General features: G+C 35.6%; 3 protein-coding genes and 2 long non-coding RNA genes across 5 annotated transcripts; 2 read left to right on the forward strand and 3 right to left on the reverse strand.

Annotated features, from left to right (window-relative positions):
• Positions 1 to 5,268: 5,268 nt before the first annotated feature.
• Positions 5,269 to 7,234, reverse strand: LOC115921714. Its single transcript, XR_004063063.1, has 3 exons — positions 7,176 to 7,234; positions 6,289 to 6,358; positions 5,269 to 5,532 (listed from the first exon to the last, which is right to left on the reverse strand). It is a non-coding gene; the product is annotated as an uncharacterized LOC115921714 (long non-coding RNA).
• Positions 7,235 to 7,362: 128 nt separating this feature from the next.
• Positions 7,363 to 17,088, reverse strand: LOC115918452. Its single transcript, XM_030979079.1, has 8 exons — positions 16,705 to 17,088; positions 13,960 to 14,011; positions 11,618 to 11,755; positions 11,055 to 11,176; positions 10,374 to 10,503; positions 9,830 to 9,868; positions 8,461 to 8,642; positions 7,363 to 7,437 (listed from the first exon to the last, which is right to left on the reverse strand). The coding sequence occupies exons 1-8, from the start codon at positions 16,828 to 16,830 to the stop codon at positions 7,363 to 7,365; spliced, it is 864 nt and encodes a 287-aa protein (XP_030834939.1). The 5' UTR covers positions 16,831 to 17,088.
• A 2,475-nt stretch (positions 17,089 to 19,563) lies between these two features.
• On the forward strand, positions 19,564 to 22,557 carry LOC115921499. Its single transcript, XR_004062911.1, has 3 exons — positions 19,564 to 19,707; positions 20,552 to 20,628; positions 22,187 to 22,557. It is a non-coding gene; the product is annotated as an uncharacterized LOC115921499 (long non-coding RNA).
• Positions 22,558 to 25,128: 2,571 nt separating this feature from the next.
• On the forward strand, positions 25,129 to 34,790 carry LOC115918460 (acetyl-coenzyme A transporter 1-like). The gene is made up of 7 exons (XM_030979720.1): positions 25,129 to 25,229; positions 27,434 to 28,206; positions 29,406 to 29,587; positions 30,332 to 30,516; positions 31,605 to 31,725; positions 32,827 to 33,048; positions 33,730 to 34,790. The coding sequence occupies exons 2-7, from the start codon at positions 27,471 to 27,473 to the stop codon at positions 33,907 to 33,909; spliced, it is 1,626 nt and encodes a 541-aa protein (XP_030835580.1). The 5' UTR covers positions 25,129 to 25,229; positions 27,434 to 27,470; the 3' UTR covers positions 33,910 to 34,790.
• Positions 34,791 to 47,829: 13,039 nt separating this feature from the next.
• LOC115921719 (zinc finger MYND domain-containing protein 12-like) lies at positions 47,830 to 56,146 on the reverse strand. Its single transcript, XM_030979726.1, has 7 exons — positions 55,982 to 56,146; positions 54,816 to 54,960; positions 53,942 to 54,113; positions 52,923 to 53,092; positions 50,164 to 50,410; positions 49,180 to 49,325; positions 47,830 to 48,477 (listed from the first exon to the last, which is right to left on the reverse strand). Exons 1-7 carry the CDS (start codon positions 56,086 to 56,088, stop codon positions 48,328 to 48,330), a joined length of 1,137 nt encoding a protein of 378 aa, XP_030835586.1. The 5' UTR covers positions 56,089 to 56,146; the 3' UTR covers positions 47,830 to 48,327.
• Between the last annotated feature and the right edge of the window lie 4,802 nt (positions 56,147 to 60,948).

The following is a 60,948-nucleotide window of genomic DNA, read 5'->3' on the forward strand; positions in this document are numbered from 1 at the left end:
GGCACTGTGCCCCTCCCCATTGTCTCCCCTAATTCCCACTGGACCCGTCGCCTCTGATGTTCTCCGTTGTGTATTCAAAATGATGATGCATTTATTTACCTGCAAGGACTACTTTGAGTACCTGTTTTTTTTTCTTCTGTTTGAAAGATTACGCCTACACACGGCCTTCTGTCCATTGATGCTGTGGTCCTTGTTGAAGTTTATTCGAACAATATTCATGCCAGAATACAACCTGTAAGTCTATCTTTCTGTAATTTGGAAATGAACATCCTTTTAACGTGCGTAACCACATTCCTTTCCCAACCAACTCTCTTAACATTGTTCAGTTTTTATGGTATGCAGTAAACTCTTCTTCACTATTATAAACCTAATCATATTTCCTTCCCATCAAGTTATTCCAACACAAATTATTTTTTAAATGATCTGATCTTTTCAGATTAATAAATCACGAGGTTGTGTAGAAGGTTGAATATAGGTAGTAATGTGTTGGGTGTTAGTTGAAGAGGCAGAAATTAAAACAAGGCCTATAATTATGTTGTGTGTATTAAGAACGCAGTATTTATACATAGATTTTAGGTGGGGGTTTTCAACTGTAAAATATTATCAACAAGAGTGAGAGCAAAACAAACAGAAACCATTGACACGATTGCAGGAAAGGGAAGAAGGAAACAATAAATTAATTGGTTCAACAGAATAATATTAATGTACTTTATGAGTTTCATTATTGATAGCTATTGTAATCCTTTTCGGACTTGATAGCAGAGGATATAGACGGAAATATCCACTACGTATAAGGAAGTAAAATTATGCTAAACTCATTCAGAGAAGAGATCCCTTCTTTCTTGGTTATTGTTTATTGCATGATAGGTGGTTAGTGTTGTTATTTTATATACTTTTTTGAATATTAATAAAGAAAGATGAAAACTAACATTAGAAACATTGGCAAGAGCATTTTTGTATAACAGAAATTATAATTTTTTTTTTTATTTCAGAACATAGTTTACATGCACTGCATGAAAATGTTGAAAACTTTACATGAGATATAGAAATACATAGCTGTAACACCGACTGCCAGACATGCAAGATAAAAAGTATAAAATAGTTCCGTTTTGTCATTTTACAAGGGTATTGTTTCAGTTTACATAAAATCATTCACATAAAAGCAGAGTGGGGAATATGTACATTGTATATTTACGTTAAACATTTCATTCTATATCTCCATTGCGATTCCTAGTCAATTAATACTGATTAAATTCGATGTCTTGATACAATTTGCGATCATGATAATTGGCAAGAAGATCAAAAATATAAAGATAACAGACTGGAAATTTCATTCAACAAGCACCAAATGGAACAGAACACGGAGTAAGAGCAAAAATAATTCTTTCAATAATTCATTATGCTTGCTAGGATATCAGCAAATCGTTAACAAATTATTAATCTTGTAATTACCTCAAAGTCTCTCCCCTTTGTTTGCCAAACATACATACAAAAAGTAAGAAATGATGGAGATCCTTTAATCACTCTAACTGCAAGCATGTTGCATGAAACTTTCGTTTGTAGAAGCAAACAAGGAAATCAAATGAAATGACTAAATAAATTAAATGGATACCCGTTTCCAAATTTAATATCTCTAGCTTTCACTTTATATGCAGCATCTAGTTTTAAACTATATGAAGAGGACATTAAGAACTATGAAATTTATGATTAGATTCACAAGTAATCATGAAATTATATGACATAATTGTTATTTTTTAATGACTTTTTGTGTCAACTTCAGCTTCATATAGTAAGATTTTTTGTTGTTAATGCTGTCCCTTATAACGAGTGATTTTACCTGTTACCTACATAAATAATATTGATTAAGCTATACAATTCACAGAGTCAAATTCAATTTTGTGTTTATGAATTCAACGTGAATTATTTTTAGAAACACTATATCGCCACGACTGGTTACTACTTAGCAACATGAGCCGCACAATGAACCACAGACAGGGGAACGTTTATTTTGTACTATAATACACATAGCCTATAAACTAAATGCAATCTTACCAGACAACACAAAACATTTAGACATAATGATATACAGACATTTCCATTTGAAATACACAAATTGATTATTATATTACACATTTATCACTCTCCTGCACTTATTCCTGAGTAATATCGATACAACTTCATTTATTTTTTTAATTACACATGCAAGTGATAAGCTTATCTACTAATAAAAATACTTTCTGTTTCGTTTCACTGTCAATTATAGTGCATTTTATGACTCATGATCAATATGTATCATATTAACGAGGGAAATTATATCGTTGCTATATCCCATTACTGTGATGACATTTGAAGCGATCAAACGTTTTGAAGATAGTGCGAGAAATTTAGAAGTACAGCTTGCAAGATATTCAATAGGTAAGCCTATATCTACAAAGATGAAGGAAGACATATGCCAATTTCTCTACCGCTAATGTTGTTATTAGTCGTCACTTTAACTAGTATTAAATAATTTCCAACAAGCTTCAGCTATGTTCACGAAAAATTTTCTTTACAAAAAAAAGAAAATAATGCTCTTTGGGAAAACTCGTCCAATTACATCGATTTTACTGATCTACAATAATATGAGTCTGATGTTGTCCTTTAAAATCTTACACTAAAATAACCCTGCATGAAAAGTGGTCATTGCTGCGAAAATACTCATGTTTAACCCTCTCATAAACATACGGTAATTAAAGGTCATCTATGATTGAAATATTTACATATCTCTCCCTGAAGGCACGTACTCCACAACACAATCTGAACAATAGAAGAAAACAATGAGACAATCGAGCAAATTGATGTTCAGTATGATATTCCAATTCAATAATATTAACAATTAAATACCGTCAATCTGTCTTGAATGTTAATTGTTTCTCAAGCCATCCTTCATTGAATAGGGAAAATCTATTGTCTATGGGAACTGACAGGTACCTGCGCTAAACTTATGAGAACTTAAAAGCATTTAGAAGAAGACGGATTAACTGTGGTTGAAACAGACAAAATTGAAAGGCACCTCGCGAAATAGGTCATTCCCCCCGTCATTTCCCACGTACATCAATAGTTGTAAGGCGCACAATAAAACAATTCTTATATACTTCTTCACCGAAATTAGTAAAAAGCAATTAAAGCTAATGAAAACAATGTTGGTCCATCTTCCCTGGTGCCTTCAGAATAGATGGAGTCTACTCCAGAGTCCGGTGGCTCCATCGAAGCCGGAAGGCCACTTTTAAATGATGTTTGAGGGCCCATTGAAGAATGTACATCGACTGCTACTTTACTGATGCTATCCCCTCTCTGGTATCCAATGGTGTTGGTGTAAAACTCACTTTCCTGCGCGAGTCTCCAGTGTGTCTATATTTCCAATCACTGTGGAATTACAACCATACTTATACCTCCTCACCAAGATTAGTAAAAGCTAATGAAAACAATGTTGGTCCATCTTCGACGGTGCCTTAAGAATGGATGGAGTCTACTCCAGAGTCCGCTGGCTCCATTGAAGAAACGCCACTCTTGAAGGATGCTTTTGTGGTCCATAGAAGAATGCGCATCAACTGCTACTTTAATGATGCTATCCCCTCTCTGGTATCCAATGGTGTTGGTGTAGAGCTCACTTTCCTGCGCGAGTCTCCCGTGTGTCTATAATTTCCAATCACTGTGTAATTACGACCTTAATTATACCTCCTCACCAAGATTAGTCAAAGCTAACGAGAACAACGTTTGTCCATCTTCCATGGTGCCTTCCGAATAGATGGAGTCTACTCCAGAGTCCGGTGACTCAATCGAAGCCGGAAGGCCACTTTTAAATGATGTTTGGAACCCTTGGTGGTCCATGGAAGAATGCACACCAATGGTGTTGACGAAAAACTCACTTTCCTGCGCGAGTCTCCCGTGAGTTAATATTTCCAATCACTGTGGAATTACAACCGTTCTTATACCTCCTCACCAAGATTAGTCAAGGCTAACGAGAACATCGTTTGTCCATCTTCCATGGTGCCTTCAAAATAGATGGAGTCTACTCCAGAGTCCGGTGACTCAATCGAAGGAAGGCCACTTTTAAATGATGTTTGGGGGTCCATCGAAGAATGTACATCGACTGCTACCTTACTGATGCTATCCCCTCTCTGGTATCCAATTTTATCGGCGTAGAGCTCACTCTCCTGTGCGAGTCTCCCATCGCTCTTTTCCCATTCATTATGGATGATGGGAGGGATCATGGAGGGGTTCGAGATGCCAAAGAGATTGTTGTCGTAGTCGCTGTTGCTAGACAACGGTGGCGGCCACTGGTTGATGTAGCCTGTCCCAGTTATTGAATCACAGTCATCTGCAAAAATAGGAATTTAGTAAGCTCATATCAACAGGACAAATTACGTTCTCCTTTTGGCAAACAAGTTGCCCTGGGGTTGCCTGTTTGAAGAAGATATTGAACAGAATAAACTTAAGGAATCAAACCAGAAGTGAAAAAGAGTAGCTCATATTTAAACCTAAAATGACAAAATCATATTTAGAAAGATATGAATAATGTTAACAAATATTGGAGTAAATATTGATGTGCTTTGAAAATATCTCAATGATGTATTTTATAGATATCGATAAGCTTTAAAGAAGCCATGGTAAATCAATTGAAGGGGTATGCTACCTAGACAAGGTTGTGTTTCGTAAATATCTTCAGGTTTAAACTTTGCAATGAAAAAGTATCAAGAGTTATCGCAAAGATTAATTGAATAACATCAGAGAAGTAATTGATAATTTCCCGATCACGTGCTTATCATGACACTTATTGTATGGAGACTACGAATGAGAATTGTGTTTTTTCCAGTCTTTATAGAAAATCGGAATCAGTACAGACATAAGTTCTAACACGGGGTAGAATAATGCCATTTATAAGATGATGACGTGGATCCTAAATCAAATGATTGGTTGAGAGCGAACACATGACCAGACATTATTTGGCCTAACACAGAATTTCGATAACGACCGGTCGTTAGTAAAATCATGTTATAAAACATCATTTTATAAAACAAATGAAATATAATCTTATAAAACAAATAATACACATCATTTCGTTCGGGCATCAGTAAAATCACCCCCATGCACTCGGTACCTTCAAAACAGTCCAAACACCCTCGGCTATCGCCTCGGGCGTGTTAGACTGTTCCAAAGGTATACCTTATGTGGGTAGTTTTTACTAATGCCCTCACTGCTGTGTATTATTTGTATACTAACCGTATGGCATGTCATCCCGATGAAGCATGGGTGATCTTTCCAAAGTATCTCCTCCAGTCTCTTTCTCATCACCACTTTGTTCGGAAGGACGTAAAGAGCTCCTTCTACGCGTGCGGGTTATGAGGACCGTGATGAGAATAACCCCAAGGATTACTCCCAGAGCTCCTGTCAGCGCTGCCAAATGGGGTGGGGATCCTGATGTATTTGAGGTCTCCTCAGGGTCTCTAGGACGGGTACTATGTGCTGTTGAGGGGGCGGGAGTGGGCATAGCTGCATACACGAGAATAATTAAAAAAAAAAAAACTTATGATAATGATAACAATGACAATAATGATGAGGTACAATCAAATATCTCCACATCTTCACCTATATCTTGCCATTATGTTGTTTATGAATGCCATACTCTCCCTTGCTACTATGTTGTAGGCCTCTTCCTTTCTCTTCCTCCAAGATCTCTATCATCTTCTGCTCATTGCCTACCCCTTTCTTCCTTTCTTTTATTTATAATGTATATTTCGTATTTGTGTATTCGGGCGTACCCAATACAAGCTATGCTTACAGGGATTCACACCTTCTTCCTTGTAATACAAGACAGTTCTTAGATTATATTTATGTTCCAACGTTTAAATTGTATTGTTTGAACATTATGTCAAATATGTTGTCAAATTAAATGGAAGAAAATAAATGTTAATTTGAATTGAATTAATTTGAATTGAATTGAATTATATGACCACGTACACATCACATGGGATGATCAAGATGCCTACAAAGTACTATTATTACCTTGGACTTAGCCCCTCTACCCTAAGACGCTCAGAACATTCAGTAAATGACTTCTTAGTAGGTTATCCATTTACTGCACATGGATGGAGAGTGGCACATTTAGAAGTAATCCACGGTTTAGTGAAGTATCCATTAGACCATGACACAACTTTTAAAGTTGCAAATAAATGCCAGGGGTACTCAAACTCTTAATACAATAAACAAACAAGTGAAAAATAATGATAACTCAAAGAGAAAACTTACCACGAACAGTGATGTTATTTCTCGATCTGAAATACGCACAATCTGGACAAACGGTTTCATCAATACCTACCTAGGAAATGACAACAAATTTAAAGATCTCATTTAAAATACTAAATTTCCCTTTCAAAGAGAAAGATGATGCATAATGTGATCTGTATCTCTATTAAAAAAACTCATTTTTATTTAACCAATATGTTTGGAAGCAAGGAAACAAAAGATATAATGATAATAACAGAAATAGGAGCCCCAATATAACACATATAAAACATTGTGGTTAACACTTATCAAATGAAAAGGTTTTTACATTAAAGTGTTAACATTCAATCAATATACTATTTGAAATATTGAAAGATAAAGACCAGTTATGGTCATGCGATTGCATTGTGAAAAAAAACGTTGTGGAATCGATCAGAAAAGATTGATCATCTAGCATATAAGTATTGGTGTGTACTGCAAGGTTCTGGAATCATCAAAATGATAAGAAATTTGGCCCAGTCTTCGATAAGTTACAAGCACTGTACACAGAAAGATGTATATGGGACTACGCACACGTGCGCGACACGTGCGTTTATCTCTCACATACCAATAGATAAACTAATTTACCAAACATATCAATTAGTAGGCGGTTTCCAGGCAAAATTGTTATCATCATCATGTATTAGTCAAAACATATTCTTTCACATGATTGGTAATAAGAGCTTCCATTTTATTTTTTGAAATTGGGGCGTTTCCAATACTGGTCTTTACCTTTAAACTGATATGACGAAATTCTAATTCTGTAAAAAGGAAATTAAAGAAACTTAAACCACAATAAAAAATCTTTCAACCCGAAGAAGAAATTGTACAAATAGAGACAAAAATATGTATATATCTTTCCATTGACTTACCGATGCTATATAAATTCCCTCGGGAACGTTGTTAAAATACACAGAAGGGATACCATCTCGTTGCTGTAAAAGTAATCGTAAAAAGGTCATGAAGAATAGACCAACTTCCGGCAAGTAATAACGTAAACTGAAGGAACATGAAGGTAAAAGACGCCATTGATAAATATTCAAAGACATCTACTTGTTTCTAAATGAACCAGATTTCATTGGTCTCTTTCATTACATCGTTGGCCATTGTACTATTAAAGTGCATAATGCCACTCTTGTAAATCAATTTACCATATAAGTTGGTTAAGGTTGAACTATATATTATGTTAGGTATTGGATGAGCCTTGTTTAAAAAAAAATCCTTAACGAAATATGCCATTTCCTTGTAGAAAAATGAAATTATAAGATTAACAAAACAGAAATATCAAATATTCCAAATAATTTCTTTTTTGTTGTTGAAAATGTATGTCTTTCATCGAACTTTTGTAAAGAAGTTGGGAATAGGACAAAGTGGGAGGAAATGGCATCATTTTCGACAATGACGTAGTTGTTATGGTTGTGATCTTTATGTACATTCCATATCACTTTACCACAAAATTAAAACTGTTTAAAGACGGGTTGATTATGATTAATAACCTCCTTAGAATGGATTTTATACAAGACAAAATGTAATTTTCATTTTCAACCATCATCATTATCATCAACATCATCACCATCATCACATCATCAACATCTTCACCATCTCCATTTTTTGTTTTAGCTTTTTATCATAACCCCTCCCCCTTCTCTTTCTCCCGGGCTATCACGTTATCAAGCAATCGCTTATTGTAATAGCCCTTCTTCTTCTGCAACTTTCTTAATTAGTAATTCTTGGTATTGTGTTATCAGTTAAATTTTGTTTTAATGTCATCATTTATTATTATCATATTGTATAAACAATAACAAAAAACTTGTTATATTTTGTATATGTTATATCGCTGAAATGTAATTTAATTTGTATGTTGCAGGAGAAAACAAATTAAATTCAATTCCATTTGATAAACTCACTGATTCAAAGTATGTTGCAGACTAATGTGGAATTCTACCTTTCTCTTTAACATCTATTTCCTCAAGTAAGCACTCGCTTATCCCTTCTTCTTCTGCAACTTCCTTAATGAATAATTCTTGGTATTGTGTCATCAGTTTAGTTTTGTTTTGATGTCATCATTTATTATTATCATATTGTATACAAAATTTGATTTGTATGTTGCAGAAGAAAATAAATTGAATTAAATTAAATTAAATTTGATATACTTACTGAATCAAAGTATGCTGCAGAGCGGTGTGGAATGCTACCTTTTTTAACATCAACTTCATCAAGAAAAACATGGTACCGGGGATATTTCGTACTGGTACTGGGCCAAAATGAAACAAATACAGAACCATTGCTGATCTGAGTAATGAAGGGTTTGTATTGTGGCACCCAGTCCTCGGGAGAGTCTGTAAAATAATTACGTATGAACAAACGAGTTCACTTTTAATACGGGTCAAGCTCGCTATCCATAATGATCGCAATTCATGAGGACCATTTTTCATAAGAACCGCTAACCATAACGCGTGACAAAATAAATAGCGGCCCTTATAAATAGCGAGCAAACCATAGACAATTTACCTCGCTATTCATAAGGACCGCCATTCATAAGGACCGCTATCCAAAACTCGGGACTCAATGAATAGCGGTCTTTTATAAATAGCTGTCCTTATAAATAGCGAGTAGACCCCTTCAATACAGCCCTTAAAGTGTATGCTATTAGCTCTTTTTTTTAAAGCAAAACGACCATTTCAGATGAATGTGAAACAGAATGAAAAATAAATGTATTTATTGATAAACTGCTTGTGAAATAACAAATAAATACAATTTTTAAAGATCCTTGATTTGATTTGATAAGATTTGAATTTATTTATTTTTCCACTCAAATATCCATAAATTTAAATGAAATATATAAATTATACAGTATAACAATATATAATAGAACAAATAAATTACAGAAATAACGATATCTTTCAGATTCTTCAAAGTAATCGGGGTTAACAAACTTAATACATTTTTAAAACCATGTTTTCAAACAATAAAAAAAACAACCTTTTTTTAAAAAAAATATTTATTATCTTTTTTAATTTTTATTAATCTCTTCAAATAAAAGATGTAATCAAATATCTATGTATTCACCCACTCGCTGTCAGGTTAACATCTTTATGAAACAAATCTACATGTATTTATCCAACTGCTATTTTTGGAAAGATATATTAGCCTATGCATAATTATGTATTCACCGCTGTCACCAATTTAAATATTTTTCTTAGAAACCCAATGCTTTGTGAATTTATCCCGCTGCTGCAGAGTTCAAAACCATTACAAATGAATTAAGAAACATACATAATGTATTTATCCAACCGGTATTACCAATTTCATTTTTTTAATACATGTTTGTGTCTCTCAGCCCACCACTGCCAAGGCTACGCACAACTTCAGTACGAAAAAGATTTGTGTGTATGTGTAATAAATTATCAACCCTGCCACCAGATGAAACCAAAACTTTTAGCAAACCTACGCGTAACTATCCTACCGCTGCCACCAAAGTTAGTAACGATAGATGAATTCCTCAAATAAAAGCAAACAAACTTACCAATATTGCAAAGAGCAACCTGTGGTTCTTGTTTACAACCTGAGAACAGAAATACAACTCTGAATATGAGTATCAAATTTTCTTGATGTTCAATCAAAACCTGGAAAAGATTTACGTATCGTAAAATGCAAAACAACTTTCAAAATATACAAATTCGAACAATTATTGCAACCTATGGATCTAAACATATGCACGAAACGCACGAATATGTGAAAACATTAATTACATAGCACGCAAAATAATGATCCTAACTTTGAGTAAATTGAACAAAAATGAATGTGCTTTGGGGTGCTTTCCATTTTTAAAACTAATTGTTTTGTTTGATATAAAGAAAGACTTCAGTTTATTAATTTGTAAAATGTTTTGTTTGACTCAATAAAATAGCCTATGGGGGGCTAAAATATTGTTTTAAAAAAAACTAATTACCCTTGTTTTGTTTCAGATTATAAAAAAAGACATTTATTGTATTCCTTGCAATGAAATGGATCAATTTGCTATGTCAGGGTGCAATCACAAATTTACACCATAATAGTGAAGTACATACTTGGAAGTGCTGCAATCTGACTCCCTCTGTTCGAATCATCATTACTTTTTGGAAGGCTCCGGATAATGATGACGTAGTCCATGCTAGGCTGGGAAAAATTCCCATACTGACAACTCACCGTAAAATTAGACTGCAAGAAGAAAAAAAAATACACATAGATTACGTGTATATTGAAACATTCCCTCGTATCTTGTTTCATAATTTCCCCATAATTTTCATAATGTGCCCATGTGCTACAAATGGCATAATCTAACAACATATTTAGTTCGATCAAGACCAAAATAGTTTACTTCCAACTGTGCTAGTTTTTAAAAGATCAAATATGTATGTTTTAATGTATTTTTCCATTTGTATTACCTGCCATGAACGATGTTCCTGTCATGTTATGTCATGTATGTTTCTTTTTTAGTTTTGTTTGTATATGTATATGTTAATCTCTTAAATCTGTTCGGGGAACTATACCCCCATATAGGGCCCTTTTTTAGCCTCCCCTATTTTCATTTCTTATATATTGCAAATGATTATGTTATTGTATATATCTTTGTATTGTTTTTATTGAAAATAGAAATGAATACAAACGAATTGAATTGACTATACGGGTAGAATTGCCTTTCTTGCAAATTCAAATATCTGACGATAGAACAAACAACATGTTTTAGAAGATAAAATGCAAAGACTTACACGAGTGTCCTCGATGGTCAAGGTTTTGTTGAATGAGACTGTGAAACAGAAATATTGTGAAGCACAAATATTCCTGCTGCACATGACTTTAACTTCATATCCAGTCAAAAGGCTTATGCGATCTAGGAAAAAAAGAAATTGGAAATATATGTGTCAAGTTTTTAAAGGAAGGTTTTTGGTGAAGCATATATCAGATACAATTCTCGGTTTGTAATTTAGACTAGTCACTACCAATACTAGATTTAGCTGTATATTTCAGATCATGTATGGAGTTTGATTTCATCTTCTGAACAATATTATAAAGTCCTTGTACACGAGGATATGACACTCGTTTGGCTTTAGTTTCACTTCTAAATGTATTTTTCCTTGTGTACTTTGGAATATAAGTTCTAAATAGATAGTACCATATAAATGCCTATTCTTCTTCTTCTTCTTCTTCTTCTTCTTCTTCTTCATAATCATATTACTATTATTATTATCATTATTATTATCATTATTATTGTTCATTGTCATTATTATTATCATCATCATCAGCATCATCATCAATTTATTCTCATTATCACCTTGTGATGCACGCCACTGAGGAATGATCTTCAGGTAGACCTTTCCATCTGGTCCTATGACAGATGAAGAACCCATACCAACCTGGATGGGGCCACCTGGTGCCTGGTTTACAGGTACGGTGTCCCGATTCCAACAATCTACCAATCAAAATCAAACCAAAATGAATTTTTAAAAAAAAACAGGAAATCTGACAAAAAAGTTGTTTAGAAAGAAAAAGCAAAGGGTAGAGTGTAACGGACCTATAAAGAAAGCTCATCTTCTCTACTGAACAATCTCAAAAGGAGTTTCAATGATTGAACAAAATACGGAAACGTGTACAGTAACTCAATGATGATGGGGCACTCGGTTAAAGGGCAAGTCCACTCCAAAATAATTCATTTCCAATATAAGCAGAAAAATCAGACAAACCAATAAAAAAAAAGTTTGAGCAAAACTAATAAGAAAATGCTTAATGACATGAAAAACTTTGAAAATCACATGACAAATTGGCAACTCACTCATGAGTCTGTGACGTCATGTCCTCACTAACTACATATTTATCTATCATTTTCCTTATATTGATAACATAAGTTTTTAAGTTATTTTTGGAGTGGACTTGTACTTTGTGTCGGTTGTCGACAGCATTGCTCGGAATGTTTTCTTATGTTTACAATATGTTTGTAGGAAAAATACTTAATTTTAAAAGATTGAAGGCATTACCAGTTGGATGACAGCCAATGTAAGCAAACATTATAAGTATTATATCCTGAAAACTGTTTTATATACAGTGCGTCCCAGAAAAAACGAAACCGAGAATTATCGAAGATTTATCATAATTATAATCAATAAATGACACATATTTGAAGAGCTTAATTCCTTCTCTTCCATTTGATGCAACTACGATGGTGCATATTTCATGCATGAGTGATTAAAATCAATTTGAAGAGAGAGAACCAAAAATCCAAAGAGAGAATCACCAAAGAGAATGTTTAGTTTCTGCCCTTTCATATGACACCTCAATCAGGAAAAGTGAGCTAGGAATAACAAAGTTCTGTTTGTTTAAAGTAATGCTTGCATGTTCAAAATTTTATTAAACGAATTCGTTTCCACTAGCTGCCTGCCGTAGCAACAAACGGAATTTACAAAAGACTTAACTCCGTTTCGTTGACGATCAGCTATAGACTAAAGACTTCATGCATGGCTGATTGTCAACAAATTGGTGTTGAAAGAAAACAGAACTTTGCTATTTCTTGCTCATTTTTTCCTGATTGAGATGTCATATGAAAGGGCAGAAACTGAACTTTTTAGAAATGTGATATATTTTCTTCTTTGAAATTCAAATGCCGTCCGCCAGATGACTTTTGGTTCCCTCTCTTCAAATTGATTTTAATCACTCATGCGTGAAATATGTATCATATGAGTTGCATCAAATGAAAGAAGAGGATCTAAGCTTTACAAATATGTGTCATTTATTAATCATAATTGTGATTAAGTTATGTTAAAACATCGAAAAATCACATCGAAAAATCTCTGTTTCGTTTTTTCTGGGACGCAGTGTATACTCAAAAGAACTTCTACATGAATAATGATCTACCCACTTCTTCCTAACACTAATTAGTATCATGTTTGCTGTTGGCTGAAATCCAAAATTTTGTTCAGGAAATGTAGGTGTCATTTGAACAGTCATTACAGAAGAAACAAAATTCTGGTTTAACAGATGTCTGCTTATTGTATAGAACTTGATTTTTATCTGTCAGTAAGTTTAGAAATCTGGGTCTCAAATTCTGAGCGTAAAATTGACCATATAGTTACGTCAAAATAGATGTAATAAATTGGGTTCATCAGGGCGTTTTCGCAAAATACTTTTGTTTCTTCAAACGTGGCCATTATTTCTAAATATTCTCAATCAAGAAGATTGTTTTGATATACCTTTAACTCATTCTAAAAGTATTGACGTATCATTTTAGCATGGCCACCTGCATATTAAAGATTAAATTTAAATGAAGAGGGGGCGAGAGCGAGGGAAATATAATAGAGAGAGATTGAAAGAGAGGGAACAGGGATGTGAAAGAGGAAGAAAAAACATGGAAAGAAAAATAAAGCTGGAAAAGTAAAGAAAAGAGAAGGTGGCAGAACAAAAGAGATGGGAAAGGGATGGAAATGGTGATGAGACAAGTATGCCTATATAATGGTTTTTACAAACAGGATCGGTGAAACATTGAGAGACCAGAAATATATTTTGGTATTAAACTACTAAGCCCAGATTTTCATGACCTGGTACTTCTTTTCTTTTTAAAACACTGATAATTGATATTATTTACGATGTAGGACATTTCTAAAAGAAGTATTTTACGTGACTTACTTGGAATAATAACGCATGGTGGAAAAGGTGAACTTGAAACACGAGATGAATCCTGCAACAGAAAGACGGAATTTAAAATCAGAAAAGGCCATTCAGGACAACTTGACACCGCTCCCGAGAATGAATGAGATTTTGAATTGATAAATATAGTGATTATGAGTGTAGACATGGACATGAATGTATATAAAAACAAGAACCCTGATGAAATTCTAAGGTCTTCGAATCCATTTAAACACATTATAGTGGAGGTACCACATGGAACCAAAATTTCTGTCCATATATTATGACCACACTCTCGTTAAAACATCAGATTTTTTCTTCTCTTAATAGAACAGCTATTCAAAAATGTTGAAGCCCAAACTCGTCAATATGATTAGAATTCAAGTCACCTTTAATAACGCAAATTCAAACTGTCAAAAATATCTTCTCAAATATGAAAAGAAACTCTTCATTTTGAACAGATTTTCGGAAGTGTCCTTCGTATGAGTTTTCATATTAAAATGTGAATAGGTTCTATATTCATTGTTTGATAAATACTTTTGAGAGTGTAAGTCCCAGCTATTTGGTCATGAGGTGTCCTATATAGGCCTACTATAGGATACCGAATATCATGATATTATGAATATAATTTTATTCTTTGACAACAGATCGAGTATCATTTTATTCAATTTGATCGATCAAATCTCTGGTAGGCCTTGCAAGTTAATACAATCACCAAAATATACTAAAATCTGTAAAGTTTGGGACACAATAGGTTTGACTTGGCTCTGCAGCTGTACAAACATTTTTGCCAAACAGGAAAACCATCGTTGAGATCAATATGGACCCTTTACTCTACTTGAACGTGGTTTCCCACGAGCTCGACGTGTACATGCATGGAGCTTTAATTGTCATACATTTGACATACATTTCAAAAGAAACACTTCCTGGTTTGAATTTTTTTAAACCCATAGTACATCCTAAAATTTGACTGGGAATGTTTCCCGTCTAACTTCGAGAATTTAAAGGAAGCGTGGCAAAAGTCTGTTGGTAAATTAATCACCCAAATTTAAGAAATATTGCTCCCTTTTGTTGTTTTGTCTTCTAGGTAGGAACTAGTACACATTTTTCTTTGTGACAAAAAAGCAATATCACACTATTTGCAGCGTAAGTGAAAGTCAGAATTAAAAGCTAACGTATTGTCATTAAAATAATATTAATACGAAACTAGCTCAACCATTTTCGCGCTTCAAGTTCATAAAAACACTCCACACACTACGTTTGTAGGACCGATATACACACTGTATAGTCTCATGTTTCAGGAAGTACATATTTGAATATAAGTATTTCCACTTGATCTAACATATAACATGCTACAGGTGAAATTGAATCTATTCCTTTTATTTTGGTTCAAGTTTTAAGTTATAAGCAATTAAAGGGTGAATATGCACAACTACCAAACATTAAGATAAAAATGTTGATGCTTAAATTTTCTCATTAAATACGTATAATATATGGGCATATTTGGAGCATTTTATAGACATTGCATTCAAAATAATGATGTGATAAAGACTATTTGTATTTGTACATATCTGGCTTTGATACATGATAATTAATGATATCATATTTATATCCTGGCCTGGTTATAGTATCGTTATAATCATCAATCTGAACGAAGGTTCTAACAGTTTACTTTTTAATTAAAATAATATATTCTTAATACCAACAAATAATAATCTAGGCATACATACACATAACAAATCTAGGCATACATATACATACATACAAATAAGGGGACCTGGAAAAGTGATCTATATTCTTATTGGCAAAAAATGTAAATCGTTACTTTTTTGTATGACGGTTAGGAACAGAACTGAAGTAATAAAAACCCATATTTGAACTTGTGAAAAGTCCATTATACATATATCAAAAGAAATAACGGTTTATTCACTGTTTCTGTATAGCTGCAGATAGTAAGACATTAGAACTTTTGTGAGCTGTCATGTCATATGTCCCTTCTACAAAAAAGATTTATTAAATAGGTTACCTTTTGCAAAGTTAAAAAGTGAATGACTGAATTAGCAAATGCTTTAAACATACTTTTGAAAAGTGAAAGCTCATATATATCAAAGCTTCTCAACCGATGATAAATACAACTCTTCCGTATGATTTTTCAATTCATCTACTCCAGTTTTGTTTATTGTTCTTTCAATGATAACAACGCCAACCAAAAGAACAACAACAATATATATAATGATGATGACGATGATGGTGACAATAATAGTAACAATAACGATAACAATAACAATAATAATAATAGTAATTGTAATGATAGTAATGATAACGAAAGTGATAATATGAATACTAGTATTGATAATCACAATAATATTAAACAATAGACATAACAAATGATAATGAAATCATGCAATTATTACCATGATCTTTTAGCAAAATTAACCTTATAAACAACATTAACAATATTTCACATTCACACGGTATCTTTGCTGACGAAAATATATTACATTATAATTCCTATATTGTATTGTTCATACATAATCCTTAATATACATGTATTCTTGCACCTGTAACCATCATCCAGGCCAGATGTGAACCATTAATGTCTGCAGGATAACTTCATAGGCTACTCCCTTGACATTGACAGAAATTAAATTCAATCTTACGAAATTGCACTACCATACCTCTTCATATTATAGTCCCTGTTCAGTGAAGACAAACAATGCCAAAAGACAGACTTTCTAAACTCACCGTTTGCTGACAGGGACTCGTACAAGTCAATGGCAAGCCACCCGATCCTCCAGATGTACACCAAGAAACAAAGACCGTAATTATAACCGCCCAAAGTGGATGATAAATTGGAATAATTTGTGGCATCTTTGCAAATATTATGTTCGCCTCTCAAATAGAAAAAAAAATTGACACAGCAGTTATCTTACACCAGCGCTTGGCCTAACTCCTCATCGCTCAGTGTTGCTCACGAGCTGACTCTATATTGGTTGTGCGGTCTCATCCTGGTCTAGTTGAGAAACCAGATCAGAACGGCATTATGGTTTCCAAGAATAACACTCTTTATACAACACCTAAGTGGATCCTTGTCATTTGATTGGAGGATTGTTGGTCACATGATATTCAATAGATCCATTGGGTCAGGAAAGAAAATCATTAAGGTAGCATATACTAGTACCCTTTAAAATACATGTATACGCTAATCATGACATTGTAAAAAAAAAACAATTTTTCAACGACATTTCCAACAACTTAGATTTTGATTTTATTCTAAACAAATTGGATATCAATTATATTGGTTAATGACATCCAATTGATCACAACACGCTCATGCTTTAGTATACAATGAATGGTTATGAGTTCAATAGTGCGAATATTTTCATGAGTTGAAAGATTAACATTCTATTCAACGAGGCGTCAGCCGAGTTGAATAGAATTTATGTTAATCTTTCAACGAATGAAAATATTTGCACAATTGAACGAATGAAAAACATTCATTATTTGTTTTATACAACATCGAAGAAGATCTAATACAACGTTAATCAACAAATGATGCTTTACTCCTTATATTAAAGGTAGTAGGCCTATGTCCCTTTTGCAGCCAACCTCAAATTCTGTAAAACTTTGCAGGAATTATGAAAATGTCATGTATGTCCTATCTGTGAAATTTAAACGTTAGCAGTATCCTCATATTCAAATTATGCAAGGAAACCCGAAAAAAAAAAACGGCGCGATTTTTGGAAAATCCTGAATCCGCCACTGGGTCAAACCCCCCCCCCCCCCCCCCCCCCCCTCTCGGCAAAAAGCTAGATTCGCCCCTGGGATTTCCTCAATTCAACTGAGAGCTAGCTCGGCTTACTTAACGACCACTTTAGCTCATTACAGATGGGGAGACTACTTCTACAATAGAATCAAGGCCCACAGTCCTAATTGCAGCTCATAATTGAATTACTAAAACGAAGAATATGATTAACATGTAATATGATCATGATTATGACCGACTTAATTATACTAGGAGTAATTGGAGTCGAATAGCATGCGGAGAAAAATGTAATTGAAATAAAAAGAGACTAAGATAGATAAAGGGAAAGGCAAAACGAAAGTATGATTATAATCGATCCTTTCCACACATTTGCCTCTTTCGATGACCTTGTTATTCGCATTCATATTTTGATATCACTTCCCTCTCAATCACTGACGTACTGAAGGGCAGGCATGTAGCCAGAGTTTGATGTGGGGGGGGGGGGGGGGCACATACATGTAATCGATCGAGGTAAAAAAAAAGGGGTCTAAAAAATTTCAACCGATCTCTTCCCCCCCCCCCCCCCCCCCCCGTGGCTACGTGCCTGCTGAAGGGAGGGGGAGGGGGCAGTTGCCCCCAAATAAAATTCAGAGGTGGTTTATTTCTTATTCGATACCAGTGATTTACAAAAGTTTCTGAAATTACATGGTTTTCCGGGGTTTACCCTACATGGGCGAAACACAGGTGGCAGCATCACCAAACACTAAATATGTGTAGAATGTACTAAGACACACCTCCATACAATATTAGAAAGAAATCCGTCATATTAAGAAATGTGGCAGTTAGAGCGCATAAAAGACATATGACCTTTGACCATATAAAAGACGGAACAATGAGGGCAGCATCGCCCAAAAGTGTAGATCAGTTGTAGATTGTACCAAGATACATCTCTTTTCGAAATTTGAAAGAAATCTGTCATGAAATATGACCTGCAGAGCGCACATTAGACACCCACCAAAATATGACCTTTGACCCTATAAAACACAGGACACTCGAAGCAGCATCACCAAAAACTAAAGGTGCGTAGATTTTACCAACATTCATTTCCATACTCAATTTGAAAGAAATCTGTTAAGAAATGATGCAGTTATACCACACACTAAAGTGCACACAAGATATCTATCAGAATATGACCTTTGACCCTATAAGGATAGAGCACTAGAGGCAGCATCATCAAAATCTACAGGCTTATAGATTATACCAAGATACACCTTTGTTCAAAATTTGAACGACATCCCTTGAGAAAGTGGCCTATAGAGCGCACCGTCCAAACCATCGACAAAATATGACCTTTTACCCTATAGAAGACGGAACACTGGGGGCAGCATCACTAAAAGTTGTAGGTGTCGAGATTATACCACGATACACCTCCATTCGAAATATGCGGAAAGAAATCCGTCAAGCAATGTGGCAGTTAGAGCGCACACAAGAATATGACGCGGAGAGATGTCCTTGCTTTGAGGGGTCATCAGAGCGAACAAATGAAAAGTCAAAGGCTATCAACTATGCACGTAGTGATAAATACAATTAATAAATCAAATTTCTGAAGGATAAACGAGCCTTAAAACCTGACCTTACTCTTTTCCTTATGATTGTTCTCTCATGCAGTTATTATTATTAATGAATAGCATTGACCATTGAAACAAAATAGTGACCCACAATGCTTGTTACACTATAGTGCTCCCTTTTGGAATACAATTGGCTGTGTTGGACTTTTTATAAAAATGAAAATAAAAAGAAATTAGCTCTATATATCTGTCACACCCTTCACACACTGTGCACAACTCAGTCTTTCAACCTTGGCGGTATCAAGTTCAGTTCTCACTCAAAGAATTCTGAATTGCTGTGAAACTTCCGTCATCATTCATTAGGCAAGATGCAGCGTGTTCTTGTAATATTGATCATTTCTATGATTCTTGTGGCTGGTGTTCTAGAAGGAGCAGGTAAGATTTTAGTTGTTCATAACATTTATAATTATTGTTATTTAGTACAGTCATCAAATCCACTGAGAATTACCAAAATCTTGGACTTATAATGTAATCTTCAATTTACACATTATAAGTCTTTAGACAGGAGTTTCTTTGCATTCTTATGCTTTAATATGAGTATCCTTGCAACAAAAATAAAACCAAAAGGTTTCAATCAGTATTTTCATTAGGGTCCAGACCTCAAGCCCGAGACTTGAAACCATAAAGCCAAGGCATTAATGAACAAGCATGGGGATGATGGAACATACAAAGAAGGATTCTCACACACATATTCGTAATTCTTTAATCAGTTACGTCATACTTCTATTGGCTAGTTTGATATCTACCAATGATTGTTATTATACAGCCCTTCATATGCACCATAAAATAAATCTAAAAACAGCAGCACCAAGGTATATTAGTAAAGGCTCTCTCGGCTCTCTCGACTCTCAGACAAGAGGACCCTTGGTTTAATTCTTGCTCGGTTTCTTACATCCCATGACAAGATGTTTTGCCCACCTACAAATGGGTACATGGCTGTCAATGATGGGATAATAATAGGGACTTTTAGATTCTGCACGACGAGAACGTGGACTGCCCTTTTAAGGCAATGTGACGTCACTGCCAGTGCCCTAAAAGGACGTCACATTGCCTTAAAAGGGCAGTCCACGTTTTCGTCGTGCAGAATATAAAAGTCCTATAATAATAGGAAGGTGGAACAGTATTAATAATGTGGCTACCCTGGGTAAATAAGTCCAATTTTTATTGATTCTTCATGATTTTTATAATCTCTTTACTTGTTTGGTGCTTCACTTTCTAGAAGGGGGAAAGTTTATCGCAATGCGTCGTCGTCGTATATCAGGAGGCATTGTGAGAAAAACCAGAGACGTTGCTAGGGTAAGATCACATTTACTCATTTATCTCAATGTCAGCCGTGTACAATGTAGCTACAAGGGGAGCAAGGGGAAGGGGCACATCCCTCCCAATATGCCATTTTCGTAATGTAACCAAATTTAATGCATACGTCTTTGTGCAGTGCCTCAATACAAATTATTTCATTCACCTGATAAGAATAATAGTATTTCAATAGACATAATTCGAACTGCATACATTAGTTATTGCCAGGTAGGACAAGCATTATTGCTTGAATTCGGTTACATTACGAAAGTGGCCTATTGAGTAGTGACAAATTAAAAAAAAATCAAGATAAAACGGGGAAAAGGGGGGGGGGGGCAAGGGAAAAGCAAAGGATGAAAAAAGAAGATACCTAGACCCGCACACTCTCTCTAATCAGTAACGTCATAAATGTATATTTCAATTTCCATGTGGGACGGCGATGCACCCTTCCCCCCCCCCCCACCCCAACCATCCCCTCCATCGTTGCAGGGCCCCCTTAATGGTTGGACTCTTGCTACGCCGCTGTGCAATGTATTCATTTTATTAACACCATCTTTAATATTTTTAAAAAACCTGAAAATTAGTGCACCTCCATTTCCTATGTATATTTTACAAGGTGACCATTTACGAAAACTGAAAATTAATACAGCTGCGTTTCCTACTAAAAAATGTATATGCATGTTGTAATTTCCAATGTTAACACTTTACACCGAAAAAGTAATAATTGAGGAAGCTGCATTTCTTATACATGTATAGATTTCACAAGGTGCCGAATATAAATAATTATTAAAAAAATAAAAAAATAATGCATACTATATTTCCAAGGTTAATCTAACTTTTTTCCTTATAAGTTTTGTATCTTTGAATAGATTAATGAATTTTAGATTAAAAACAAAACAAAACCCTAAGATATATGAGGGTAGAATTGATGTCATCTCTCTATACAGCAATCCGTATTTCTTTAATTAATGTATTTTACATTCTACATTACTCACCTCTTTATGTTTTAATGTTGATGTTTGTTACTGATGTAGATTTTCATTGTTCTTTTATGCTTATGTATCTGTTTTTCATTTGCTCTGTGTCAAATGTATAAAATGTATTTCTTACCTTGTATATTCTTCTGGTTTTTAATGTGGAAAATAAATGAAATGAATGAAATAAACTTGACGGCCCTCTGACGCCTTCAGTCGATTTAATTATTCAAAACTTGATTGACGATACCCTGTTGAACTGAGGATTCTATTTCATATTGTCTTTGTGCTCGTTATAGGGTGCCTAAGCGAAATGTAATGGCATTAAAAGACGTGTGAGCACAAAAGGCGAAATAGTTGGTGATGTTTGTGAATTAGGAATTCATTTTTGATATACCTGAATGAAATATGTATATTTACCAGCTCCATATCCTAAAGATGTGCTTCTACCTCTTTGTGATAAAATTCTGATTTTGAAAAATCCTGCATTTTGAAAAATCCTGCATTTTGCGTTCTGGATGCATGTTTATGTCCCACTACACGTGACACCGAATTTAAAACCTATATTCTTTGATTTCTGTTAGGAAATGTCATCCCTGAAAGTGAAGAAGGAAGAGAACAACCAGCTCACGGAGGAGGCTTTGGGTGAAAAATAAAGGCCACGCCATCAGACGACCTGGGTGTAGCTTTCAAAATAGTAACAATAATAATAACAATGACTTCTATATAGCGAAAGTATTAGCCTTCTATAGCATTCACTTGGCCAGCTCAAAGATACGTGTATAATTCATAATCTGAAAAAATCTTTAGATGAACTGCTCGTGGTATATACCATTAAAACAATATGGATCTGCCCCAGAGTACAATATTAATTTGTTGATGCCTTATAATCCTCCCAGACGCTTAAGATCATCCGATTCTCAATTGCTTGTTGTTCCGAAAACTAAGAAATCATGGGGGGGGGGGGGGGGGGATCGGTCATTTGCATACGCTGGACCTCACGTATGGAATCAATTGCCACAACATATTTGTTATATTTCAAGTGTAGATTGCTTTAAACATGCCCTCAAAACTCATTTGTTCAAAGCGACTTTCCCAGAAGATTTAGATTTACTTTCACATTGTCGTTGTTCATTTTTGTGTGTATTTTGTGTACTTATAGTTTTTCTTCTTCATGCGCCACATTAGTCATGTGGAATTGGCGCATTACAAATACTCTATATTTATATTTTATTTTATTTTATTTAATATTGAATAGTTCAAGAAGGAAGTTTGCAGTGTTCAGTTAACAAATTAACCATGTTAATCATGGATCACATTTACCGTGTTAAATCGCGTAACAATTTGTATCTCCTTATAATATGATGGTTTAGTATTTTAAAGTATTGGTTAATGCATTTAAAAAAAAAATTGTATAATTCAGCTTAGGCCGTGAGACAGATTTTATCAACAATTACAATTATGATACCATTGAATACATATTCATTCATTTGATTTGCAAACATTGCAACAGCTTTAACTATTAAAAAATATTTAAAAAAACTTTTTTGCCATCTCTCATGTAACTGGTCCTGAACCCAATCCTCTATCTCCGATACGCTGTAACGGTTCGGAATTTCAAAAGAATAATGAGGCTTTTTACGACTCACATTCGAAGAGGAAGACCACAGGAAATATTTTTTCTTTGACATGTTAAGGCTTAAATGAACAAGAAATTACGTATCTGAGGAAAAACAAAACCTACTTTAGATGTAACTTGATCAGATATGAGTTAATGCTTGTGAAGCAAACAAATTAAAAACATATAATTCAAAACTTGTCTTTAGACACATTAATTCAAAATTGCTTTTGTTGATTCACTTACTCTGGTAACATTGATGTACATGTCTATTTCATAATTATTTATTGTAATTTGTAGGTTTATTTGTAAGTTTTGTTTTGTTTAGTGTGTAATTGTTTATCGTTGTAATTTGTTTGTTATAGCGCTTAGATAAATCGTTGGTAAGCGCTTTATAAGCACCATCGTTAATATTATTATTAAACTGAATTTATTCTGAAAATAAGAAATCAAAAATGATAAAAAAAAAACTCACCTCATCTTTGTGTTTTCATATCTTGTCTATTTCCTTGCATCAAATGTACCATCGAGCTCCAAGTGTGCTGCTAGCATGTTTTGAAACTATGTGTTAAGAATGGATTAACAAGACTTGTTTGAGTACAGATGAATGAAGTCAGTTTGATCCTGTTAGACACAGGGTGACAGGGATTAGTAAAACATTGCATCTACTTGGCTCTATGTCATTCTATACTATGCATTAAGCATACGATCCAAACAGCTTTATTTATTTCATCTTTATTGCAGAAACCATGATGTTTACAAAATATAGAGAGAGAGAGAGAGAGAGAGAGAGGGGGGGAGAGAGAAAGAGAGAGAGAGAGAGAGAGAAGAGAGAGAGAGAGAGAGAGAGAGAGAGAAGAAGAGAGAGAGAGAGAGAGAGAGGGATGAGAAATTACAAAAATATTTATTATTATTTTTTATTTGGCATTTCAAACATACAATAGAATTAAGGTACAATAGAATGGCACATAGGATACAAAGTATGAAAGAATAAAATTGGCTTCCCCTGCATGCTGCACCTCTCGAAGTTGCCAGGAAGAAAAAAGGGAATGTGAAATTCCTATAACCCCTAAATCTTCTGTGTGCCCATGCCTTGAGCCATAATGCATGGCCGTACAGAGGATTTTTTTATGTTGGGGACCGGGATAAATGCAATGAATTATTGATAACTTACTGTATTTTTTTATATCTTTTTTTTATTTGTGGGAATTACTGCCCCCTACCCCTAGCCCCCACTGCGTACAGTCATGGTTCAGTGACAAAGCAATGGCCTCGTAACTATATTAGTGCTCTTTGTGGGGCATTAATCCTCATTACTGTCATTTATGACTTAATTACTATTGGCGTAGGTCCCCTATAGTTGATAAGTAGCGCGCATACACATGCGTTAGCAGTCACGCAAAAGAAACACTGGCAAATTATTATTCAATAAAATCTGAGAATATATACTATTAACTACATCTATTAGGAATAAATCATTGTCAAAATAATTCCATAAATTGGGGTTAAAAAATTAAAAAAAATCCAACTTTATGAGCAACAGTATAACAGTTATTTATTCCATTATATGTCAAATTGTTTGGGTGCAATACATGATATACCCTCCATCAGCACAATTCATTTTTCATAGGGGTCTGGCACTGCCACTGACATTTTACACAAAAAAGAATATATATAGGCCTATGTTTATGGGCAATAGTAAAAAAAAAAAAAAAAACACTAATTGATACACGTCTGTAAAAAATATAAAAAAAACATCCTAAACATCCATAAAGGACCATAGCAATCGGGGCCCGTTCCTAGAAACCGTCATTAATTAGTCTAACTTCTTGACTATCCCATCGAAACATCTATAACACAGCCTAATTGTACAGAATAAACCGGGAACAAATCGGAGCGAGCTGATTTTTTGGCTTGTCATAATGCGCAACTTCCTAGGCTACGTGTATTTAAAGTAAAGCCTCAGAAATGAATACCACCACAAAATTGCTTCAAATTGACTAGCCGTGGTACGTAATTTTTGAATATTTATTTTTAAAATATATATATATTTATATACACACTGTAAACACAGTTTTTGAAAAATAATAATGTCTTGTTGTGCTTTTTAAAGTTATGATGAAAAGAGCAGCTGTTTAGATGTGTAGTCCCGTATGCTATCCTTTGTGTAATGTTTCTACCGAAAAGACTGAACTGCTAGTCTATGGCTATGGCTGTTCTGGTTCTGGTTCTGGATTTTAGTCCGACAAAGCGGTATCCCGCATCGCTATGGGTTAAAAGACATGAATTACCTATGGTGACGCCCAGTCAGTCTAAAGACGTGTAGACTAGAGGGTACATATGGAACTCTAAAGCACATAATAGGGAGGCCAATGCCCGGGCGTAAGGCTTCTACACCTACGATTTGTGCGCTCGTCGCCCACTTCAAAAAATTAGCAAAGGGAAAAAAATGATGTAAAAATAAAAATTGAAGAAAATATGAAAAGAAAATACAATTATACATTTCACAACATACCTATAATCACGGATCTGTAACAGTCTTTCACCATTTGTTGACAATCTTGCAGATTTTGACGTTTTTTAATCCAATAATTGTGGTTGCAGACGACCTTGACGCACTCGCACCACCGACTAAGAAAATCCTAGAGGGCGTAGAGGTTTGCTCACTAAAAACCTTCTCATTGGCAGAAGGTAGACCCTAAAAATATGGGATCCGTTTTGAGTAAAGAACTTTTGATAGAGATCAACATTTCAGATGTTCACAATTGCCACTTCTAACAACTAGAAAATATAAAGAAAAAAGATTATATCTTTTTAAATACAGATTTTTACAAACTGAACATTCGAAAGTAGATAGAGTACGATGTTTCTGTCAATCTTGCGTTGGTTTGAGCCCTATAGCTACATCCATCTCAAAATGAGAAGGAAAACAGTGAACAGTGACGTCATTGTTCGCGCCAAAAATAAAGGGTATTGCGACATAATCTGAGCTCCGGTCAGAGCGTGCCCAAAGCGTAGTCTTATTTATAGACCCTAGTACCTTATTCTCACAGCACTAGATACGAGTGTCGTGCAGTAATGTATGAGAAGTGTTAAAAAAGATATTTCAGTAAAAAAAAAAGTCTACGTGAGCAGTCTATACTCCAATTGAGAATTGAAATGAAAGCCATGATTTGAAGGTGTGTGTTGTATATGATACATGGTTAGTGAGTGTGTATGTTACGTATAGCGAAAGGGAGAGAGAGAGAGAGAGAGAGTGAGAGAAATATTAGTACACGTACGTTGCATGCATGGATGTGCGCTATGATTGTGTTCGCTGCAAGATGGATTTTAATTGGACCTCGTAACTTCTCGATCGTTGATAATAAGGAATACTCATGAGGAAATCAAATTATTGGAATACACATCTAAGGTAAATATCAATGAATTATATATATTTCTTTCCTTTTTTGAACCATCGTCTTCGGCTCGTAGTAGTAGAAGATGTAATCGTTCGCACATTGATGGCTGGACTTCAGCCTGCATCGGGGCTTGCCTGTGTCGGTGGAGGGATCAACTAAGAAGAAGAAGGTGTGTACGTGTGCGACCGATTCAAGGCTAGCCGCTGTTGAGTGATTGCACTTTCGCGCGAAGTTTTAAACTTCATCATGAACTTTGTCCCTCGGGCCTGTCTAATTATGAACGTAACTTTGCGACATGAAATATAATTGTTTCAAGGCTCTTACGTACGGAAAGGGGTAGAAGGAAATGGCTACAAACCAGCTGGATATCTCCTATTTGATGGAACCTATGGAGTCGGCAGATGGGTGGATTTTCTTAGTGAAAGTAAATGCTTTCTTTTAATCTTAGTTTTAGTATAAACAAATTAGTAATTAAAAAGTTAGATTTGGGCATTGGCCTCCCTACACATAAAATCACTCCTCACACAGGGTCAAAATTTAGTTCAAACAATTGTCATGAGAGACACCATACCACAATATCCTCGTTTAGTTGCTGAAAAGGCTTTTGACGAGTACCAGCATAGACGTTGACGTGTCACTTGGGTTCAAACTGTAGTAAAAAATGTAATAATGTAATCGTCTTCGTCTTCTTCTTGTTCTCCCTATGCTTTTGTCGGAGATCAGCAACAGGGTGTTGCAAGTATATCATTAATCATTGATTTAATGACATTAATGTAACCTGTTTTTTCTTGATTTTTTCTTTCCATTTTCAGAGTCCTGTCGAAGAGTACATAAACAGTAGACTATTGCATGACCAGACAAGAAGTGAAGATGAAAAGAGGGAAGGATAGAAGAGGGGATAATACGCAAGAGGTTGATAACAGACCAACCCATATGAAAGAGGATACAGACATTCCAACTGATCGAAAAGGACAGGATTCTGAACACGATAAAAACCATGCGGGATGTAGTAACCTTGGACGGGATCGAAACAGTATCTTACTGCTTCTGCTGCTTTATGTCCTGCAAGGGATACCTCTTGGTCTTGCTGGGAGCATCCCGCTCCTCCTGCAGAGCCGCAACATCAGCTACAAGCAACAGGCCATCTTTAGCTTCGTCTACTGGCCATTCAGCATCAAACTCCTTTGGGCGCCCATCGTCGATTCTGTGTTTGTGTCGCGGATCGGCAGACGCAAGTCATGGCTGATTCCGTGTCAGTACCTGATTGGCCTCTTTATGATGATACTGTCAGGTCAGGTCACGAGTCTCCTGGGTGACGACGGGCAAGATCCGAACATCCTCTTGCTGACTGGCCTCTTCTTCATGCTCAACTTCCTGGCAGCGACGCAGGACATCGCTGTGGATGGCTGGGCCCTCACCATGTTATCTAAGAGTAATGTAGGATATGCATCAACATGCAATACCGTTGGTCAGACGGCAGGCTTCTTTATTGGAAATGTTATCTTCATTGCACTAGAGTCGGCTCATTTCTGTAATACTTATTTACGATGGGAGCCTCAAGAGCAGGGAATTGTAACGTTAAAAGGTTGGTTTCTTTCACCTCTTTATTAAATATGGTTTCATTTTTCTTATGCATGTCTAATATCCTCATTTTATACCCACCTTTAATATATGTCAGGATGGATAGCTTAGATTTTTACATTCAGTCATGATATCATATGAAAAACTTTGAAAAAGTCCATTCTCGCAAAATGCGTATGTCACTAATCCAAAATACACTCAATTAAGAAGCATCCAAAAACTTGTTAGTGCATAGAGTTACAAATAGTGAACAATTGAATTGGTAGACTATTGATGCTATTGATTATCAGTAAATGATGCTGGTTTAGTCGTACAACTTCAAAGCATTTGATGCATTTGGATTCCGGACTAAAAAATTTGTAAAATACCTCCAAGATGTTACTCAAATTATGTAATTAGATGTATTATGATCTGAATAATGAATATAAAGGATTTCCCGTCAATTTAACACACTTTACATTCAAAGAATCTATGTGCACTTAAATTTTGTCCTAGGAATCCGAGATTATGTCAATGTCAAAGTTAATTTAGTCATTTTTCATTCAAGTTTGATAGATAAACGTCAATCGATTTTCAACACTATTCCATTAATTTTCATCGGATGTCATTTGAATTTGTCTCACCTGGTGGTCCTCTGCAGAATAATCAAATTCGTCTGTGCGTAATAAATTTCAAGAGAGTTTCATTTAAATACATCGCAAAGACAAGACCTTTTAAAATGAACGAGTGACAAATATGAATGACACATGTAATTGTACGTTGGCAGCCGAGAATGATTACCTGAATTTAACTTTGATGTAATTGAAAGCGAAACTATAAATTGATTGGACAAATATTGAAAATAAATGACTAAAGAAAAAATTGACTTTGGGATGTGTAAGATTGGGAAGGTTTGGGAAAAAATTGAATGAAAAAAGTATGAACTAAATGAAACAGTGTTAAAATAGACAGGAATTACCTGTATTAATCTCATTCCCAAGATTACATAGATATTTGGAGAAATATTTTCTAATTATTTTCAGATATTACTTTTCATTCATATTATATAATATACTTATTTAATGATATTTTTTTGTTTGTCTACAGATCTGTGATTTTGTAAGCAAAGTACTAGTAGTAATTTTTGTTTCTAGCATCCCTAAATATTCAATCTTATCATTATTTAAATATTAATCTTTCTTTTTCTTTCTTCTTTTTGTCTAGAATTTTTATTCTTTTGGGGCATCGTCTTCTTCATCACAACCACCATCATTGGCTTGTTGAAGCATGAGGAGGATAGCCATGGCGACCATGAGATGGGTGTGGTCTCAGCGTATAAACAATTCTCCCAAATCTTGCGCCTTCCCATTATCAAGAAATTTCTTGTCATCGTCATCACTTCTAAGGTAAAGAATACATACCTTTTTTTTCTCTTCTGAGCATCGTAATGTTGCCATATAAACTCCTCAAAAATGTTCTGCCAGTCTAGTTAGAGCATTGTAACTAAAATTATCATACTTGAGGGTGGTATCATTAGAAAGCCTGTTTATTTTCCATTACAATGCTGCCCAGTTTTTGATGATCATTTAATCATGGAATGTGCGGTACATCTGAATATGGTCAAAAGTCAAAGATAAAATGTTGCAAAATGCATTGTTAACAGTGAATTCTTTATTTGTGTTTTGAGGATGTGTGTGTTTGGAATGATGTTTAGGTGGTCACTCAACTCTCTATTCCTCCCGCTCTATCCCTGTCTGTCTGCGTGTGTGTGTGTGTGTGTGTGTGTGTGTCTCTCTCTCTCTCTTATATCTCTCTCTCTCCCTTTCTCTCTTCTCTCTCTCTCCCCTCCCTCTCTTCTCTCTCTCGTCTCTCTCTCTCTGTATCTCTCTCTCTCCCCCCCTCTCTCTCTCTCCTCTCTCTCTCTCTCCCTCTCTCTGTATCTCTCTCTCTCCCTCTCTCTCTCTCTCTCCCTCTCCCTCTCTCTCTCTTTCTCACTCTCTCTCTCTCTCTCTCTCTCTCTCTTCTATCTCTCTCTCTCTCTCTCTCTTCTGTCGCTCTCTTTCTGTCTTCTCTCTCTCACTTTTCTCTCTCTCTCTCTCTCCCCCTCTCTCTCTCTCTCAATCTGCCCTAATTTTTTTCTCCTCACTCAGATGGGTTATGCAGCAGCTGATGCCATCACGGGTCTGAAGCTGATTGAGGCCGGGGTACCGCGGGAGGACATGGCCCTCCTTGCTGTCCCCCTAGTACCCCTCCAGATCATCCTTCCTTGGGTCATCAGCAAGTATACAGCCGGGTCAAGACCACTCAATATCTACCTCCAAGCTATGCCATGGAGGTGAGTTTCCACAGTGTTTTCACTATATTCAATGCATTCCAGAAAAAACAAAACCAAGAATTATTGATGTTTTATCATAACTTAATCACAATTATAATTAATAAATGACACATATTTGTAAAGCTTAGATCCTCCTCTTCATTTGATGCAACTCATATGATGCATATGTCGGGCAAATGGTGTCATTTATTGATTATAATTGTGATTATGTTATGATAAAATGTTGATAATTTTCTTCTTTTTTTTCTTTCTGGGACACACTGTAATATTCATATATATTGTGGCATATCCAGGGGTCTGTCAAATGAGGGGGTGGCATTATTCCTGGCATTTGCTGAAAAGCAAAGGATAAAAGATGAAAGAAATGTCATCGGGTTTTTCCGTTTCTTTTTTTCTCGTGAATAAGCCACTTCAGAGATGGTACATGCACAAATGACCCCAACATTTTAGAATGATAGCTGCCAAAGTGATGGAGGCGCTGCATGAATACCTTTTGTTTGCTCTCTTGGAAAGAATACTTCCACCTGTTTATTGTCTGTGCATAATTGAGTAATGATTAAGTAATTTTCATGAACACATTTCCAGCATTCGTGTTGATATGCGCAGATAGTGTCCCAGAAGTGGCTTATTCTTTTACAAGCAAGAAACTCAAGTGTTGAAGAGAAGGTTGAGTTCTGGAAAGAGGTGAAAAATAATCTATGAGCATTATCATTGTATGCAAGTGTGGAAGAACATCAGATAAAACATGTTTCCTGAAAAGCATGGCTCTTCAAATGCCTTAATATTTAAAAAATGGCATGTGTTACATCATACAAGTCGGGACAGACTTTTATGCAACACGTTTGTGTAGCCCCATATACATCTTACTGTGTACAGTGCTTGTAACTTTACCAAGACTGGGCCGAATTTCTTATCATTTTGATGACTCCAGAACCTTTAACAGTACACATCAATACTTGTATGCTACATGATCATACTGATTGATTCCACACGGTTTCTTTCACAATGCAAGTAATCTTTAAAGGGGAGGGGCACTGGTTGTAATTTAATGTAATCAACATTATTTTTTTCTGTTTCACTCTTTGCAGGTTGATTATGGGCATTGAATTTGCAGTGGTAGTTTGGGTGACACCATCTTTCAGACTTGCGGATGGATCTTTCCCGACCTCTTATCTTGTGTTGCTTTTATTCAGCTATGCTGTACATCAGGTATGTATTCACTTATTGGGCTTAGGTAGAGTATATGAAGGAGACCGTTGTCAAATCTCAATCACAAGGCTTACCTGTTCAAAGTCATTTTGCTGTTATTCATGTGCCTGTTTCTCAAAACCGTCATAAGTCTAACTTCTTGGACATCCTATTGAAACGTGCGTTATAGAATTAACTAGTACATCACGGATAGTGCTATGGACGGTCGGATACCGGACGGTTAAACATTTGACCACAGCACTAGAATTAACGCACATTTCTATGGAATGTTTACGAAATTAGACTTATGACAATTTCGAGAAACTAGCCCCTGACTACTATCTCCTTGATTACTGCTAATACTGCTACTTCTAATTGTATAAATTATACCCAGTTCTTCTCACCCAAAATGCTGATTTGACTGTAGATTAGACCATGTATCATGGATGATAGACAAAATGGGCTTTGGCAAAATGATGGTTTGGTAGTGTAAAAGCTGGATTCAGTTATGAAGTGCACTGTGTACTAATATCGGATGGTTTCAAGAGCTAAAGCTAGGGTAATCATTTCCATGGCTCTCTGGAAGCGCAAAGGGACGTTATATATCAAAATGTGTAATGCACTATACAAGAACGGATTATTATCATTATCTGTTCAGATCCAGAATGTGTTAAAGCGGGACTGCATTACTTGCGCCCTCTATTCAGCCAACAATGCCTAAGCGGTAACTGTTGATCCTCCATGGTCCCCTTTTTCATATGTTAATTGAGAGCTGATTTGATTAGATACCCACCTGCTAGTGACCATGCAGGGAGGTCTAATCCCTCCTGGCCAAACTAGTGCAGATAGGCTTTAGGATATATGAATTATAACACCCTTCTGGCTCTAAGCAGACGATCTATGGAATGGCGTCTGCACTAGTTTTGCCAGGGGAGATTAGACCTCTCTGGAAGGTCACTGGCAGGTGGTTATCTCATCAAATCAGCTCTCAATTAACACAAGAAAAAAAGAAAATCATGGGGGACCAACAGGTACCAATTAGGCATTGTGTGCTCATTAGAGGGCGCAAGTAGCTATAAGTAGTGCAGTCCCGCTTTAACACTTTCTTATGCCTTTTCACAGGTTGCCCTCTACAGCATGTTTGTGTCCACGATGGCCTTCAACGCCCGCGTCTCGGACCCTCTCATGGGGGGCACCTACATGACCCTGCTCAACACCGTCTCCAATCTCGGGGGCAACTGGCCCGCCACGGTAGCGCTCTGGCTAGTTGACAGCCTCAGCTGGAAGTCGTGCCACGGGGGCACGGAGGAAGGGTTGGATTGTGACACGAAAGCAGAAGCAGAGGTAATCATTGATTTTTAATGATCCATTTGTAGATTGGTGCTTGTTTTTCTTCTTTACTATTAGGCCATGGAGTGTGTATTTTTATGGTGTTGTTTGTCTTTTGATATCAATAATGATTAAGATACATATATTTGCACTTTATTGATTTTTATCAAATAGTGTTTTAATTTGATCTTTTATCATTATTCATTCATTTCATTTCATTTATTTTATTATGAAATCAGCATTTAATTCAAGTGCCACCATGCTTCATGGACTTAATAAACTGTACCAATAAATAAAATTTTAGATCAACATAAGTGATCTTATTGAGCATAAGTGACTAGTTCAGAATTTCAGATTAGATTTGGCAATTCAAGAAGTTACCCTTTCACATGGTGAAAACAAAATTGTTATTTAATAGTTGGTTCATATATTACAAATGCCATGCCTTCTCACTTTTATTCTATGTCGATTTTAGTCTTGTTTTGTTCTATCTTCTCTTTTTCCATGTTCAATTATTGTTCGCATGATGCCGTCTTTTAATGTTTTGTCATGTACTCCTAACTCTTACCTTATTGAATTGACTCCTCTCCTTTTTCCTGTCTTTTTCTTCTTCATCTCTTCATATTAATATTTTTTTTTTTTATCCTCTTTGTAACTTCTTCTTCTTCCTTTGCCACTCTCATTTAAAATCTCCAGGTCTGCACGAAAGCAGATGGGAAGTGCGTTACAGATGTTGATGGCTACTACATTGAATCCGCCATCTGCGTTATAATTGGATTTGTGTGGTTAGGAATCTGCGCTCGTAAGATACGTAGGCTGCAAGAGCTCCCTCTAGAGTCCTGGAGGATACCATCTTCGGGGTCGTCAAGAGACTGACTAGCACGGGCTCATCAGGTATGAGCCACCGTGGATCACATGGTTCACGGTTCAAGTCCCACCGCGGCGCCAATGTCTTTTGGCAAGACATTAATCCAGACTTGCCACTCTCCACCCAGGTGAGGTAAAAGGGTACCCGGTAGGAAGAAATTCCTTGAATGCTGGAGTGCCTTTTCATGGTGGCTCTTCTAAAGCCGGGGTAATAATATGATTGCAGGGCCCTCAGGGAAAACAGTATTAATACTGAAGAGGCTACCCAGGGTAAACAAGACATATCATTATTATTATTATTAGTTTGAGGAATTAAAAATCAGATGTTATGAGATCTCAAAGGGAAAATCCACCTTGGTAATCATTGGTTTATTAATAGCGGAAAGAAAGTGAAACTGATCAGTGAAAATCTGAAAAAATTCAAAAAGAATATGAAAAATGAATTATAAAGTTATGAATTATTTAAGTGTTAATCAACCACAAGTTGTAAATTTTGTGAAACACCCTACCTCTGGAGGATCTCTCCCATTTTCCCTGGAAAAAAATGAATTACAGTTATGTCTGAACATATTATATCTACACAAACACTATAAATATGGTTACTATACATTTGTTTTTTTACATATGTGCATAAGATAAAAATAGATCTAATACTTTATCAATAACCAAGTAACTGGAAATTGAAAGGTATTTGTAGTTTCCAATTTGCATTTAATTTATTTACTTTTATCAAGTCTTCCTCAAACATTCACTAATCTGTTTTTCTCATTTTCCCCCTATGATTTAACCCAACGAAATATAAAGGTGGACTTTCCCTTTAAGGCTTGCTCACATGTGTTGTAGTAAACCACCTGAAAAGGATTGCCATGGCAAGTAGCAAAGCTAGTAAAGAACAATTTACCAGTAAATTAAAATCCAAGTAGGGAGTCAACAAATATTAGTTAGCTGCTTGTAGCAAAGGTCTCCAAGTGTACTCGCTTAGATGCAGAAAATGTGAAGCACATTGAGTTTCATGTCAATTTAATTTGCGGCAGCAGTGATTTTGGGGTGGTTCACTAAGCCACATGCGAATAAGGCTTTAAAGTTACCATTTTATATTTTACAGGTGATTACAAAATCTCCATCCAAACTGTTGGTGACATAAAAATTACTCATTAAAATAAAGAGATGTAAAAGAGGCAGCATTCCACATTTTGTGGTTTGGCTAAAATTCAACCAGATGCATGAGTAGAATTAGAAAGGACAGAATTTTCAGCACACACTGCATCTATTTTGTTGCATGATCATATTGCATTAGATGACCGGAATTTGAAAAAGCAAAATTAATCGTTAAAATCCTTAAGTTGGCAACACATTGAGAGGTTCAAAGTCATTGGTTTTCGATAAAGATTGGCCACTTTTCACAAAGTTTTTACCTATTGTATGTGTTTTGCAGAGATATCAGATTTTATAAGAATAGTGTAGCAATTAACAAAAGAAAAAAAATGATTGTTGCTAAATTGAAGAATAACCTACGATAAATTTTGCCCTAAATAACAACTCCTGTCCTGAAAGGGTTTAGCATTTAATTAAATGCTTTAGCTGGAACATTGTAATAAACCTTTTCAAATATTTCGAGATGAATTTACGCACAACTTGTCACCTTTCTCTTTTGTTGAGAGTATTAAAATGGTACCTTTAAAGTTGCTCACGCGTGGGTATATAGAGGGCAGCACATTGAGCCAACGGGTATTACGCTCCCGTGGGTACTAGTGTCCCTTTACGCGTACGTCCGTAAGGAAGCGTAATACCTGTTGGCTCGGTGTTTGCCAAGTTGCCTATTTCACGAACGACTATATACCCACTCATGAACATCTTTAATGTTTGGTTGAATTCATGTTCACCATTATAAGTGATGTGAATATAGACCTTCATGAAATAATAGTATTCTTTTTTTTTTTATAAATGTATTATATTTTATACAGAACAGTATGTTTACTTTATAGGAATATCTCTGAGAATTTAAGTTACTGCAAGGCTTATCTTGAATTTGAGAATCTGCGTATATCTTGCTGTATCGCTATTTTCTTTAATTTGCATTTATTTATAACTCTTTTTCAATTGAGGAGGGAAAGATAAGGCACTGCACAGGTCACAAAAACTTGATAACTTAAAAATAAAAATGGTACATACATGTATATAATAATTTGCAAATTATACATATTTAGGGCTTTTTTTCTTTTCATATGGGGAAAAGATATACTACTTTGATCATAGATCATATACAAAAATGTAAAAAGTCTATGGATAATTGGGGTGATTTTTGTACCATGCGCTAACCACAAACTTAAATTTTATATCAAAGGAAAGATCTCTAAAAACTCAAAACTTAAAGCTTTGAAAACCGGAAGATGACGACCTGAAAACTAGCTATCGATATCAACTTATGTGGAGTATGCATATTCACAATGACATTGTATTAATTAAGCACAGCTCATCTCCTCAGCAATATAGGTGAGCAGGGGGTGTTTCACAAAGATCTTAAGTTGAACTTATCTCTAAGTTGGACTTAGTAGTTATGGAAAGCCGTTAGCATCTTTGAAAATATATTTTTAAAGTTATTTTAAAAGGCATAAAATGTTGATTCAAATCATTCATACTTTCTATTATCACGGAGATTTCATGTTCTTGATGTGGAATTTATTAAAAGTCTAAATTTTGGCTTTTGAATATATTTTATTTTAAGGCTACAAATGGCTCTCCATAATTTTTAAGTCCAACTGAGAGTTAAGTTCGACTTAGGATCTTTGTGAAACACCCTCCCGATCAGGTCCAGATGTTATTTCTTCACCATATTTGACCCCTGTTTGAGGAGTGCGAAAAATTAGGTTTTAATCTGCTTTTTGTGCTATACTGAAAGGGAAAATATCTATGACCTGTATTCCGTTATACATGTATTTGTATTCTACGTTCATTCAGCTGCCATTGGTATTAAGTTGTATTTTCATCAGATAGGATGTTTAAGAATTTTTTCAGACTATTTCATGTGGAATGTAATTTACTTCCCAGGCCCCTTTTGCATATTAAACGCATTTAATAATTTGATTTGCATTAAAGTTGAGTTCTGGTCATGGGATTGCATTGTAAAAGAAACGTTGTGGGTTCGATGAGAAAAGATTTATCATCTAGCATATAACTTTGGTGTGTACTACAAGGTCCTGGAATCATCAAAATATTTATTATTACTCTGTCTTGGTAAAGTTACAAGCACTGTACACAGAAAGATGTATATGGGACTACACAAACACGTGATGTAAAAATCAGTCCCGATGTTTATGACGTTATATGCCATATTTAGAATATTAAGGCATTTGAAGAGCCATGCTTTTCAGGGAACATTTGTTATCTGATGTTCTTCCACACTTTGCATAATACCATGATAATGCTCACAAATTATTTTTCACCTCTTCCCATGCAGAACTCAACCTTCTCTTTAAATGCAAGTTTTAAATTAAATGCAAGCCCAGAAGTCATAGTGAGTTTGCCTGACATAGCAACAAGTATGCAGCTGCATTTCTGGCTTAGCAGTTGGAAATAGTCCATTGGATGAGATAATCAGTAAGCATGCACTTCCATGTAAACAAACAAAAAATTAAGAAAGAAAATAAAACCTACGCTTTTGATTGGAAATTTCAAATGATCGATTGCAGTAGTTGAATGGTCATGATTATCTTCAATATGTACATGTAGATCATCAGATTTCTAAAGATTATTGACAGAAATTTAAAATCTTTTAAACTTGGATCAAGGAATACATATTCGATGGGATTAAGCTATTTGAATTATTGTTTACACTCAAATGTGTGTGCTTACGGGCAGGTCCAAGCTATTTGCTTTGTGACGTACGGGACATTCAGAGACTTTAAACAAGAAATAACAATGGATGACATTATTTATATGGCTATCTTTTGGTATGAGTCTGTGGCTTTTATGGGCTAGTTCATTCGTGAAAAGTTTTAGTTCTCACCAATTCATAAATTAATTTTTAATGTAATTAATGTGCTGCGTGACGTACGGGACCAGAGAATTTCTGACTTTTTCAAAAATAAGTTCATCATAAAAGTTCTCTGAATTTATTAAGTTATGAGATTTATGGTAATGATATCTTAATTCATTATGGAATCAAGCATTAATCACAACTATTACCATATTTTTCTGACCTTTCGTTGTTATGTAATATACCAAAACAAAAATGTGTGTATGTGACGTACGGGACACGTGACGTACGGGACAACTTTTCCCTATGGGAAAATGCATTGAAATGAAGAATTTTCGTCAAAATTTGTTAAATGTGAACAATTTTAACTTAAATCAGTGGCAATTAGAGTGTTTCAGAACCCAATTAGATCCTCTGACCATCACTTATATCCTCTGTGATAATTTATGAGGTAAATCAATACAAATATTACTTTAATAAAGAAAACAAATTGATTTACATTCATATACACTATATTACCATTTTTATTCCATTTACCCATCTATCATGTGCAGTCATGCTTCAATCTTTTCTTATTTCTTTGATCCATTCCATTCAACATTGCTAAATGTTTTTAGATAATAATTAATGAAGAAGATGAACTTGAATTTGAAAACTTTTATTTAAACTTGTTTGAAACACAGGGGCACGCTCGGCACATCATATTTTGTCAAAGAACATTTGTTATGCTCTAAGTGTTTGTGAACAAAGATACATTACAAATATGAAGTCTTTTCTTCATAGCTTGTTTGAATTACTTGATAGTAATATCATAGAATTTTGAAGGAATTCAAAGATAATGCTGAACATATTGTCTTTTCTAAATCTTTTTATCACAGATTAGAACATGTACATATGTTGCTGTCAGATATTCAAGAATTTTGATGTACATTAATGTAGCCTACATGTTTGTGAAAGATGGATACAAAAATATACATGTAAAACTTGAATTTATTTCGTATTGATTAAAGACATCTTGTTAACACCACCAGCTATAAGAAATTAACACCCTAAAGGTTTGTGTGACCTTTTCCACAATTCAAAAGATTAAAGTGAAATCAACAAAAATGCATGGGTGTAAAAGTGATAAAAATCCTAAGTGGGTGAGAGTGTGAAATATTCAAAAAGGCTATCCTTTCTTAAAAGTTATGATTTACATGTAGTTTTTAGGAGATCAGAATTCCTGAGCTGGCTCCATAACATGTACAGTGTATGCTGTAATCCTTTACCATCATATATGACATCTAAATATGTCATTTAAATAGAATATTAAAACAACCTCATGTGGAGAGCTTGATACCATGTGCTATTATAACCTACAGCATCTATGAGTTGTAAAAGCCAGCTTCTGGTGCATCTGCTACCATATAATTTCATTAGACTCATTCCAGGAACTAGTACACTATTATGATTTACATATTTAGCATCCTGCCAATGTTGGGGATATCAACTGGCAAAATACCAAAGTTGATAATACCAGGGGTCTGGCTTGAAGACTAATTACATCAAATTCAGTACAAACAAGTAAATTCCTAGAAGGGACCCAGTTAGAATGTTCATATATCCCTGTATACAACAAGTTTCCTTACACAGTATGTATTCTCCTTTTGGTCATTTCCTTTTTCACATCTTGCATTGGTTTTGTATGGGGTTGTCCCGTACGTCACACACTTGTCCCGTACGTCACATTTCTTAATTTGATTATGTAATCAACACAGAATTTTTGTAATTTTTGTTAAACCTATTTTTTGTGAGGTATTCATCTAAATTAGAACTTCCTAGAATATCTTTAAAAAAAAAAATTATTTTCATAATTAAAATTAAACAAATTATGATCAAATTGTGACGTACGGGACATCACACTTCGGAACCTACCTCATTTGCATAATTAATTAATTTTGAAAGTTTTGATATTTTTTTCCTATTTTCTAGCATGATGGTCTACATGTCCTGAGATATTTAATTTTAAACAAATAATTCAAAGGAGATACAAAAATAAAAACGTAATGTCCCGTACGTCACGCTAATTAATAAAAATCGAAGTTCGCGACCTTGGCACTCTTCGTATTTCGATAATTTTTAATTTTTTTTATCAGATTCATAAAATTCATAGTTTCAGCTTTAAAATGAGGTATAGTTTGTTAAATATATATAAAGATGAAATTTGACCCCCAGAGGGGACAATAGCTTGGACCTGCCCTTACACACAGTATATTCTTTTAAATATATTTTTAATTACATACACTGTATTATTATTTATTTGTGTTTCAATATATTTCTTTAGTTACTATTCGTTAATATATTTGGGATATAGTATCTTGTTAGGGCACTTAAATCATTTGTAGACTCTACAAGTAATTTAAGTGCCCAGAAAGAAAAATGGCATTGATTTTTTTAAAGGAATAGAGGCTAATAAATTCTTTGAACCTCGATTGATTTTCTCTATTTATAATTCTTTTTAGGGTATGATAATTTAGTTGCTGCAGATTCAATGCAATTCAGGTTTTTGTTAGGATGTACAATGTCTTTTATTTGTTGTGCCTAAATTATTCTTTGTTTTTATTACTGAAATTGCCTTTATCATTTATAATTTGACTCAAAATCTCAAATGATGCAATATCCATTGGCATTATAGTGTCTATTAAATTCTTCTGTTAATTTCAGAATGTCTGTGGGTCATTTTAAGTTCATACTTCATTTGTGTTCATATGTTTATTTTTTACTGCAATTTATGATTTCTAAGTTATCTACCTAAGAAAGAAAATGTGAAAATAGTCAGTATTCATTATGAACTTAAAGATAATACTGTACAAAGTTTTGGTATGGGGTTATGAATTTGGTTCAAATGAACATATTGGAAGCATGCGATCCTACAATATTCGGTGATCTTTGTCGTGGTTGAAATAGAGTCTAAAGAGATGAAATTGTAAATAATAAATCATGATGTTGTATAGTTCCCTGTCAAGGTCAAGATATTAATTTAGCTTTAAAACAATGTTTCTTAACTAAAATCGACCGATTGGCTATTCCAATTTGGAAATTAAAGATAAAAACTGCATATTCTGACATTTTCATGGTTGCAGCTACCATTGGATGGCTGCCTATAGGTGCTATCAAAATGTTAAAGTATCGCTATGCGGCCATTTTCAAAATTTCCCAAAACTTTGTTTTACCTTTAAGGTCACAACCTCGGACAGAATGTTGATAACGAATGCAAAATATAACAAGTGAAAATTAAAAAGTGAAAATTAAAAAGGAAAAATTAGAAATAAAAATAAGGAGATATAAATGTCCTTTTGAGCAATTTTGTCAGTGGATTGCAAAGGATACTAGAAAAAGATAGAAGCATGCAGAACCATTTCAAATAAATATCTGTTTATTTTCAAGTGGTAAATGTATTCTTTATACAATTGATAAAAGTTTCTATTGAATTAGAATGAATTGTTACAAATGGAATACACTAGAATGGACTAACATATTATTATAAATAGATATTTACATTTTAGCGAATACTTTGGGTGTGTTACAATTGCTGCTCATTGCTTAGTTCCTACACAACATCTACTATCACTTTAAATTTGCTCACGTTTCTCCTCATTAAAATTCTCTTTTTCTGTTTCATCATTTATTATGTGCTTAGTTTTCCATAACAATTAATAAAAGTCAATATCTGGCTATTTTATAGACAAAGGATAAACCGGATTAAACAGTAATGAAACGTGCATGCACACTATCTACATGCCAAAAGAGTCAGAAATAAATGTAATTAAAACTGAATCTGTAGTGGTTCCAAAGCAAATATTGGTTAGAATTAAACCCCTCTCCCCCCCCCCCCTCCCCTCCCCCCCCTCCCCCCCCCCCCAAAAAAAAGGGGGGGGGGAGGGAGATATTGAGTCAATTCTAAGATACTATTAAAACTTTTTGGACCTAGTCATGAAAGAAGTTGAATTAACAATTGATCAATAATGTTCGGTCACAATAGAAATAATAAAAATTGTATTTCTACTGCAGTACAAATAGCCTTATAGATTCAGCCCTTAATCTTATAACAGCATCAGAGTTGATATCGCAACTGATTACAATATTACCTAGTCATTAATCGAGGCAGGATGAATGATGAATCACAGATTTTCACTGTAAAATTTGTTTTTTCACCCATTCCTTGAAAAATAAGTTGCATAAAAAAATTAATTTTAACACAAAAGAATAGTCAATTTGCATAGCAGACATTCGCAAATCATATTTGCTCGCCAACATTCGTACTAACATTTGATACAAAACATAGCCAAGGGCTTTTACATCAATAGTGGCTTTCTGTCTCAAAACCAACCAAGGGTCTCTTGAGTCACATTTCTTCCATGTCCTTTCTCTACAACATGTCAAATTTGGCCAACTTTCTTTTTAAACGTACTCAAGTATGACAATGTGATAAATAGCCAAAATGTTGGTTTCAACTATTTAACTTCGGCAGGAAATTTTCAGCGACTACTTTGATATTTTCACACGGACGGCAACATGTTTCTTACAAGGTGTAAATGAAATTTGTAAAGGTGATCTTTGAAAAGATAATGTTTATAGAAGTTTTGCCCACATCCTGTGCACACTAACTACATGTAGTTTCCCAAGAGTATAGGCTAGTAAGATCAGATAATTTTTGTGACATATAGTACAGCCTGTAATGTCACAATATTGAATCCCGTGAGATAATTGTGCCAAAATTGATTTTTTGGGCTAACTTTGTCAATTTGGGGGTGCCGAATCCAAAAAACTTTGGTACCATTTTTTTCGACCACGTCTTAGGCGGCCATTTTGAATTTCAAAATGGCCACCATAAAAAATGCATTTTTTACCATTATTTCATATTATAGACATTGGGGAAGGTGCAAATGTGGGATAAAATGTATGCTTATGATGTCTGATATATCAATACACATTTTTATAAAATTTTGCTTTATTTCGATTGGCCGCCATCTTGAAATTCAAAATGGCCGCCATTGCTAATCCTATTTTATCTCATGTCTCAAGTTATAAGCACCTGGAAAGGTTTGTACCGTAACAGTATCATAATATTGATGCTATGTGTGTTTTCAAACAAAACACAAGCTCCCAGTAACTGACCATTCGAATTGGCCACCATTTTGAAATTCAAAATGGCCGCCATGGAATAACATTTGCTATATTAATTCATTTGAAAGTACCTTAGAATCATCCATTTTGAGAGATCATCTGTATTTAAAGCTTGCAGGACCTGGTACATAGAATACCGGCTGTCATCTTGATCATCGTATATATGCCTAAACGCATCACCCCCCCCCCCCCCTTCTTCCACCCGGGGGGGGGGGCTTAATTATAACATATAACAGTTACTGAATGTGGTGTTAAAGAAAAACTAGAAAAATAAATGCCTTGGACTGGACGTATTAAAACGGTCAGAACACTCTCCATGGTACCATTCTGGTAATCAATCAGAACCAGGGTGGGGATAGTGACTCAACCACAGGTCTCCCGGTCAGTGAACCACTCCGGATTCCAGACGATGTCAAACCCATTGATGTAGACATCAAACTACAGCATCCACCATCTCTTGAAGTCAAAACAATCACTGCCAGTTCATTTGAGTTTGGCTCCTTTCAGCATGCCATCAGCGAAAATGACATGTATGACAAGGCGTGGTTCATGGCATCCTTTTCTACAAGGTCAAATACAACTTCAAGTGCAACACACCCTGTAGCTGCAAATGAATCTCTACACATTGATATTTCTCAACTGACTGAGCCTCTTGATAGTCAATCACCGCTTACAGAACAATCAAGTGATGATGAGACTAGCCTCCACGTCCATTCTGATCAGAACAGTGATACACAACCTGAGGACGAGCAATCTTTGGAGTCGATTACTTCAGGTGCAACTTTTGAACATTACCTTGTTTCGGATATTGAACAGCCTATGGCAATGACAACTCCTAGTCTAGACAATTCAGGTGGGAATTCCAGAGTCCATGGAATTGAACAAAGTGAAGGAAGCACTAAAACTTCTGAAGGACCTGGTGTACACTCATCAGCCAAAGCACTGAAGAAGACAGTAGTGCCAACCTGGGCAGCCACCAATTCCTTACTCGTTCAGGCACAGCAGAAAGGAAATGAATCCTTGACAAAGAGTGCGATTATTGCTCCTCTGTTACGCCGACCTCCCACTGACTATTCATCTCTCTTTACAATCTTAAGTCTTGCTCAAGGGATATCAGCTGCTGTGGTTGGTCCTCATAAGAAAACAGTCATCACCCTTGATCTTGATTTGTATGAGAGAGCAACCAAACTTCAATCTTCCACAGGGAACAAGAACTGGATTCTTCGAATTGGTGAACTCCATGCCTGCTTCGCATCACTGCATGCAATTGCAAAATATCTCAAGGACAGTGGCTTGGAATCTATTAGCATTGAAGCAGGCCTCTGTTCCCCTTCAACGATCCGCCAAATATTCACTGGAAAGTGGTTCAAACGTGGTATTGAATTCCACATGACCAACATCATGGCGTGCTATGATCTCCTGTTTGAAGCATCAGTACATCATGAGCACTTGGACAGCATGATTAAGAAATGCGAAGAGCTTCGTAAAAAGTTACACGAGAGAGATAGTGACATTAAACAGGTTTTTGAGGAGGTAACTTCGATGATTAAAGAGCATTATCAAACCACAATCATCCAAGAGAATGACGAGATGGCAACATTCTTACCCAACTACATGAAGCAAGTTGAGAGTTTACTGCATGTGATTCGAGCTAGCTAGCAGACAGGGGAACTGGGAGCTGCATCTCGCTTCCATGGAAGAGCAGGTCAAGTACTACTTTGCACATGACTTATACAAGTATGCTAGGCTCGTGCCAATCTACCTTCTTCAAATGCATTCGCTGAAGACATCTGATCCTACTACTTGGGATGCACTAAAGGCAGGGGACTTCATGGTCACTAAATCTGGCATCCCATTCACGAACCTATTTGTTGACCAAACATTGGAACAGCTGATCAGGGAAGTGAAAGTAGCTGGCGGCATCACTGGAATAACACAAAATGAAGAAGCACTGGGTAGGTTTTTCCTGATTGCCCCTGAATTGGTCATCCTCATTCAAGACTTCCAAGATGCTTACTGTTGTACCACCAATGACTCTCAAACTACGAAGGAGCACTATCAGCTCAGTGGTTCTGTGGCTCTTCGCATGCACAGAAATTCCTCAACAATCAAGAAAGCAATCATACGACACTGCGAGGGCAATCCATTTGAAATCAGGTCAATGAAGCTGATGAATATGGTATCTAACATGCAAGTTCCTGAAGCTTTCAAGGAGGACATTCTTGAAAGAGATGTAAAGGGAAAGATCATGTTCCAAGAATTTGTATCTGACAGAACAGTTGAGTCATCGGCCAAGAAATCTATCTGGGACCCAATGAGGAAGGCCAAACTGAAGACATTCAGCTCTTGCAGAAAGAAGACACAGTGTAAGATTGGAGCCAAGCTCGTCAAGCTAAGAGAGGATCGCCAACTTCTTGCAAGATTTCTCGTTGTTCAGCAGTCCAGACCTGGAATGATACATTCACTGGGTGACACAATTGGAAAATATGAATTTTCTGTCATTCCTAGGTCGCTATTTACCTCAGATGGCCTTCTCCTTATCCCATCAGACAAAAGCTCTTTCATCCATGCCATAGAAACCTATGGAACTGAACCGAATAGTCAGTCTGAAGACCAGATCAATGAGCAGCAAGATTCACCCAACATAGAGACATCAGGAGAAGACAAGAAAACAGACAAACTGTGCATCATCGATGCCATGGCAGTTGTCCAGGCCATAAAGAAGTCCCCATCAATGGTTGACTGCTCCGACTTTGCTGCTGCTTTTGTTAGGAGCATAAGGAAAATTGCATCCCAGTACGATGAAGCACGTGTTATCTTTGATAGATACATTGATGATTCCCTCAAGGCACAGACTAGAGGGAAAAGGACTGCAGGTATTGAACCAGTGAAGTTTGATATCAAGGACAATACCAACATCAAGCTCGTTTCACTGAAGACTCTTCTGTCTCACAACTACACCAAGTCGCAACTGACAGAATATCTTGGAAAGGCTGTTCTGCATGAGTATACAAATAGTAGCAAGAACGTTGTTGTCGTCTACGGAAATGCTACATATTCCAACAAGCCAGATATGTTTGATCCAGAACTCACCCATCACACACAGTCATGAGGAAGCGGATACACTCATCCCATTGCATGTACTGGATGCTACCTCAAAAGCAGCAGAGAACATCATAGATATTGATGTTTATTCTCCAGACACTGACGTCTTTGTATATCTGATGGATCTTTGTTCTACACACAATGTCTTAGGTCGCCTTTGCTTCATCACTGGAAAGGGAAATGCGAAACGTACAATTGACATTGCTGAGAGATGTTCTGCAGTTGGTAGCGAAAAAAGCAAAGGTTTGCTTGGTCTACATGCATTCAGTGGTTTCGATTGGGGTGGTAAATTTGCAGGCATCTCAAAGAGCAGATGGATCAAGCAGTATTTGGGCCTTGACCCAGAATGTGACATAGTCCATGCATTCCAAACATTAGGTGAAGAAGACTTCAACCAGGAAAGTGTGTTATCAGTCTTGGAAGACTTTGTCTGCAAGGTGTATGCTAGAAACAGCAAAGCCACAAAAGTGAGTGACCTTAGATGGGAGTTATTCAGGGCAAAAAATCTTGAGGCAGAAAAGCTCCCACCAACCCTTGGATCCTTGACACCACACATCCAGAGGGCAAACTTCGTAGCCAGAGTCAACAATTAGGGATACAAATTTCCAAAACCAAAGCTGCCCCCTCTAGATGGAAATGGATGGGAGCTTTCCCCAGAAGGAACATTCAGTGCAACCAAGTGTTTAGAGCTTCATGCGCCGAAGGCAGTCATGGAATTGGTCAAATGCTCATGTCGGAAGGAATGCAAAAGCCATTGCTCTTGCAAGAAGAACCATCTGCCTTGCACAGCCCTATGCAAGTGTTGTGACTGTGAAAATACACAGGACTATGATGTGAATAGCCCCGATGTTGACTAGGTGAATATAAAATTGTAGATTATAAGAAATTGTTGTTTCAACGTCGCAACTAAACTCACATCCATAAGATTAGTTGTCATTTTAGACACAGTTGTAAGGAGGTACATTTGGTAGACATTTGGTCTTTGAAATCACAATCGCATGATTTATCAGTCTCAGGTTATGCCATGCATTATTATATGTCATTATTCAATTCAACATATCGCAATATAAAGCAGGAGTTGACTGCCGTGATTGATTCTAGAATCACATGCCTTCCAAAATGATTGATTTCGCATTTTAAGCGCTCCAATACCCAATATGTGTTACAAATCTGAAATACCATATTATGGCGGCCATTTTGAATTTCAAGATGGCGGCTAATTAGAATGGTCATCATTAAACGAAGCATGTATTTCCTTTTAAAGCATGTATATCATCATAATGATGATACTATAACAAGTTTTAACCTTTCCGTGCACTTCTAACTTGATATTCAAGTTGAAATAGGCTTAACAATGGCGGCCATTTTGAAATTCAAAATGGCGGCTTATCCGGAACAAAGCACAATTTCATGGAAATTTGTATTACTATATCAGACATCAATGCCATGCTTTTTATCCGAAATTTGAACCTTCTATGATGTCTATAATATGAAATAATGCTCAAAATGCAACTATTTATGGTGGCCATTTTGAAATTCAAAATGGCTGCCCAAGACGTGGTCGAAAAAAATGGTACCAAAATTTTTTAGATTCAGCACCCCGAAATTGACAAAGTTAGCCCAAAAAATCAATTTTGGCACGATTATCTCACGGGATTTCATAGTAGCCTCTACTAATACCAGAAGTGAGAAACTATATCTCCTATCAACTGTAACAATGTTTGCTCAAATTGATTTTTTTCATAAAAAGCATAGCCAACTATCTTCAGAAGTACTCAATCTTCATGGTTAATCAATATTATGGACCCAAAGTTTATGTAATATTATATGAATATGGTGTCCATGTAACGCTGGTAAGAAGAGATGTGTATTAAAGCAAAGATTTTGAAGAAAAGCAATTGAAACAGGAACGATTCTGGCAGGGCACTACTATATATATATATTCATTGCATACAAATCTTCAACAGAAATTTCATCTTCTATGTGTAGTAGAAGATCTCATACCTAGGTTACATGGACACCGTCATATTTTTTGCCCCAACTTTATGGAATGACCGTACACTACATCAAGACATCAAGCTTGAAGATTATTGGTCACAAAAATGTCAGAAATGGAGTTACAAGAATTTATCACCCCACCAACATCATTTCAAGGTCGGAATAGAATAGGTCAAGATGTTTTAGTAGCCACCAGCAAGGAAGCCTTGCTCCTTTTGGTTAGGTAATTCACGCAAGGCCTGACTGAAGTTTGCCACGTGACCCATCAGCTCTGAATCCTCTTCACCGGACGACTCCATCAGCGCCTGACATTTTTCTGTGAGGTCTCTTGCCTGTGAAAGATAGCAAAATAGAAAGGAATATGAATTGTTTGAAAGTCCTTCGGTTCGTAGAAGCATGAAGAACTGTCCCGTCGGTCAAAGAGTAAAACATTACTTTACTTGGTCTCTTAGACTACTTAGACTCAATTACATTATTGATGCAGTGCCCGCTCTTTTTATTTTGATAATCATAATAATAATAATTAGATCAATTAGCGCAGCTACTATATGAATATACTCTACTGCAGTGTCTCTTGATATAGCATTTCGACTTTAATAATAATAATCATTTTATATACCATATAAAGATTCTAAGATTAGTCTTAGTCATTTTCTGCTTTCGCGTACAATGCAAGGACGTAGTGGTTGCGCTTGAAGTTAACAATGGATAGACATAGAGTGAAGTGTGTAATGCTCTTAGATGAGTAAATTTTCCTAGAGTCTACAAATAAATATATTTTTAAAGCATATTTTGTTAAAATGTCTCTTTTTGAGAATTGACATGGGGATGCATTCATAAAAGAAATAGTGACTGTTTATTTTCTGGGTCACGGGAAAAATTATAGCTCCTCAGTGATTTCAAGACTGCACTATTTCCCCTTGACCTGGTTCAAGATTACATTGGGCAATAGTTTTATTAAACTGCCCCATCAGAACCCTTGACATTAGTATATCATTATTACTACTATTATAAGGGGATTTCCCCATACTCACCCTTGAGTATTCTTCCAGTAAGAAGTACAGCATCCCAAGGGCGTGGCAGACCAGCGCCATGGTAACCGGATCTTGAGGATTGCTTTGCTCTCGGATGTCATGGATGGAATGTAAGACTTGATTGGCTTCCGCTTCTTGCGCTTCATCTATAGATATAGACAAGATTCAAACAGAGAGTAATAAAAACGTTAAAAGAGAATTAAAAAAAATGTTAAAGAGAATAACAAATATGTTAAAAGAGAATTTAAAAAACGCTCAAAGAGAATAATACTAACGTTCAAAAAGAATAATGAAAACATTCAAAGAAAATAATGAAAACATTAAAGTGAGTACAAACTATACATTTACATATATGGTTGGTTTTCTGGAAATTGTTTCATGCCTATCTGTAGTGACAGATAAATTCACTGGTATAAAAAAATAATTAAAAAATTTACATCCCATCAGTAAGTGACCATGCACAGGTGACTGATAATGCAGATATCCGCACCAAAGTGGCAATGAAAGGTTACAATCTACTTTTGACCGATATTCAAAATTCCTTCAATTAATTAAATGTACATTGAATATAAATGATTAAACAGTTTCGGAATATCACTAATGGAAAGATTGCATAATGATGTCATACAATTTCATGAATTCTAATCAATTTAATCACAACTGGGATTTTTATGTTCAACAACTTAATGACATGACAAACCTTTGCAATTTCATAATATATGCCCCAAAGATTCATGACAAATAACCTCAATAAAGGCTAGAAATGTGGGATGGGTGGAAAACGAATTAGATTTTGCAGACACTCATTTTTTCATCCCTACACTTTATGATTTTATCAAGTCACCCATGGCTTCCAACAAAAGCCTTTTTTATCATTATTTAATTTATTTTACCCCCCAACCCCCCCCCCCCCACCCCCAAAGTCCAAAATGCCATTTTTACCAACCTGATCCCAATCCTACCAAGTACCAAAGAGGGTCTTACCTAATGACTCTGGTTTAGCTTTCTTCAGTTCCACCGCCACGGCTCCTACCCCTGCTGGCGTTTCCGCCCGATGGGTGCGCGCCCTCACCAGTCTCAACAGATGGGTGTGCCAGATGTCCGTTACCCGCCCATAGAGGGAGTCTGCAATGTCCATGTGATTCTGACGGAAGAAGACGTTGGCCATGTGAAAGTAGCCGCCCGAGGTTCCGATGTTGTCCGTGCCGTACTGCTCTGAAGCATTGAAGATCTGTGACGAGAGAAGTTATGAATTAATCGTATTATCATTGGTATTTCATAAACTTTTATTTTCTTTGTTATTAATGACGGAATAGATTTTTTAATACAGGGGTTGAACAGAAATAGTAATTGCAATAATATATATTCAGGGTGGATGTTTGAATGAAAATTTTCTTGAGGGAAAATAAAAATTTCCCTTTTTTATTTTTAGTACAGAGCAAATGGGAGGGGACCTTGGCAAGACCATGTCACAGAGTTACCAATTTGTGTTTGGTTGAATCAGGGGCGTACGCAAGATTTTTCCGAGGGGGGGGGGGGTTTAAAATTTGAAAATCACGCCAAAAATTCCTTAACAACTCGGCCAGCCGGTGAATAAGTCGGGGGTTTGACCCCTGAACCCCCCCCCCCCCCCCCCCCCGTGCATGGTCTGGGTTGAATCATCGTTTGTACCTCTTTGTGTATTTTTTGTTATTAAACATTTGCTCTAGCAACTTGTAATTGCGTCATTTTGTCAATGATACAGGGTGAATGCACGGGATGTCATTGGGTTTTAGGACAGGACTATATGGTTAAAGGTTAAAGTCAGTGTTAGCGTATATAGTGTTTGGTTCAGGGTTTAAGTTAGGAACTGGTTTGGTGGAGGATTTTGACGACAAAGCAATTGTCACCAGAAAATCATAGACCCCTTTTTCATCTCTGCTAACCCTTTAAAAAAAATTATGAAAGGAATAAAAACATGGGAATCTTTGGTAGTTTGGAGTTGAATTAAGCATGGTGATCCAGGAATATACATGTATGTTTTAAGGAACTTGATGGGCTATTTTAGCAGACACTTAAACTAAGTTGAAACCTCATGAACATGCTATATGTGTCTGTAATTAACCATTGTTAATTGCAATCACCATCATTACTGTTTCGTCCCATGTAGCTTCTATAGCTAATGAGTCTTAATCCCTTATTAAGTGCATGCACTACTAAATGGGTAGTAATGAAAGAGAACCTTCTTTGTTCTATTCAAATGCGAGAGCATCCCCATGCTAATCTGTCCCTTTGAACATGGTTTCCACACAAAGGCCTTTGTGCTGAACATCTACACACACTCCTCTTAATCATACTTGAGTGGATAACCTACATTTTGCCATATACAAGGCTCTTGTAATGAGTCTCTATATTTATGCAGTTTTTCTTCTGTCAGACGAAGTCAAAGACAGAATGTGTAGTGGTTACGGTAATGCATGGTCTACAGAACAACACGTTTCTCAGCATGCTAGAATTAAGATTGCTCTAAGGAATAAAGAAAACTAGTAAGAATTCATCAATTTTCTTGTAGATACTAATGTTTAAGACCTGCACATATGGACGGAAGCTTCCTGTTTGGTTGGTTTCACTGTGCCAATAAATATCCTGTATATTTCTCATATTTTTCCCACATTCATAGGAATAAACTCAGGGTAATCACAATATTAGCATTAATTCTATTTTTTTTAATACAAATTGTATCCTTAAACAATTAATTCATCCACTCATGCATGGCCATTTGTTAACTGCACATATATTCACAAAATAAACATGAACCAGGGGCGGTATTCTGAAAACAATGTTTTTTTCTTCCATGTTAGGGTAAATAATGTAAATTGTCATAACAAACTGGAATTGCACAGAATTAACAATTCTGATTGGTGCTTTAAATAATTTCTTTTTGATTATATATGTGTATACGCAAATATCACATCTGGAATTATTTGGATGTTTCTTTGTTTCTGGCGATATCAGTAAATTGATGACCTCAATTAAAAGTTGTGGGTCCCGATCTCTACAGTGAATTGCTGTCTGGTCTTATTAATCTCCAATAAGTCTCTAACTCATTTTATTTATTGTTCATTAAGATTAATGACAAATTGGTAGTCTCATTCCCAGTTATATCCAGCCTGTTTGGTCTACTAGTACTATCCATAAGGTCTTGATGATTTTCATTGTTCATGACTAAATGATTATTACACCGAATGGGTAGTAGACTTTCGACCGAATGGAAATTAGACCAAATGACTATTAGCCTAGATAGTTATTAGACCAAATGATAAGTAGACAAAATTATTATGAGACCATGTAAGCTAGGTGTAGACGATATGGGAATATAGACCATTCGGGTAGTAGGCGAACCAGTTGTATATATAGACCAAACGACAATAAACCATCCCTATCACACCAGGGGGGTGTTTCACAAAGATCCTAAGTTGAACTTATCTTTAAGATGGACTTAACAATTATGGAAAGCCGTTAGCATCTTTGAAAATTATTTGTAAAAGTTACCGGTATATTAAAAGCAATAAAATGATACCGGTAATTAAAATCATTCATATTTTCTGTTTGTATCAAGGAGATTTCATGAAAAGTCTGAAACACTTGATTTTTTCCTAATGGCTCTCCATAATGTTTAAGTCCAACTTAAAGTTAAGTTTGACTAAGGATCTTTGTGAAACAGACCCCAGGCATACTCTCAGTAAATGCAGCATTGAACTTACATCGTCAGCCAGGTTCCTGAGCGCTTCTTCGTAGTTGCCTTCTGCTGCGTAGAGCAGTCCCCAGTTGCGGTAGAGTTTGGACTTCATGGCATGACTGGCATCGGGCGTCTTCACCACCGTCCACTGAGCTTGGGCAAGGTATTCCTCGGCTTGCTGGAGCTTGTGAAGCCCTGCATCATGCAACATGAAATTAGTAGTGAAACTTTCAAAATTCAGAACAACTTCCTCTTCTACTCTTTGCTCTGTTGGCATCTTCTTCATCCAAAACTAAAGCTGTTATGACTGTATTTTACCATTACCATAATTGTCTATGATTATGATCCTTTCTTTTTCTTAAAATGATCTGTAAACTCTTACCAGCGAAAAACAAATTTCAGAATGGATGATAAATGCCTAATTTCAATTACACATGACAGAGAAAATTGTAGACTCCGATTGATAGAAGAAAAAAAAAATTGAGATGGGTAGATTACCAAATTCCAGGAAAAGAGTGGAGCTAAACTAGCTCAATTACACATGACAGAGAAAATTGTAGACTTTGATTGATGGAAGGGAAAAAAAGAAAAAAAGAAAATAAAAAAATAAAATTTGAGATGGGTAGATTACCAAATTCCAGGAAAGAGTGGAGCCAAACTAGATGTTGTTTGTCATACTATGATACAATGCTTGTGCATGAGAGAATAATATGGTAGTATAAAATGGAGACATATATAATGCTGGGAAGTGTTTCACAAAGACTAATATCCTCTTTAAGTTCATGCTACTGTTAGCTCTCACCATTGTGATCTTTAGATGATAATTTTTCCTTTAATAATGAATTATCAAAAAAATGTAAATTCTGTAGATTTGTGACCATGATTTGTATGTCCTTGATAGACCAATGCCAGTAGAAGGTGATAGCAAACAGCGGCATGAACAGCCTGCCATAGTAAAGTCCAACTTAAAGTTGATCTCAGTCTTTGTGAAACACCCCCCTGGTGAAGAAAAAGTAAGATCACTGTCGAATGAACGGGTCGTACCAATGCTTGCTTCAGCCAGAATGAGATACGAAGGAACCAATTCGATGCTATCCAGCCCGTGTACATCGATGCTGAACCTGAGAGACTGCATAGCCGCAGGGACCGCCTGCTCGTGCTTGCCTTCAAAGAGTAACTTCTGGCCCGTTGTTCTGGTCAGTTCTATCATGTGTTCCTGGAGAAATTGAAAGAAAATTCAGATTGACAGTAATATGGCAATGTCTGTAGGTCATATCATCTTACTGATAAACATGTAGAGTGAAGATCGGTGTCTGATCGTTAGTGGAGTAAAAAATGATCTCCTATCTGCAGACTTTCAAGAACATGTTTCACAGACTATAACCCTTTTGGCCTAAAAAAGCAAGTACAAAATGTGAAAATAGCCATAAAATATTAGCGCTTAGAGACTTAATTGTAATTCGCGCTATACAAAAGCGGAGTATTATTATTGTTATTAATATAATCCTGCTTTTGGCATATCAAGTATTATAGACTCTCAAAATTACCCTCTTTTTTGCGTAATTGTCTTATGTGAGTCGCAGCTTCCCCTTTGAAATCCCTTAAATTATCCCTTTTTGCACATAAACTTCCTCAAATTTCTTTCTTACATCAACTTGATACACAACCTGTCTGGACACACAACGTCAGGATAAACATATTTCACGGAATCACCAAATATTGATCTGGGCCCGTTGCACAAAACTTACCATTTTGATGGTAACTTTGCCATCAATGGTAATTACCATGGAAACCTTGATTTTGATTGGCTGTTGAACCCTGTTACCATGGTAGTTGCCATTGATGGCAAAGTTACTACCAATGGTAAGTTTTATGCAACAGGGTCCAGATAAGTGGAGTACCAGTGGTGAGATCTTACCCTTCTCTCGAGCATCTCGGCTTCCTGTTTCCTGCGTTGCTCCTCTGAGGAGAGGAAAGATACCTGGGTGGTTCTGAGAGGGATAAGAAGCTGACAGATCTTCTCATGGATCCCTAGCCAGTCCGCTTGCTGGTGCTCCACTCCACTGTGAAGGTAATTGCAAAATATTTCAATATCAATAATTTGAATTTGTATTTTAAAAATAATTTTCATTGAGAAAACAAGAAAATATAGATCCATGCAAGTACAAAGCAAAACAGAGCCTAACTAAATTGCACCAAATTTTTCATTCGCAAACTTGTCATTTTTAAGGTCATAATAGTATAATATGACCTTAAAAATGCAGTCTGGGCCTCTGGCTAGAGTTCCATAATAAAGGAGCGAGTCACTAGACTAGAGAGTGAAAAGAGGCTGTTACTTTCTGAAACGGTTTACCGTACTACTGTGAGTCTAGATCTATTTTTTTAACATTGTGCAAAGAGGAGAACAAAAGTTAATGCAATAATATGGCCGAGGGTCGGAGGGTGATTACAGAATTAGCATAACGATGTCAATCATGATAATGCATCGTCATTGGGATTGATAAGCTGATTATCTGTCACAAAGCAGAAAGTCCATCCTGAGTGATGATATTTAGATCTAGAACTCACACAATAACAAAATTAAACAAGACATTAACGACTCAATCAATGAGTAGATCTAGGCCTAACGACTAGATCTAGATCTAATGCTTGTTAATATTATCGTTAATTTGGTTTTATTATTTTTTTTTTTAAGAATAAAATTCAATATAGGTCTAGAGTCTAGTCTAAGAATATTAATAGTCTAACTCTAAGTCAGAAGATCATGAAGATGAGAAAAAAGAAAAGAAATATTAATATGAGAAACAGAACAGTGGAACATCAAACAAATCAGGTAAACATGCACCAAAATATATGAAATACCTAAGTTTACTTAGATCTACTTAGACTTTATGTCTATTCATATTCGTGTCAAATTAAATAATACATCATTACATGATGATAGTCTGTGGTCCTCTATCTACGGAATTGCGGAATAACATATAACTGGCCCAGGGGCTTACACGAAATACAACGTGTGGGACATAAGTGAGATGAAAATGCGAAAGTACAGCAGTGTTTACTTAACATTTACTTAGTACTCACCAGTAATACGTTACTCTGCATCTTGTACATTGTACAAAAGCTGGTTTCTGGCAAAGTTCACATAACAGCTTAACACCTTTTGGATTTGATAATGGATTTAGCGTCATTTTAATATATTTTTAACTCGAGATTCGTAATGTTTACAAATAATATTAGCAGACTTATTTCGGCGTTCCGTTGCTAGCCAAAATAGTTGCCAACTTGCAGATCAAATGGCTACGGCTTTCAGCAGCCCAGCTAAGACGTATTTATATAATAAATTGTTAGTACGAATATGATAAGATCAAATTTAATAAATTAATTTTTAAAAGATTACATAAAAAATATTTAATAATAATTTGTAAACGTTTTAGACATGTTAATGTACAATTTATAGGTTGCGCATTGGAGATTGTCCCTAGTTGTAGACTGGCAACGATTAACCTTTCAGAAATGGGCTCTATGACGCATCCAAATATTTTCATTGCATTATCATGGATGCGTCATAGAACCCATTAATTTATTTTTATTTTTTTCTCTTACCTCTTCAGAGGGACTTTAATATTCCATTTCAAAATACATATAGACTATTTACAAAACAAGTAAAATGAAACATATGAATTATATACAAGATCAACATAATTTCTTAAAATGATCATTATAACATTTCTATTACTTTCTTAACTTCTTCATTATCGAAGTATCTTATATTTTCTTTGTATTTCAAATAACATTTCAATGATGAAACAAAATTATGTATTAACCTCTTTGGATTGGTTGGTACTTACCCAAAGTTCCGCTTTATGTAATCTTTGTATATTACCAGTTGTGCATAATTTATCAAGAAATTAAGTAAAGTAAATTTTCTGTTATTTATTTTAGAGATCTTTATCCACTCAATAACATTTTCATATCAATTTCTATTTCTATTTTATAGATGAATTATAAAATTCTTGAGATAATTTTCCAGAAAACTCTTTATTTCTTGCAACGAAATATAAAGTGATCATCAGATTCTTTTTCACGACAAATTTCACATTCGTTAGACTGTACGATTTTCCATGTAAAGAGATTGTCTTTAAAGGGCAATATCCTATGAATTAATTTGAAATTATATTGTTTGATATTATTGTCCCTTATCTATTAAATTCAAACTGAAATATATCTTCCTAAACAAATGTTTCTGGTAGGCCTAAAATATTTTGCCAAAAATGGAAACCAACTTTCTCTTTTTTCTTTTCTAGCATTAAATTATAGTAACTTTTCGCTTTAGCACATTCAACGTTTGTAACATCTAAAGTTGTCTCAATATACAAAACATATAGAACCCATTTATGAATATCCAGGCCACCCTATACTGAAATTATTCAGCAATAAAAAAATTAAACAAATATTTGTTTGTTCTTCTTCTTCTTCTTACATGTTGCTCCAACCAACCGTTCCACCAATTAACCAACGGTGGCCATAATGATATCTAAGAGTTTTGCAAGTTGTTGGTGCTATAAAGAATTTATAATTGCATTTGAATTTATTCATGTCCATTCCCGCCCAAGCTTGTGACTGATGAACAAGCAAGAAACATTTATTGTTCAAAAGTTAAAATTCTTGACAAAGTTTCATTTTGTTCTTCCAATTATCCTATAAGAAAATTCCGTAAGTCGGATTTTAAAGGTACTATATACCATTATTTGAAGCCAACATCAAATTCTGTCAAATGCCATTTCAAATGCCATTGGAATTATGAACATGTCATGGATGTCCTATCCGTGATTTTTAAACATTAGCAGTATCCCAATATTCAAATTCAGTTCAATTCAATTCAATTCAAAATGGTTTATTAAAATACTTTCATTGCGGCAAAGCCGAATAGCGAAAATGTACAATAACACAGTGATAATTGATAAAATGCATAGGGTAAAACGTGGTAACATTACAATCAAACTATTATTCATTGATACAATGTACAATCGGGATGGATGAAACAGAAAAGAAATGGGAAAGAGAGAGAGAAAAAAAAGGAAGAGAGAGAGAGAGAGAGAGAGAGAGAGGGGGGGGGGGTGGGGGTGAGGAAACTGCAACTGGGATGTAGGAATACAAGGAAACAGAAGCTGTCGTAACATGGACAGAGAGGGTAGAGATATAATGATGAAGGGAAAGAGTTAAAGAAGGAGGGTGGTATAGAGGGGAAAGAGAGAGGGAGGGGGAGAAGAGTAGGGGAACACAACAAACATGGATGCAGTTATTTATCATGATAAATAGATTACACTACCTTCACATAAATATTCACATACTGTTATATAAATTATGCAAGGAAACCCGTTTACTTTCTAGATTTCACTGTCAGACACTAGTGAGTGACTGACTGACTTTTTTCTTCTTTGGTAATAGCATACATAAAATGAGCTGTACAGAGTACACGAGCATTTGTTTACATTAATAACCCAATTCTACTAATGGCAAACATCAAACTGATTGAATCTTTGCGCAGCACAAAACGTACGACCATTCGGTATAAGGGTCTGAAAAACAGACTATTACTTTAGTGATTGCAATCACTAAAGTCGAGTCGATAACTAATGGACGTTATTTTCCAACTTAAAGACATTTTAAAGCCCTTTTCTTTTGAGGGAAGTTCTAAATTAGTATTGTCTTTCAAATGCCGTTTGAATTTAATCTTTTTATTTGTTGGCCTGCAAATGGGACATATAGCACCTTTAATTCATTTTGTGGATGACAAAATATTAATTGGTTGGTTCGACATCTGTTTTGAGCTTTCAACGCTTCAAACTCTCGCGATCTCAAAGACTTTCAAGAAATCAACTCAACTGAATTATGGTCCTGCATCTATAGAAATCATGTTCGAGTGCGATAATATGTAACTGTCATGACGCTCACATTCAACAGATGACGCCCCTCTCTCTTTCGCTCTCTCTCTCTCTTTCTCTCATGCTCTCTCTTTCTCTCTCTTTTTTTTAAATCGTCGCCGACCTTTTCACATTTACAAGGGTCAGGAAATCGCAGTTTCAAACAGAAAATCGGTTTGATGAGACATTTTCAAATGGTACAACAAGTATGAAAGAACACAGATGCACACACAGAAAGAAAGGAAAGGAAGAAAGAAGGAAATTGAGGAAGGTAGAAAGAAAGAAAGAAAGAAAGAAACAGTCAAATAAACAATAAATAAACAATAAATAAACAAAACATATACAAAAAAGAAGGAACGACATACATTTTGGTGTGCGGATTTATCTCTATAAGGTTTCAAATTGTAGAGGGCAGCAGACAGAAAATGCGATCCGATGGCCCTACCTACTTCTCGAGATTCGTATACTAGTATTCCAGTGCATGGAATGCATGTATACGGACGTGCATTATTGGAACGAATTATATTAATTATTCATGAGCAAAGGAAAGATGACTATATAGCGAAGGGCATTGAATGAGATAGTACATGTATTTTCGTAGCACTGCAGTGGTTACACACTCCTCTTTCTTTTTCCATTTTTGTCACCCCCTCCCCATATATATATATATATATATAATTATATGATTTAATCATGTTCGTTTTCTCTCTCTCTCTCTCTTTTTCTCAGAAAGGGGGAAATTAAGAGTTAAGAGATTCTCCGGTTACACAATTCCCATTATTCTCTGTCTGTCACCCTTTATCTCCCCCTCCTCTCTCTCTCTCTCTCTCTCTCTCTCTTTTCATTTATTTTATTTTTTCTCAGAAGGGGGGGGGGGGGGTGAAAGAGAAGGAGACAATTTCTGTTTGTCATATTTCCTCTCCGAATGTATTCTTATGTGACTTTATAGTGGGCTTGATTTGCAGATGATCACGATGATCATCATCATTTTGCTGAGGAGACGGAAAGAAAAAGAAGGAAAAACAAAACAAACATGGGATCTGTCAATAAATAGATTGAAAATATGATTAGACATGTAAAACAATACATAGCTAAATAGGATTTGTAAGGCGCCAAATTCACTTGAAAGCAATACGTGCCTTCACGGTTGTTTCATCGCAAAGCATGCCGGGACATAATTCTAGTCCATTTTCACCTTCGCCGTGATCAGCTGTCCTGTTGCAAACAACGGGATTCGTATCGAATCAACATCATAATCTTGTACATAGTCCGCTATTCTGCAGTGATTTTCTTCCAATCCAGTATCATTTGTACGGTAAGAAAACCAAAGTTTGTGGTTATTCATTTTTATGACTAATAAAGCTGATAATACGACGTAATGAGAGTGGGCCGAGATCCAACTTTAGTAAATCATAGGCCTAGATCTAGTCCCGTATGTTCAAATGTGTGTGCATTTTAAGTAGACTGATTGTCTTTTAAGCTGCTTAAGTACACTCGTCTCGTGTTTTAGGTAGAAATGTACAGTAATATGAGATTTATGTCTCATGAAATATTAATAGACTTTCTAGATCCTATAATTGAATATGGAATAGGGTCTACTAGAATGGCTGACATTTAGATAGTGATTGCAATTAAGTGTAAAATTTGTCGATCTGGATCTGGATATAAATTCTGATATCGATGAGCTCAACTTGAGCATCTACGTGTTGAAGAAGTGATAAGGATTCTTTTGTTACAATCATTCTTGTGGTCACGAACTTAATATGATTGTCTTTTCCCTTATATTTATCAGTTGCAGCATCATCGAACACGGCCGATGAAACAGAAGATAACGTGCATGTAGATGTTACGAGAGAGCTCATTTCACAATGGACAACAGAAGTGTTACATGACTTTCTACAAGGAGGGGACTCAAGCTTGGAAATCGAGTACCGGTAGTCATTATTTCTCTGCCTTGACGCGGTAGCTGTTCAGCCATCCGAGGTAGACACTGAGGAACTGGACAATGGATGGATTGGGGGGGGGGGGGGTGGGGGGTAGGTATGCAGAACTGGCCTACTATGTTTGTATGTACCTACTGGATAAGGACCCTCCATCACTAGAGGGAAAAATAATGAGAGACTA

The sequence above is a fragment of the Strongylocentrotus purpuratus genome, unplaced genomic scaffold (assembly GCF_000002235.5).
Source record: "Strongylocentrotus purpuratus isolate Spur 01 unplaced genomic scaffold, Spur_5.0 spur5_contig_816, whole genome shotgun sequence".
Classification (NCBI taxonomy): Eukaryota; Metazoa; Echinodermata; class Echinoidea; order Camarodonta; family Strongylocentrotidae; genus Strongylocentrotus; species Strongylocentrotus purpuratus.

What these genes read in the sequence shown, in the direction of transcription:
- LOC115918460 (XM_030979720.1), top strand. Translation starts at nt 27,471, where the DNA reads ATGACCAGACAAGAAGTGAAGATGAAAAGAGGGAAGGATAGAAGAGGG. An exon ending in GGGAATTGTAACGTTAAAAG is followed by an intron (nt 28,207 to 29,405) that starts GTTGGTTTCTTT and finishes CTTTTTGTCTAG; the next exon opens with AATTTTTATTCTTTTGGGGC. An exon ending in CTCCAAGCTATGCCATGGAG is followed by an intron (nt 30,517 to 31,604) that starts GTGAGTTTCCAC and finishes CACTCTTTGCAG; the next exon opens with GTTGATTATGGGCATTGAAT.
- LOC115918452 (XM_030979079.1), bottom strand. Translation starts at nt 16,830, where the DNA reads ATGCCACAAATTATTCCAATTTATCATCCACTTTGGGCGGTTATAATT. An exon ending in ACCATGCGTTATTATTCCAA is followed by an intron (nt 11,756 to 13,959) that starts GTAAGTCACGTA and finishes TTTGATTGGTAG; the next exon opens with ATTGTTGGAATCGGGACACC. An exon ending in TCAGATTGCAGCACTTCCAA is followed by an intron (nt 9,869 to 10,373) that starts GTATGTACTTCA and finishes TTCTGTTCTCAG; the next exon opens with GTTGTAAACAAGAACCACAG.
- LOC115921719 (XM_030979726.1), bottom strand. Translation starts at nt 56,088, where the DNA reads ATGACGCTAAATCCATTATCAAATCCAAAAGGTGTTAAGCTGTTATGT. An exon ending in TCTGGCTGAAGCAAGCATTG is followed by an intron (nt 53,093 to 53,941) that starts GTACGACCCGTT and finishes TGCATGATGCAG; the next exon opens with GGCTTCACAAGCTCCAGCAA. An exon ending in TCAGGAACCTGGCTGACGAT is followed by an intron (nt 50,411 to 52,922) that starts GTAAGTTCAATG and finishes CTCTCGTCACAG; the next exon opens with ATCTTCAATGCTTCAGAGCA.